The sequence below is a fragment of the Spinacia oleracea genome, chromosome 6 (genome assembly GCF_020520425.1).
Source record: "Spinacia oleracea cultivar Varoflay chromosome 6, BTI_SOV_V1, whole genome shotgun sequence".
Classification (NCBI taxonomy): Eukaryota; Viridiplantae; Streptophyta; class Magnoliopsida; order Caryophyllales; family Amaranthaceae; genus Spinacia; species Spinacia oleracea.
In genome coordinates this window covers 5,429,138-5,500,335 of record NC_079492.1, presented here as the reverse complement: position 1 = coordinate 5,500,335, position 71,198 = coordinate 5,429,138, and the positions used below count along the sequence as shown (strand labels likewise).

At 36.2% G+C, this 71,198-nt stretch overlaps 5 protein-coding genes across 17 annotated transcripts; 4 read left to right on the top strand and 1 right to left on the bottom strand.

Annotated features, from left to right (window-relative positions):
- The first annotated feature begins 12,203 nt into the window (after positions 1-12,203).
- LOC110776224 (uncharacterized) lies at positions 12,204-24,119 on the top strand. Of its 4 annotated transcripts, none has more exons than XR_002530070.2 (10): positions 12,204-12,356; positions 15,886-16,090; positions 17,592-18,453; positions 18,787-18,848; positions 18,963-19,024; positions 21,863-21,969; positions 22,539-22,611; positions 22,786-22,966; positions 23,301-23,454; positions 23,781-24,119. XR_002530070.2 is itself a non-coding variant. In XM_021980775.2 (10 exons), the coding sequence occupies exons 3-10, from the start codon at positions 15,898-15,900 to the stop codon at positions 23,384-23,386; spliced, it is 1,626 nt and encodes a 541-aa protein (XP_021836467.2). In that variant the 5' UTR covers positions 12,208-12,356; positions 15,661-15,786; positions 15,886-15,897; the 3' UTR covers positions 23,387-24,119. The 4 variants fall into 4 exon arrangements, 3 of the variants coding, with proteins under 3 accessions (XP_021836466.2, XP_056687082.1, XP_021836467.2); XM_021980775.2 differs by adding an exon at positions 15,661-15,786 and having other exon boundaries at positions 12,208-12,356; positions 23,301-24,119; XM_021980774.2 differs by having other exon boundaries at positions 23,301-24,119.
- Positions 24,120-25,478: 1,359 nt separating this feature from the next.
- On the top strand, positions 25,479-39,331 carry LOC110776220 (disease resistance protein SUMM2). 3 transcript variants are annotated; one of them, XM_021980771.2, is made up of 7 exons: positions 25,479-25,541; positions 27,109-27,156; positions 30,129-30,278; positions 30,420-33,183; positions 33,713-33,783; positions 38,054-38,200; positions 38,334-38,680. In XM_021980771.2, exons 3-7 carry the CDS (start codon positions 30,272-30,274, stop codon positions 38,381-38,383), a joined length of 3,039 nt encoding a protein of 1,012 aa, XP_021836463.1. In that variant the 5' UTR covers positions 25,479-25,541; positions 27,109-27,156; positions 30,129-30,271; the 3' UTR covers positions 38,384-38,680. The 3 variants fall into 3 exon arrangements, 2 of the variants coding, with proteins under 2 accessions (XP_021836463.1, XP_056686619.1); XR_002530066.2 differs by lacking the exon at positions 25,479-25,541 and adding an exon at positions 39,078-39,331 and having other exon boundaries at positions 26,777-27,156; positions 38,334-38,515; XM_056830641.1 differs by lacking the exon at positions 25,479-25,541 and having other exon boundaries at positions 26,777-27,156.
- A 2,019-nt stretch (positions 39,332-41,350) lies between these two features.
- On the top strand, positions 41,351-57,173 carry LOC110776222 (probable disease resistance protein At1g61300). Of its 8 annotated transcripts, none has more exons than XR_008922670.1 (9): positions 43,578-43,911; positions 45,681-48,467; positions 49,266-49,307; positions 49,976-50,017; positions 51,017-51,157; positions 51,249-51,316; positions 51,609-51,650; positions 55,424-55,573; positions 56,756-57,173. XR_008922670.1 is itself a non-coding variant. In XM_056830655.1 (7 exons), the coding sequence occupies exons 1-6, from the start codon at positions 43,845-43,847 to the stop codon at positions 51,299-51,301; spliced, it is 3,132 nt and encodes a 1,043-aa protein (XP_056686633.1). In that variant the 5' UTR covers positions 43,578-43,844; the 3' UTR covers positions 51,302-51,316; positions 51,609-52,026. The 8 variants fall into 8 exon arrangements, 2 of the variants coding, with proteins under 2 accessions (XP_056686633.1, XP_056686634.1); XR_008922668.1 differs by having other exon boundaries at positions 51,249-51,380; XR_008922671.1 differs by lacking the exons at positions 43,578-43,911; positions 55,424-55,573; positions 56,756-57,173 and adding exons at positions 41,351-41,454; positions 41,564-41,653 and having other exon boundaries at positions 51,249-51,380; positions 51,609-52,026.
- LOC110776225 (uncharacterized) lies at positions 56,508-57,059 on the top strand. The gene has a single exon (XM_021980776.1). The coding sequence runs from the start codon at positions 56,508-56,510 to the stop codon at positions 57,057-57,059; it is 552 nt and encodes a 183-aa protein (XP_021836468.1).
- Positions 57,174-58,589: 1,416 nt separating the features above from the next.
- Positions 58,590-70,504, bottom strand: LOC110776223 (protein DETOXIFICATION 40). The gene is made up of 7 exons (XM_021980773.2): positions 70,056-70,504; positions 63,910-64,541; positions 61,699-61,755; positions 60,991-61,229; positions 60,184-60,302; positions 59,967-60,053; positions 58,590-58,991 (listed from the first exon to the last, which is right to left on the bottom strand). The coding sequence occupies exons 1-7, from the start codon at positions 70,392-70,394 to the stop codon at positions 58,920-58,922; spliced, it is 1,545 nt and encodes a 514-aa protein (XP_021836465.1). The 5' UTR covers positions 70,395-70,504; the 3' UTR covers positions 58,590-58,919.
- Between the last annotated feature and the right edge of the window lie 694 nt (positions 70,505-71,198).

Here is a 71,198-nt window from a genome sequence, read left to right as displayed (position 1 = left end):
TTCCATGGCCTTGCAGTACCTAGGAGCAAACTGATATAATCTCGTATTCTTCTTCAAGTACCCATCGAAGAAACTGTTAATACTCTCAACCCTCTGAGTCGTCTGCATCCCCGCCCAAAAAATATGCTTCACATATGCAGGTATCCACATTTCTCGCTGATTATACAACCCTTATACATTTAAAAAAGGTCATTAGGTAAATTAACAACAAAGGAAGCTAAAGCTATGCTTTTGGAAAGGGAGAACATAACAGCTCTGGGGAAAGTAAGGTTCTAGAGAGATTTGAACATGAAAGACATTCTCACCAAAGACAATGCCATATATGAAATACGTACCACATTGCACATGTAAATCAAATATTTAATGCAGTTTGGTACATAATTAAATGAAAACGTGTACCAATCCAAAATGTTATCGCGGTTTCGTATAATGTATACTTTACCATATCACGATTAGAATTAAAAGTAGTACCAAACCATGATCAATACCTACTAGCCACTTGTAGCTTTCCTTAGCCTCCTTCAGCTTGAAAGTTTCCACCACTTCAGCCCAACCTTCTTCGAATTCAACAGGGGTCAAACTGTTGTATATGACATTCTGTAGGGCAACTTTTATTTGGGGAAAATCAGTCATGGAACCCAATTTTCGGCTGAGCTTCTGCATAATATGCCACATACACCAACGATGTCTGGTTTTAGGCATTGGCATTGCTATTCTAATTGCCTTCCTCATAGCCGCATCCTGGTCGGTCATAATAGCAGCGGGAGCTTTACCCCCCATACAAGACAACCATGCCCTAAAGAGCCGAACGAACGTTTCCGCGGTTTCATGAGACACTAATGCACATCCAAGCAAAATTGTTTGCCCATGGTGATTCACCCCAACAAAGTTCGAAAATGGCAACTCATACTTGTTTGTCAAGTACGTGGAGTCAAAACAAACGACATCCCCAAAATACTCATACGCGGCTCTGCTACAAGCATCAACCCACATTACATCCTGCAACTTCCCTGTTTTATCAAGCCGGTGGAGATGGAAATTTTTTTGATTATCCTTTGTCATTTTATCTAAATAATTTATCATTGCAACAGCATCCCCATCTCGTAGCCTCAATCGCATCCTCCTATTCAAACTATTATGCACGTCTTTCTTCGTAAAACCAATATTCTCTACACCATTCCTTCTTCCCGCTAAGTTATTGAAAATCTGAGCCACAGGTGCACCTGAATCGTGATCATTTTCAATCTGTTTCAGGATTGTCTGAGTTATTTTCCTGACCCGGAACATGGATATATGGTTGGACTTGGTAGGAGTGGGAATGTGGTTCAAATGTTCAGTAACAACACTCTTCACAACCCATAAATTCTCTTTGGTCCGAGCACCATATAGCATAACAGGGCAACTACACTTCTTCGTCTTCCTCTTAAGAATTGGTTCCTCTACGCAGGTAACTACCCTTCCATTCACCATCCACCGGTATTTTGGCCGTCCATGACACTCACACCTCCAAACATAGGTCCTCAGGGAATTCGATTTGCCCGTTTCACTGTCTTTCACCCCGCTCTTATTCCCTCCCATACACACTACACCAAAACCTTGTTGCTCCCCATAGGATCAAAAATAGTTATTCAATGCTTCCCAATTAGCAAATGACATTCCAACATAAGGGGCCGGTAGAACGGGACCTTTGTTCCGCTTCGTAGGAGTTGTATACATATCTGAGTTATTGGTTGAAACCCCATCTCCATCACCAGGGCCGCCAATGTCTTCATCCTCCATACAAGTAGTGTTTCACCCTACTCCCATTTCTCCGGATTCATCATAATTATCATCATTAACCTCATTCAGGTCATCATCATTTTCAATACACAATTCTTCATCTAATTCATCTCCGTCATCTAATGCTTCATCATAATCATCCACAACATCATACTCGTCATCTTCCCAACGTTCTTCACCAACTTCTACGTCCCTAACTCCCCCATCTTCAGACTCTACAGCATCACCTACCCCATCATCTTCGTCAAACCCATCATCACTACAATATTCCCCTACATCATCCAACAACTCTTCCTCCCCATCCAATTCAAGAACCTACATAATGAAATTTATTGTGTTTAATTTGGAGTATGGTACAGGCTTCCGATACCAAACCTTAAAAATGTTTACCAATGAGTTCGTGTTCCCCATTGCCTTTTCCTCTTTTAACAAAATGTTTTCCGTAATTTCACAATTTAACAATAAACAATACCCTAAATTTTATTCCAATCATCGTTGAAATCCTAATTTTTATTCCAATCATCTTTATCCTAATTTTTTTACACATTTCGTAACCAAATTCAAACCATAATTTCAACATTACTCAAATTTATATTATGGATAATAAACAAATTCAAACCCTAAATAATTTCGAGATTACTCACTGAATTGAATGACCTAATTTAAATAACTATTTCGAATTTATTTTTCCACTAATAGTTGAATGCATTTATTGTATTAATTAATGAAATAATTGGTTATTAATTACAACTAATTACGGAAACTTGGAAACATACCTGGTTTAATTGCAACCTCCTTTTGCTTCCAACCACTCCTTCACCCTCCTTAGAAGTTCTCATTACCGCCGCCTACCAATTTTTTGGCCAATCGCCTACTTATCCACGCCTACTTCATGACAAACACCATACACAAGGTGAGCCCAGCTTCCACATTCGAGGGCTTCATTCATATGTGACTGAATTGTTCATACGGATTTCAAATTTTTAATCAAACAACCCAGATCTGAAAGATAATTATGAAATTGGGGGAACAAATTGGGGGAAGAAATTAAACAGAATAGAAATTAAATTTTACGAAAAATAATTACGCAAATTATTTCACCATTTTTGCCGCCTAAATTTTCATCACTGACATTGGCGCAATTGGTGAAATTTTCACTCTCTCTCTCTACAATTTCACCTAAATATCTTGGCGCTCACATTTAACCCCCATTTCCTTTTTCTTTTCTAAGTTTAATGATCCCACTTCTGATTTTACTATTATTCTATTGCTAGTATACCATTTAAATGGTATACCTAGTATACACAAAGACTTCCTCTTTGAAGTTGAAGAGAACATGTACGTAGTTGGAGTAAATAACTAGTGGCATGTAGGAATCATGATGAATTTTAAGAAATTTTCTGGGATTATTGAATTGATTATAGTTTGATTAATTGATCATTAATTGAATCATGAATTCTCCTAAATCATTGAATGTGAGTTGATGAAATAAATATAGTCCTTCTACGGTCTTCTTTATTTACACCTCATATATTCGGCTCTCAATGATTTAATTAAAATGCCAAATCCAATATTCAACTTTCAAATTTTACCCCAAGCTATACTGTTATATATGTTTAAACAAAATTAGTCGAGCTTAATATAATTTTATAAGATACTTTTTAAGGGAAAATATATAGTGTGATGGGAAAACTTTGATACTTGAAATCAGTGGTTGATGTTCCTTAACGCTTGGGTGAGCCCGATTCCTCTAGGAGGAAAATGAGGAAAATTTCAAGTGTGTTTCTGGTTACCCCCAAAATTTGGGCATAATTGTATAAATTACATACTCTATTATATTGTTTAATTTTTCTACTGACCCCCCTTATAAAAATGTTTAAGATACCCTACTGCATGAACTAATCATGCCCGTAATACATAATTGTGAGATTAAGAGAGTTAAAACAAGGGGATCAATGTAAACTTATTTGAATTTCACTGGACTTATCTTAACTTGGTAGCCTTTATTTTTCTTGAACTTTTAACTGAAATTATCTGAATTTATTTTGCTTCAAAAGTTGAAATAAGGTGAAAAAAGAACAAGGCCTAAACTAATTACTCCCTCCCATTTATTTTTACTTTATCCTATTGACCAATTTTTTGTGAGATATTTTAGGGTCAAATGAAGCAAGTAAAATGAAAATGAGGGATACCACAAATTCTTATCAAAGTACGTCTAAAAGTTAGTTAGCTAATTGTCATTAAAGATGGTTGTGGGACGGGCTGACCCGACCCGACACGAAAAAATCCTAGCCCAACCTGAGCACGAAAAAAAACGATCCGACACGAGCACGAAGTCGTGGGTCGAGCCTAGGCCTTAGTTTTTTGAAAAAAGCACGACATGACTCGACCCATCACGATAAAACACACTAAACTTATTAAAATTAACTTTAGGCACAATGGGCCGGTCTGGCCCAACACGAAGCCCGTGGGCTTGGGCCGAGCATAGGCCATGTTTTAAACTTTCCGGCCCGACCTATCCCAACACGATACGACGTGGTCCTGCCGCGGGCCCGACCCGACCACGACCACGACCACGACCATCGTTAATTGTAGGGGTGTCAAATCGGGTCATCGGTTCGGTTTCGGTTCGGGTTCATCGGTTCGTGTTGAAACCGGTTTATTTTTTTTTCGGTTCGGTTCGGGTCGGGTTGAAAATTTAACGGTTCGGTTCGGGTTCGGGTTACGTGGTACGGGTTCATATCGGGTTGGGTTCATATCGGGTCGGGTTCATAACGGGTCGGTTCATATCGGGTCGGGGTCATAACGGGTCGGTTCATATCGGGTCGGGTCATAGACGGGTTAGGTCGGGTTCAAATCGGTTCAGATTCATATCGGGTCGGGTTCATATCGGGTCGGATTCATACCGGGTCGGGTTCATACCGGGTCGGGTCAGATCGGGTTGGTTTGTAGTCGGGTCGGGTCAATTCGGTTCGGTTTGTTAACGGGTTTAGTCGGATTGTAATCGGGTCGGGTTCATATCGGGTCGGTTTCATATCGGGGCGGGTTCATATCGGGTCGGGTTCATATCGGGTCGGGTTCATGTTTAGTTAGATTAATTCGGATACAACTAATGTCATGTTATTACTAAAATCACAATTTTCTATACGTTAATATTATAATATTCTTTTGGGTGAAAGATGAGAGGCAAAGACCCTAAACATAATTTATATTATAATATCTACATTATTAAAGCTAGGTGAAAGGTAAAAGAAAATAGGCCATGTAATTTGATTACGTGATGTATAACTACTGTTATTTTCTTTTTTAACAAACAACTAATGTAGTAATGTTCATTATCCAATTAATTTCATAAACTTAATTAAGAAAAGTCAGTCAATGTCTTTTATTATGTCTTGTAATATTTACCAATCATAATATTCAAATTGAATCAAAATCATCTATGCCCTCCCCCACCATGCCAGAGTATTGCCAAACATGTATTGATTAACTAAATATTAATGATGTAGTAATTGATAGTCGATAAAGATGAATTAATACATAATGAATTTGTAAAGTTTGTAAAAACAAGTTTGTCATATGTTCATATTAGTTTAAAGCTTAAACAGCAAAGAAAGTAACATGTTCAACGACGAAACGAGACAAACAAGTTAAATTGTTAATGAATTAAGTCGGTTCAATCAAAACAACATAGCTTTTCGATTAGTTCTTAAGTTAAAACCTTATAACTTTATAACGTATTGAATTAGATCAATTTAGTTTAATGATCGATTAGACGATTAGTCAGTTGAATACGAGTCAACAAAAGAGTGCAAGGATGAAGGCTAATAAAACAATACAAATTCATGAGTAACATTGTCAAAAATTAAGGAATATAAAATTCTACATTTATGACTCTAATAAACTAATAACTGATGAATTGATTATCGTAATTCGTTTAAACTAAAAGTCCACATAACTATAACTATGTAAGGATATAAATCTATAACGATATAATTGTGTAATTATATAAGTATATAACTTTGTGAGGTTATTAGTTTAAAACAAAACTATCTATTAATGATGATAGTGGGTTTATCATATATCATTTTACTTATTTTAGTATTATTTCAACGATGATAAAGCATATAAAAACATAAATCATTTATTTGCGTATCAAATATAATTAGGATCGTCGCATTTATGTTATTAGTTTAATTCGAAATTATTTGTTGACTTATAAATGATCATTGTAAAACAACGAGTTATTTGTTGGCTTATCAATGATCAATGCATTACTAGCAGTAGCATCATAACTTATAAGACAATCCACGAGCACGAAACACCAGTGATTTATTTCTTGAATGATAATAATTTGAAACATAAGTTTTACATAGTTACACTATTAGTCAATTACATGATTATAATTTATACATAATTAACTTTCGCAATATCAACCCAACCCGATAACCTGAAAGTTCTAAAAGAAAATAAATTTATTTTCAATTTTTTTTTTTTAAATAAAGTACTAATATTTGAAGTTGGTAACAAAATAAAATACTAATTTGGGTGTACTATGTACGGAGTAAATTATACGGAATAAATTATACGATTTACGTATTTGTATCTAACCCTTTATTTGTGTACGTATTTGTATCTAACCCTAATAAAACAATGGGCCAAGCCCAAAATCCTATTTCTAACCCTAAAATCTAATGACTATATAAAGTCACTCAAAAAACCCTAAAGCCTCACCCTCACTCTTATTTTCACGGCTCAAAGATATCTCTCTCTCTCTCTCTCAAAGATATCTCACTCTCACTGTTCATTTTTTCACGGCTCTCTCACTCTCACTCTTCATTTTCACGGCTCTTTCTCTTCTCAAAGATCTCTCTTCAATTTTCTGGATCTCATACTTTCTCTTTCTCCTCACAAGGTGATTTTTTTCGATTTATTGTCTTATTTTTCTGATTTATTTGCTAATTTTCGTGTTCATTTATGGTTGATTTTGTCGATTTAAATAGTTATTTTTAGTCGATCTATTTGATACTAACTCTCTCTTCATTTTTTCCGATCTCCGGTTTCTTGCGCCGATCTCCGCCTCTCTGCTCTCAACTCTTCAAGTTTTCGGCTTCCTCTTCACTAGGTGATTTTTTTGTATTTTTTTTATATTTTTTTTGTGTTAATGTTTGATTTTCTTATTTTTATCGATCTATTTGATACTAACTCTCTCTTCATTTTTTCCGATATCCGGTTTCTTGCGCCGATCTCCGCCTCTCTGCTCTCAACTCTTCAAATTTTCGGCTTCCTCTTCCCTAGGTGATTTTTTTGTATTTTTTTTTTGTATTTTTTTGTGTTAATGTTTGATTTTCTTATTTTTATCGATCTATTTTCTTATTATTTTCTTATTTTTTCGATTTTGTGGAAATTTGTGGAATTGTATCGATCTGTTTATGCTAAGATTTATGGTTAATTTTGTGGAATTGTATCGATCTGTTTATGCTAAGATTTATGGTTAATTTTGTGGAATTTACTATGTATTTGTTTCGAGTTTTGCTAGTCTTTATATTCCCTTGATTTTAAGATCCAAACTGGCAGTTATTTTTTAAAAAATTAAAATTCATTGAAACTCAGATCTAATTTTATGAGTGAGTTTTAATTCGAAGTGGTATTATTGGGATGCTATTTACGGTGTTGTTTGAGACTTTGAGTTCTTTGTGATTTTTTGACATGGGTCAACCATGTTAATCGAATAATATATCTCTTTATTTTTTTATATTTATTATAGGAATTATTGTTACACTTATTTTACAACTAAAATTTATCCCTAATTATCTTTACTTCAATATTCTTTTTTCCTTATTCTATAGTGTAAATATATAATAAAGTTTTTATTTAATCTAGTTCCATCCTATCTCAACAAAATCTTTATCTTAAAATATGATCGAATATTTAGTTATATCTTATTAAATTCTCATATGAGATTGAACAATTGATAGTTTAGATTTTAATAACTTAAATTTAAAAGATAAATAAATTACATAAGTAACTTTAAACCTGTCAAAAAAAGAACACTTGCTTGATCCTATATTAGATTCTAGATACTTGTGCACATGCTTGATCCTATAGTAACTTTAAAACTTTAAACCAGGACATTAATCACATGCTTGATCCTATATTTGATTCTAGATACTTGTGCACGAATCTGGAAGCCAATATAGTCAGATTCCATTAATTTAGCATCTAATTAATTAACATTTAATGTTGTATTTTAACATCTAATTAATTAAAATTGTTTATGGTGTATTATAACATCTAATTAATTAAAATTGTTTTCTTTATGTTTTGTAGAAATGGATTCACAATCTACTGCTGAAAATGAAATTGGGACTACTGCAACCATTCTGACCACGAGCTCCAAAATTGGTCAGTTAGTGGTGCCATCTAGTGGGCCTTCGTTGAAGCGTAAACGTAATGCCCCAATTTGGCAACATTTTACCTTTATTGATAAAATGGAAGGTGATATTAAGGTTTGCTTTGCTCAATGTAACTATTGCCCTAAGCAATACAAGGCAGAAAGCTCAATGGGTACTAGCACTGCCAATAATCATTTTAAAATTTGTCCTGGTCGTCCTCAATCTGCTGTTGCTGTTTCCTCCTTTGACCCAAAAGTGTTTTTGCGCTTGTTTGCTAAAGCTATTATTTGTCATTCTTACCCTTTGTCAATTGTTGAACATGAGCATATGAGGGTAGCACTTACTTATGCTAATCCTGCTATTGTGCATGTTACCAGAAACACCATCCTTAAACATTGCATTAGGGAGCATGACCTTTATAAAGATAATTTGTTTAAGCTTTTGCAAAATATTCCAGGTAAAATTAGCTTTACATGTGATTTGTGGACTGCTTGTACTAGTCGTGGCTACCTTACACTTACAGCTCATTTTGTTGATGAAAGTTGGACTCTTAGGTCCAAAATTTTGAATTTTAGGTATTGTGAGCCTCCCCATACAGGGATTGCTGTTGCTGGTTTTGTTTTTAATCTCATAAAAGAGTGGCAACTTGAGCGTAAAGCTTTTGCTATGACTGTTGATAATGCTCGTAGCATGGACGTTATGGTCCGCAAACTTAAGCTTGATTTATGTGAATCTTCTTCTCTTCCTTGCCATGGTGACTTTTTTCATGTTCGTTGTTGTGCTCATGTTTTAAATTTAATTGTTCAAAGAGGTTTGAAAGAGGTTGATGCTAGTGTTACTAAACTCCGTGATGTTGTCATTTATATTGATAGTTCTGATGCTAGACTTTGTCAGTTTGAACAGGCTGTTTCTGAGGTAAATTCTGTATTTAAGGGTAAGTTATGTCTTGATGTGGTTACTCGTTGGAACGCAACTTTTCAGATGATTCGGAAAGCTTTAGAAGCTAAAGAAGCTTTGATTTTACATGCTGAAAAATATTTAGCATTTTCCTATCATCTCTCTGATGATGAATGGGCTATTGTTGAGACTGTGTATGAATTTCTTCAACCTTTTTTTGATATGACTGTTCTATTTTCTGGTTCTGAATATCCCACTGCTAACTTATATTTCGAGAATGTTTTTCTTATTGAGTACAATCTGAAGGAAGCGCATAAAAATCCTTTGCTTAAGTTTATGGCTGTTGAAATGCTTGAAAAGTTTGAGGATTATTGGGGTGAATATTCCCTAATTTTATCAATTGCTCTTGTTCTTGATCCACGCTATAAGCTTCAACGTGTGAGAAAAGCTTTTAGTGTTCTTTATGTTGAATATGCAAGTGAGGAAAAGACGAAAAAGGTTAAAGATGCTCTTCAAAATATTTATAAGCATTATCTTTCTCAACGATCTGGTTCTTCTTCTACTTCAACTAGTCAAACTGTTTATAAGAAATCAAATGCATCAAGGGTAATTTTTTTTAATCATATAATCTGAATCGTGGTGCACTAATTAGTTAATGTCTGTATCATTAATTTTTTTATTTATTGTTGTTTTTTGTTACAGTTACTTGATGACAGTGATGATGAGGCCGAAGGAAATAGTATTGGTGATCTTGAGTTATACTTGAGTACACCACGTTCTCGAGTTGTTGATGGGGAAAAGTTTGATGTTCTAAAGTTTTGGGAAGGCCAAATGCCCGTCTATCCTGTATTAGCTTCTCTAGCTAGGGATGTTTTGGCAATTCCCATCACTTTTGTTGCTTCAGAATCATCCTTTAGTATGGGTGGTCGCATTTTGAACAAGTATAGAGGTGCTATGTTGAGTAAGCATGTTGAGGTTATGGTTACGGCTCAAAATTGGAGTCGTGGTTATTTCTGCGATATTGATGAAGATGTACTTGTTGTTGGTAAGGAAATGGAAGTTGAAAGTGCTTCATCCACTTGAGATTCCTTGTGTTGCCTTGTCGTAGCATCTGGGAACTCATTTAGAGATGCCGATGCCTTAAAACCACCTTATTTTTGCCCTTGTTTCCTATGTTGGGAACTCAGTTTGAGATGCCCATAGAAACTTGCTGGCTTTATTTGTGTGGTAATTCCCTATGATGAATAATTACTTATTATAAAGCTTACTTTATTATAATATCTGAGGGAATTTTATAATAAAAATTTTCAATCTCTTTTGTACCTTGATTTGGGTGTGCAGGATTGCAATTGAGTTTTGGTGGGATTGCAATTAAATTTCATAATAAAAAAACCTTGATTTTGTACCTGTTGCAGTCTCACAAGTGTTGTTTGAATGGCGTATAATCAGTTCTGGTTTTATTTATTATTTGGCAAGCTCAACAAAAACTCCAGGTTGTATTTATGTGCTCTAACCTGGCGAGGTTTGGTATCAGGTTTGCTGCTGTTGTAAAAGTTTGTTAAATTGTAACATCTATTTTTGAGAGTCTTCTGTTGCAGTCTTGTTTCAGAGCTGTGAATTTAATTGGTGTTTGCTCAAAACGTAGGTCTAGATTTAGAGATGCAGCTTCACAATGCACGGTGCAGTGCTGATTCGAGGAGAAGTCTTGTTCAAGTCAGCAAAGGTTACGGTGTTGTGATGCAAGAATATTGAATATCACTCCTACAGTCCTACTTTGTTTATCTATTTATAGTTCCATATTATCTATTCTATAAAAATACACATTTAGCATTACATTTATGCTTTGTATCGTTTACCATATTTCTGGCATTTTTCAGAAATTTGTAGGTGCTGTTATTTTACGTTACATGTTTACATGACAATTTTGTACACCTTTGGGGACTAATAAAGAAGGAAATTTACAAATTAAGTTTCAAAAGTTGTATTATGGTACAATTTCAGTGCGTCTTTTTAGAATTGTTTCATTTCGTAATAGATTATTATCCATGTTTCTAGAATCCTTGAAAAGAAATACATAATACAAAATTAAAAAATAATGCATACGCCTTTAATTTAAATAACGCATACGCCTCGAATAGTCTACGCATAATAAATCTGGTCGCGAATATAAATTTTGATAATTAACAAAACGATAATTACGACGAGTATTTTGGTCGCAAATATAACTGTTCACGATGAGATAATAGACTCGTCGTAAAATAAAGTATTTATTTTCTAACATAAATACAATACTCCGTATTATGAGAATTAAAAGAACGTGTAGGAATTGAAATCTTTAATATTCGAATTTAAAATAGTTCATATAATTTATGACGAGTCATATCGAGTATAGATGAATCGAGTGTCCAATCAAAAGTAAACAAATGATAACTTATAATTTGAAATGGCATATTTACATATTCTTTTGACAGTTTTGTTTTAAGAGTTATTCAACTATAAATAAATACGTATATGAAAGTCAAACCTTGAAACACTTATGTTTGTATCATATTTGATATTGCGGGTTATAAACAGTTTGAATTAAACGGGTTATAAACGGGTTACGGGTTGTAAACGGTTCGGGTTGTAAACGGTTCGGGTTGAAACAGTTCGGGTTGTAAACGGTCCGGGTTGAAACGGTTCGGGTTGTTAACGGTTCGGGTAGAAACAGTTCGGGTTGTGAACGGGTTTTCCCCGGGTTGAAACGGTTCGGGTTGAAATAAATCGGGTCATTAACGGTTTTCGGGTTCATTCGGTTCGGGTAGAAACGGTTTCGGGTTGATGCAAACGGTTTGTTATCGGGTATCGGGTCTAAATCGGTTTAATATTTTCGAGACGGTTCGGGTTCGGGTTGATTGTTATCGGTTCGGTTAGTTTTCGGGTTCCAACTAACGGGTTATTAACAGTTCGGGTTCTTAACGAATCGGATTAACCCAGCGGGTACAACGGTTCGGGTTGAGATTTGACAGCTCTAGTTAATTGTCATACACTCATACAATATCTCATGTCACACGCCTCCTACTTATTTGGCATACTACGTACCGAGCATTAATAAAAAAAATACAGTTACTATATGCAACCTTTATTTACTTTAAAGCACCCCGCAAAAACCCAAAAATACCCTTTAGTCTACCGTTGATTGAAACACCCTCAAACTTCCCATACTGTTGGTTTCCTCGGTTCGTGAAAATTGAAGAACAGAAATTGAAAACGGGGATTGAAGAACGAAAATTGAAGAATGAAAAGGTTTGTCTTCGAACACCAATCAATCTCGTATAACTACAAGGCGCGTGTTGTTGTTTTGCATTTTCATGCTCAGAAATTGAATTAGGTTTTCATGGTCATTAATTAGCATAATAGATTTCAGAGTTTGAATTAGGGAATTGAATTAGGGAATTGGGAATTTGAATTAGGAATTCAAATTAGGAATTAGGTTTCATAGAATTGGTTGAATTAGGAATTTGAATTGGGAATCAGGTTTCAAAGAATTGGTTGAATTAGTAATTCGCATTGGGACTTAGGTCCTCATGGTGTTCACGCATTTTCCTGATGGAGTTGTTTCTTGTTGATAGGGTGGAATAGATTACAAATTTTGTATGGTTGGGTTGTAATAGAGTAGTATGTTTTGTGTAATTGGGACGAAATAGTACATCTAATTTCATGTGTTATGTATAAAATAGATAATACTATTTCATATGACCTATCCGAAATAGGTTTGGTAACTTCATATGCTTCATCCGAATTAGACAAACAAACAACCGGAGCATCTATACGATATTCACCTGTTTGTATCCGCAGTTCTGGTTTATTAGTTGGAGCAAGAAATTCATTGATACCCAAAACTAGACAAACCAGTGTGATGATTATGTTAAGTTGAGAACAAGCTGAGAACATAGAAGTTAGTGGTCCAAGCTAGATGCTTAAGTTAAGTGTATTACCACTAAATATTTGGTCAAAACTATCAGAGAAGTTTGTTATGTTAAGGTGCTAAAAGCTGAATAATACGTTTCTTAATTTTATTTACAAAGGCTAAGTTAATGTCGTTAGCGTGATACTAGGCAGTAACATATTCCCTTTAGTTTGACTACCCTTCTTCCCTGCCACTGTTTAATTCTCAAGTGCCCGATTAGCCTATTCTTTGGCATAAAACTCACTGTGCTCTCTGAACTCTTCATTTATAGAATATCCTTCATTGAGGATAATTTTACCTACAATGTCAGGACTAATAATCGCATGTCCGTATCTAGCTATCTAATTAGCTGCTCGATTTTATTCTTTCAAACTATGCTTCTTAATTTGACGATTGTATTCCGTATAAAGAAGTACGTATAATACAACTAGTTATTAGCAGTATGTAATTTGAGAAACTTATTTAACAGTAGTTAAGGTGAAATAGTGTTTAAATTTTCTAAAAGAAACCAATTGCGATCATAATAAATTCACATTGATGCATTGACTCTGTAAAGATCATAATAAAGAAACCAAATTCGTCATAATAAGTATTGTATTGTGTATATTATTGGTGCAGATTACCAAAGATGCATTGACTCTGTGATCAAATAATTAAGTTTGTATTGGATACTAATTAGCAGACAATGCCTTTTAACTCTTCATCCTGTTTCTTTCTTATCCAACTTCCAGTAAGATCTTTTTGTACTCTAATCTAATTAAAGGAGCTACTAGCCTTAATGTTGTATAACCTGCTGGCGAGTTTTGTTATCATCGACTTTGATCGAGGAACCTCCAGGGTGGAGGGAGTATCAGTATCGTGTTGCTTAATAAAAACACACTTCCAAAAATGTATGTAAAGGAGCTAAATAAGACTACTCTTTCTATCTTAATAGGTAGTAGTAGTAGGAAGTAAAGCAAAAACTATGTCCAGCATAATGAAAACTAGTAGTACATGTTTTCTGCATGAAAACTACCACAGTACACTCTAGACTCACTAGCTTGGTATCACTATTATCGACTTCACTCTTGATTTTTCTCAATCAGTTGCATTCCCTCAAACTCCTTGCTAACAAACACTCTCCTAAGATTGGTCTTCTGGGAATTCAGTGCCCAGAGAAGTTTTTCATATTGATCTAGAGTCATCAGTCATGAGTGCAGCTTCCTAAATGACAGTAAGTGTGACGAGAAAAAGTTAATTAGTCTTTAAACCAAAGAAAAATGGCATCTTATCTTACTGAGGTTACAGAAGAAGTGCCTTCATTGCTTCCTCTTTCTTTCTTTCTTTCTTTCTTTCTTTCTTTCTTTATTTACTTTATGCTCTTCTGTCTCATCCTTTAGATCTCTAATATCTTCAGTGACCTCATCAGAAGTGTTGCGAACTTTAGTTTGAAGCTTGTGATGTCCGAAACTAGCTAGAAAAATTCTGATTGCATAACAGTATTTTGGAGGTTTTTTCCTACCTTCTTTTGGTTTCTTTAACATGTTTTCTTCAGGAAATTATGACATATTTTGTTTAGAGAACTGTAACAGATTTTTGGTTTCATTATATGTAAAGATTTTGTGTGAATAATGTCATGCTTTTGATTTATATTGTACATTAGTTTCCTTCTTTTGTTTGTTTCCAACTTCCACTAGGATACTAATGTACAAAAAGATCAAGGAGCATTAAGGTTATATAAAGTCTATGAGTTTTTGGTGTTAGAAAGTTGTTTGCCTTTTTCTCCACCTGGTCCACTTTTTGCATGCCTCAGTTCCCCTTTGTCGGAAATTTTGAGCCTATTGTGTATAGAATCAATATTGTATACAGCCAAAACAATTATGTCTACAACTATTTTCTATCCGTTGTTCTGTTGATTTGTTTGTATTTTTATTGATTCAATAATATAATTTGCTAAATTGTTAAATATATTCTGTTGGGTTTTTTTTTGTTAGCTTTGTTTTCATATGATTCTCATAAGATTGATTATGATTCCTGATTTGATTTTTCCGATATGACGGGTTTCAAATTGTTAATTATACTCTGTTGGATTTGGTGTTATTTTATGTCCAATTATTCTATACCCACTCCATGATTCTGCTTGAAATTCGTATAATCCTTTTTGATATGCTCTATTTTTATGACAATCACCATTCATCTCTCCTTGAGCTCAGGGCGGAGTGCCCCTCTTGCCCTACCTTAGGACGGGCCTGGTCGGCTGGTCTATATACCCACTTCATAACCTTAGTTGAAAATAATACTATCCTTTTTTTTCAATTTGTTCTTGATTAAATACTATGTTTTGGGGGTTAATTTGGTTGTTTTAAGGAGGGAGCAGAGTAGAAAAGAGCAATAATTTAGTACCATAATAAAGTTCAGTTTGATTGAATTATTTTTTATATAAAATTCATGAGTTTGATTGAATGAGAACTTTGAAAGTTTTTATTTTTTATTTTTATAATTGACTCCACTCCGGAGCTTGAGACTAGGTGGTAGTGATTTTGTTCATTAGAAGATATCAAGATAGTGTATTAGGTTAGATTCAAACCCCTGATGCTTTCAGAAGCACCTCAACCATTCAGCCTAATTCGTGGGCTTTTGTTTATGACCCTTTTATGTTAGGATGGAAACTATGGAAAAGGCATTTTCTCGTTGGGCCCAGGGCAGCGCCCCTCCTATCGTGGCTCAGGGACAGGCCTGAGAAAAGGAGAGGGATTTGTTTGAAAGAGAAGAAGGAAAAGAGGATCAGTTAATTTCTTATTTCCCTGTAGATTGGCCATTCATCAATCAGGAATATTTGTATATTGTTGCTCTTTCTTTTGACGAGTCTATAAATGTTGTTTTTAGGTGAAAGTGGTGATGGCAGCGGCGACTTCTTCGTCATTGAAAGAGTATTTGAAGAAGTATGAAAGTAACAGTGCAGCAGAGGAGAAGAAGAAGAAAAAAAAGAAGAAAACTAAAGCAGTAGCTGCTGGTGTGCTTGTTGTGGATGAAGATCCTGTGTGGCAAAAGCAAGTCAATCTTGAAGAAGATGAAGAGAATGATTCACCTGGTAAAATTTTAATGTCATAAAATGAAGGCAAATTTGTCAAAAACTACCTTATAAAATCATATTTTTGTGAAAAGCTACATTATAAAAATAATGTTGTTAAAACTACCTTATAAAATATTTTTGTTGTAAAAAGGTACCTCTTGTCGGATTCCGGCATTGACTCCTGACCTCTGCTTTTTTTCATAATATTTTTCACGTTTCCCATTCTTTTTTATTCCCTCCATTCCCCTTTCTTCGATGGCCATTAATCCCTCAATTCCAATACTTTTGAGTTTTGACCAAGAGGTCGCATGCAATGGAGGAGTATTCCAGATCGATTCGGCGAAGAACGGGATGAAATCGTACTTATCTTCCTTTTCATGGCGTTCCTAACAAGCTTGTTGTGTAATTCAAATCATTTGATTTTCATAAATACCGATTCATTTTGTCAAATGTGTTTTAAGTAACTAATAGCTCAATTGGATTGTAATGAAGTAATTGTTTTCACTTAATGTTCATTGTAAAATGTGCTAGGAGTCTAGGACTGTGAAATACAAGATTCGATTTTTCTGGAGAGAGTGACCAAGTTTGGAGGAACAAATTCCCATAAATAATTTCAAGATGTTCAAATCAATTTCAAAATGAATTGTGGAAACCCAATTCATACCAAGCATCAATTGTTTATAGTTAAATACTGAATTGTGTTATCTTAGTCTCTTTTAGCAAAGGGAACCATTAATATATGTTGCTTCGGGGTATTTAAGTAGAATTAGGAAGTAGGCATGAAAAGAGAGAAAGAATCAGGTTGTTTATGAATCCTAGTGGTACAGGAAGCACAACAATTGGGAGGATAAAGAATCGGAAGATGGCGTGAAAATTTGATAATTTGTTAATTCCTAGCGCTGTCCATGGGCCCATGGCCATGGCAGGGGCATACCCCTTCATCCTCATTTTTTTTTTGGTAAAGAACCATCATCATCATTTCTTCCTTCATGCTTGTATAATTTACAGGTGATTAAGTCAGGGTAAAGCTATAGCGGTTGTGTGGTTCAACATCCCTTTGAAGGGGAAAATGAGCAGGAATTTGGGATGACAACCTAAGAGGCCCGTTTTCTTTAGATTGGTGAACTTACAGGCATTAGCTCTGAAGTTGGTTTAATTTTGTCTCCACATCGTCGCCCTAGTAGAGAGAGAGTCTTTCTGAAAAACAGAGAAGGAATCCCTCATAGAAAAAGTAAGGTCATATGACTTGTAAATGCAAGTCAATGCCGGAAATTTTTGGTCAAAGGTTGGAATCCGGCAAGAGGTACCTTTTTGCAACAACTTTTTATAAGGCCGGAGTAGTTTTTAACAACATTATTTTTGTAAGGTAGTTTTTCACAAAAATATGATTTTATAAGGTAGTTTTTGACAAATTTGCCTAAAATAAATGTATTTTGTCATGGACTATGACTCAAAAATCCAGTTAGCCCCTTATTGTGTACTGTATTTCCTGAGTTATTCTTTTGATTTCATTTTGTAGATGAGAAGCCACAAGTTGATGAAGACATAGAAGTTAAAAGGATGAAGAGGTTGGAGCAGCTTAGAGCTAGGCGTTCTTACAATGAAATCTCTGAAGATGGTAGTGGCTGGGTTCCAATTTCTGATACTCCAATGGACTCAACAAATCTTGATTCCTCACCTCGTAATCGGAAAGCTAGGTATGACCCACCTTCTCCTGAGCATGGGATGGATGCTTCAGATTCAGGTAGAAAAGAACTTACTGATCTGTCACCACCACGACAGCGTCGCCAACGCAATGACAGTCCCTCACCAGGGCCTAACGGTCTTGGTAGAGAAGGCTCTGATCTGTCACCACCTCGACAACGCCAAAATCTCAATGATTTTCCATCATCTAAGCACGTAACAGAGTCCTCGGCTGCCATTGAAGAAGTCGATTTATCACCACCACGGCAGCGCCGTAGGCGCTATGACTCTCCCTCACCAGAACGCAGGACCAAGGCTTCAAATGCAGAGGACAGTGATATGTCCCCTCCACGTCGGCGGGGACAGGTTCATGGTTCCCTTTCACCCATGCCTCAGAAAAATTCATCAGTTTCTGGTGTAAGAGACTTTGATATGGATGATTTGTCCCCTCCTCGTCGAGAACGTCGCGGTTCTTCAAAAATAAACGATTCACGAGTTTCAGAGGATCTTTCTCCTCCGAGGAAAAGTCAAAAGGGGATTGATAAAAGGGGCGGAAGAGAAAATAGTGTAAGAGGAAGGTCTATTGAACCAGATTTGTCACCTCCTAGAAAAAGCAAAGAACAGAAGAAAACAGGCTTGATTACTGGCAAAGATGTCAGTACAGAGATTGCGAAAATTAAAAAAGATGAATGGTCGAGGTATATTTTCATCAATATTTGTGGCTTCTCTCACCAGGGCGGGATGGGTTTGGTAGATAATTTCATTGTTGTTTCATATGTTATTTGAGTGATAATTTTTTGCTAGGTACATGTACATAAATTTAGTTAAGGAATTATTTTTGCACATGTTGGTATTTTTTTCCCACAATGCAGATGGAATATCTTGCTTCAAAAGTATCCTTGAAACACCTTGGTGGGGAGTGGGTTGTTATGTTAATGTCACTTATGTGCTTGGTATTCTGGGTTTCAATTCTTGGCTATTTCTCTCGAATACCAGTGCGTTAATCTCAAACAGTGTGTACATATTTGTAGATTCAATGAGATGGATCCTTCTACAAGCGGAAGAGGTGCTGTACCAGTATATCGTTTCAAGGGTTAGTGACTTGGTTTCTTGCTTTATTGCTCCTAGCCGCGCTATAACTCCTGATATAGACTTTGATTTTTGTGGCATTTATATGTTTGTAGCTTAATAACAGTGAATATCACAGGAGAACGCATATCAAAGGACGAGTACTTGAAGCTAACCAAGAAAGAAGAAAAGCCCAAGAAGGTAACTAATATTTTCTGTTACGGCTTCTTTGTGAGTATAATATTTGAGAGGCTACATATTGCTGTTGCCGGCTCTGTGTTCTCCTAGGTCTATATAAAGCACTAGCAGCCTGGTTGGTTGGTGGTAATAGTAATGGTTATATATGCAATTATGTGAAGAAACTTGCATGCTGATATCAGTGGGAATGCTAATTATTCCAAATACCTCATTTTCTTCATAAAATTTTATTTCCAATTTACCACCCATTACCACTTTAGAGGTGGTATTGTATGGTAATGGAAATTAATGAAGAAAAACAGATGTTTAGGGGTGAATTTCCATTACCATGATAATGAACAAGGGATTTCCATACAGAATCATGGAGTATCAATTTCATCACTTCTCCCGTAGTTTATGAACGATTGCCAAACAGGCCATAAGTTGTATAAGGTATAGATGGTTTGAAATGCCTTCTAATCGAAAGAAGGTATATATTTTTTTGAGATGCCAGGTTGATTCCATGTAACACGAATCGAGCTCTTTCCTTTTTTTTTTCTTTTGTCGCTGCATGTGGATGCCTAATATATGGTGTTTTGACTTCTGATTTGATTGTCTGTTCTTAGCAACGAATTTATCGTTTATCATTGACAAGTTTAGGACCCATTTTTTCGTCCTGCAAAAATGTACTTCTCCTTATAGTGCAATTGATCTGAACAAATTTCCTTTTCCAAAATAAAGTTGGGGCAGGGGTTTGGTAGGTGAATACTATATGTCGTAAGGTCTCTTCCCATTTATAGCTTGTCCTGCTCTGCTTATGTCTGACCAAGCAATCCACATTCTAGCAACATTTTTAGTTAAAGAGATGCTTGGTCAGCAGCTAAAAGACCGTGATGGTAATTGGTAGGAGATGCTTCCTTGGGAGAACTGACAGGCGATTATTCAAGGTAGAGGGTTTATTATGACGACTGACGAGTCATTCGTAGTTGAGAAAATTTGGGAAGAGTTGTCCATGGTGGAGCCCAGAAGTGAAGGATTTCTCAGATTTTGGAGCTGCAAGCCTACAATCAATATTTTTGTTGGTTTTTTGATAATAGATGAGGTAAGCAAAGTAAATTATCTGAACATAGATTAAACGCGGAGCACAAAATAATTTAATCGACAAACTACCTTCAACAATCCCTGCACAAAGCTTAGATCTCTAAAGTAAAGGGTTTGCCAGAATGGCCAGATTCACATTGGAGGAAGAGAGTCACAAAGACACAAGGGTTTTATTCATTCAATCATCAAAAGCTATCTTAGGATTACTCTGTTAATGCTTACATCAATATTTATCAATTGATTTCCTCATTTAGCTATTAAGCCCTAATCACAACTTATTATTTAAAAGCTCTAAAAAGAAAAGAATAGTTAAGAAGCTTTCATACTCCCTCCGTTTCTTTTTGTTTGTTACGTATTCCTTTTAGGGTGTTTCACAATGTTTGTTACATGGCAGAATCTTTCTTTTTATAAACGTATTATAATGTTATTTTCTGTGCTAGCTTTTAATTTTGATTGGTCCAATTTTTTCAACTCATTAAATTCTTTACAATTTCCTAATTATGTTAAGTTAGCAATCTATGTGCTTTTCCATTATTGGTTCATTTTGATAAATAAAATAATCTTATTGGTTGTTGTAATGATTAGTGGATTGAGGTTTTACTTGGGTTTATTTTTTTAATAAAAAAAAGAATCTTTATTATACGTTAATAAACGTGCAAAAGTCCAAACGTAACAAACAAAAAGAAACGGAGGGAGTATTATGGAAGAAACTGCAAAATCGCAATCTGCAGGTCGTCTGATATGCTGACACGGCCGTGTCAGGTGAGCATCAAAAGGCAATTTCTGGAAAGCCTCTAACGTGTTTGTGACGAGGAGTGTTCTCTTTTTCAACTTCAGTTTAAGGCCCTCAAATTACCTCCAGTGCACAGGTGCACTTCAGCTTCCAAATGCCTATTCGTTTTGCTAAAGCGTCATAAGACTCATAACCAAGAGAAAGGAGGGTTGTTCATAAGAATTGACTTAGAAGTCCACTTAATCCCAAAATCCTATCATGCCTAAACCTTGTCATTGTTCATTTTAGGAGTCTCTTCATGTAGTGGAATGTTCCTGCATCAAGTTTGGTAACTTTAGAATCCACGGATTCAAATTCTTATTTGTTACCTAAATAAGCTCATGACGTATTTTTTTCTCAGTAGTAAGCTGACATTCATGCATGTCCCTTTCTTGTATTCTATGTTTCAGATCTATCGGCCCCTTTTTCAGATGAGGCATGAGCCTTATTTTCCTTGACTATTTTGGGAGACAAGTCTTCAAATGAGAGACACATGCCTTGTAGAATGAAATGCCTGAAAGGAACTTTTTTTAGTGGTGGGTTAGGGGTTTGTCAATGGTCACTATACCCACCTTTCCCTATGCTGCAGAATGTACAATTCTATACTCCTTCGTCCGACTCCCAGTAGTGTTGGCAAATATTTTGGAGTTCAATAAATATGTATTAATGTGAATACTTTAATTTTCGAAATATTGAAGGACTCCTAGCAAAAGAACACAAGTAAACTTACCAATCTTGCTGACAATCCTGACGGACACAGTTTTTGCTTGTGCGAAATAAGGCAGTTTTTGCTCATCTCAGATGTGCTCAATTCCTTGCAGTAGTAATTTATCTACCGCTGTCTCTGGATAGAGTGATTGACATGGAACTGGATATGCTGCTGAAACCCCTCTAGTTGAGATACATTTTTTATTTGGACCTTGATTTTACTTGTTTCCTCTGATTTTGTCAGGACTAGCGATATTTATGCTTTATTTTCTATTGATTAGGAGGAGAAGAAGCTGGAATGGGGTAAGGGCTTGGCTCAAAAACGTGAAGCTGAAGCTAGGCTTCTTGAGCTGGAACTTGAGAAAGAGAAACCATTTGCACGGTCCAGGTAAACTCAAGTGGATGCTGACTTCTTATTACTTATGACAGGGATAGATTGTGATTAAATTGTTTTACTTTATAAATAAACATATAATGCAGTTCCTAAATAGGAATTTTGTTTAGGATTTCATGCAAAATCACGGGCCGGTCGGTGTAGTTAATGTTTACAATAAGCTAGCTTTTTCCTTTTTAGTTTTTTATTTGTAGCCTGCATATATCAATTTCCTTTTTTATATTTGCCCTCTTTTTTGATGTTTATTGGGGAGAATGGGGTTGAGAAATTTGCATTATGTATTCCGCCATTGTATTTTCAGTTGGGACTGTCAAGTGTCATTTTATCCTCCCTAGTTCATTTTTCTGCTTCTGTATGGAACTATGGAAGTGGAGTATTGAAGGCCAATGACCAAAAATGAAAGTAAAAACATCTGAAATAGGAGAGGTGTGATTATTATCTTGCAAAAATATGACTTTGAGTATTCGCGAGGTCTTGTTTTAAAGAGTCCTACTGATGAGACTCTGAATATTACGCGAAGTCTTGGTTTTAAAATATGATGATGATGTTTGTTCTGTTTGCAGAGATGATCCAGAACTTGATATCATGATGAAGGATAGACCTAGGTGGGGTGATCCAATGTTACATTTGGTCAAGGTATTGAAATTTGAAACTAGATCATGCTCTGTTACTGAAATCTATTCAATGAGACTCTTTTGAATGTTACATTTGGTCAAGGTATTGAAATTTGAAACTAAGATGATGCATGCTCTGTTACTGAAATCTATTCATAGAATATTTGAGTGAGACTCTTTTGAATGGGGGTTGCAGAAAAAACAATCGGACTTGCTTCTTTCAGACTTGGGTGATAATGAGAAGATGAGGGAGTCTGGTTTCATTATTCCCCAAGATAGACCTACTCACAGCTGGCTCAACAGGGGTGTCGATTATGAACCTAATAGATACGGCATCAAACCCGGGAGACATTGGGATGGAGTTAATCGTAGTACTGGTAAGTCTTGTTTTACGCTCTTTTCAATTTCCTATATTGGTTATGATTTTAATAAGATCGAGAGAATATTATTAATCATTAATCAAATGGCTCTTAAAACCTCTTCGCATCCTTTCCATGAAGTAGAAGATGGTCGTCCCGTTATCGCTTTTGGGTCAATTGGAAACAACCTCTCTGCAATTGCAGGGGTAAGGTTGCGTACACCCGACCCCCCCTTACCCCGCTTCTTGCGGGAGCCTCTTTGAGGCAATGGGGTAATGATAACGAATGATTAATCAAACTTTACTACGGAGTAGTTTTTAAGAAAAGTCATCCCCTTTTCTTTGCATTGTAGGATATGAAAAGCAATTGGTCAAGAGGACGAATGAAAAACGAGCTACTGAACGAGAAGCCTATCTGTGGTCTGTAGCAGACATGTAAAGATGGCAAGGCTCAATGATACTAGAACCTCTCTCCTGCAATGATATTGAATCTCTTCGCTCTTTCAGGTTACATGCTTTCATATCGTCTTTTTTCATGATTTTTGTGCTACTTGTAAATGTTCAATCTTGAATTTCATAAACGCTGCGGATTTTGCAGTAAGTCTCAACTCTATATGATAACCAAGAAACTCCTTGACAGCATCTTTGCTACTACTTGGATGTTACCAATTCAGCAGTTGCAGCAATGAAGTACCCCGAAAGTGACTGTTGATTATATACTGTATTAGTTTACCAGCTATTAATGAAGAAATGAATTCAAAAGACAAGCTTTTGGTGTGCGTTTCTTCTTTCTTGTGCTAACCAATGCTTATGCTGAATTATAATTCATACAGAAACAGAACCATGCGGGAGCTTCAAGTGGAAGAACGAACTGAGACGTTTCAGTAGGATCAACCCTGTCTGTATCCATGACCTTTCGTGGATTCGCGCAACTATCTGTTTAAAAATACAATGACAAGACGTGGAGAAGTTCAATTGTAAGACAATGACAAGGTTGAGAGTTTGATTCTGATAATCACAATTGATAACTCTGTTAATTTCTGAAAATCAGAATTTAGAAAAAAAAACCAAAATCAAGTGGAAATGTTTTTGTAGATTGTTCTTTGTAAGTTTCACTGTCCATTTCGACACTCCATATAATTTATGTGACAAATGTTCAATTATGTGTCTTATCTTTATGTATTGTTTTGTAAGTACAAGGAGGGGTGTTTAATACCCATAGTCCATACTTATGTGTGTGTGCGCGTGTGTTTGTGGTAAGTGTGAAAATTTCAACACTTTGGTTCATCACACATATAAAGTAGGGGTGAGCAAAAACTTAGTGTACCCTGAATTACAACCAGAACCTGTTGTGCAGGTTTCGGTTTCGGTTCCGGGTAATAAAAGTGGGAACCTGTTGAAACAGGTTTCGATTTCAATTCTCAATTTTTCGGAACGGGTATCCTGTTGGGTACCCTGTATACACCAATTCTAATATTAATTGCCCAAAATAAGGGTTTGGGCTCTATAAAAATGCTTCCTATGCCAAAATATAAAACAATCCAAGATACTTTTTTGGAAAATATAAATATGCAATTACAATTTAAGCCCAAGCTATAAACAATCAAAAAGCCCAAACTACAGAGTAGATATTTTTTTTCTCAATATATTAGCAATAATTTATTTAAAATTTTAAAATGATAGGGTACATAAATCGTCCTCATTTTTAGGAACCTGTTGCAACAGGTTCCAGTTCCTAAAATTTTGACATCCAGACCAGACCGAAGAGAAAATTTGAAATTCAAGACCCGAAGACCGGACCGATCATGCTTGGACCGGACCAGAACCGGGGCCGAAAAATCGATCCAAAACTTGGACTGACCGGTTTGGACCGGTTATAGACCTATTTCTATATATTTTTTTTATTTTGTTTTACAAATTATGGTAAAAAAGGAAAAATATATACGGAGTCTAAAAAAAGTCAACTGTTTAAGGCCTTTTTGTAAGATAAAATAAAATATATCACAATATAATAATATTTACAACACAGTAAAGGAGAGAATTAAATTTTTAAATCATTTATATTATATTTTATTAAGGAAATATCGATCCGGTCCAAAATCGGTTTTTGGACCGGACCGGACCGAAGACCGAAATTTGATATTCTCGACCCGAAGACTATTTTTTCGGTCTATATCGGTCCGATCCGGTCCATTTTTTCGGCCCGGATGAATTTTTGCACACCCCTACTCCGTAGTTGCTAATTAACAAGCGTTTCATTATTTGTGAATATAATCAATTATACCAGTATATGCATGTCTCTGTTGATGTCTAAATCATTGTCAGAATAATTTCACGTTCTCAGTTTTATTCAGTTTATTTACAAAACAATCATTTAAAATTATTCTCCTACTTAGCTACTAATTGCATGATCTTACCATCTTCCTACTAAATTAATCCCAAAAAAAAAAAAAAAAAAAAATCATGTTTTGCCAACATTATAAAAGTAGTAACTTCCAAAAAGATTTGTCATCATTTTCTACAAAAAGACTAAAATTCATTCAACTTTGAGAAAATTTTCTAATAGAAGAGCTGGGTTTGGCCACAGCCCACAGGTACGCAATTTGAGTAATGCTTCATCTGATCATTTTTAGTATAGAACGTTTGAAAATTTACATTATTTCACATATTTCTATTTTACCCAAACCCGATTTGATCCGAATTAAATAGGCCCGAACTGTTATGGATCAACCCACAGTCCATCCAGTGACCCGATTTAACACCTTTACTTTTGGCTATTTATATGTAAGGTAAAATAAAAGTCATGTGAGATTTTGTTAGATTCGTCCCAATTTATATTTCAACTTGTCACATTTCTATAATTTTACTTGTCAATAACTAGGGATAGGACTGAAATTATGTATTGGCAGTCAATACGTTACGTTGCAAATAAAAGTGAACGAATGAAGTAAGCTTGCAACGAATCTAACAAACTTTCGCATGATAATGTGTTTTTTTCTTAAGGATCGGAAAATCTCAAAATTATTCAAATCACATTAGGTGCATAATTCAAAAGTCAAAATAGAATAGAAAGGGTATCCACAAGTCACAAAGTCGAGTCGATGAGCTATGCATACATACGTTCGGGGCGTGATTCACCCATTGTTGTTTGTCTATCACATTTTACTAAACTTTCCGCTACAGTTAGTTTTGTTGAACAAGGCTTAATACGAGACTTGACTAGGAATAAACACATTTTACTAACCTATCCTCTACCATCTATATCTATACTAATAATAAAACATTAAGCTTTGAACACAATGATAACACCGTCACATTATTTTATTTTTATTTTTTTGTAAAATTCATTTTTCATTTCCCCTCTTTACCTATCATTTCGTCTTATTATCTTTAATATATTTTTCTTATACAATTAATTTTATTTGTTTAATATTTTCACATTTTTATTTTAATATTCTATACTACTATTTTAAAACAGAATGTTTTAGATACTATGATGCCATTTTCACTCTTTAATTTAATTTATATTATTTTATTATAAAATAATTATTTATATTCATTTTTTCCACTTCTCCATCTTTTTCTTTTTTTTTTTTTTTTTTTTTTTTTTTTTTTTTTTACAGGCACTTCTCCACCTTAATTAAATCTATGTTATTTTCCCTTAAAGTTTATTTCGGTCAAATGACATTCTAATTTCAATTACACTCCAAATAAAATAAATTGTATTTTATTGCTCCAATATTTTTGTATTATCCCCTATATTACATATATCCAATATAACTGAATTTTTAAATTAAAAAATCCTTGCATTGTACGGGATAAAAACCAGTTGGTTTAATCTTGTAAAATTACGAAGATCCTTAACTTTTTTTTTTTTTTGAGAGAATTGACCTAAGTTATTTTCTCAACTCTCAGACCCAAAATCCCAAAGAATACAATTACAAATAACTGCCAAAATCATCAATGTGTTTCATACACTCACCGGAATCGCCGGCGCCGGCGCCGTCGTATTTGTCGGCGTTTACCTCGCCGGACACAACTTTTTCCTCTACCATATTTCATATCTGCTATAATTTGATGAATTGCAAAATCAACATTTTTCTAATTCTAAAAAATTGTCATTTTTAGCAACAATTCTTACTGTTTTTGTGGAAATTGCAGCTAGCATATGAATGGAGGCAGAAGTGTGTTCTGGATACCGAGAATAAGGTACTTTTGCAGTTCAGTCTTTTACATTATAACCCATTTTATTTCAATTTCTTTGAAACATAATTTGTTCTAATTTCAGTTGCTTTTATGGGAGAATTTAGTAATATTTTGAATTGAAATTGGAATCTATGGTTGAGAATGATATACCATTTTATCAGCTAGGGAAGTTAGGCTCTGTTTGGTTGACCTAGAAATTAGCTTGTTTGAACTTAGTGTTGTTTGATTGACATGAATATACAAAGTGAAACTCCTTAGGTAATTAGAACTTCCCATGCTCAACCAAACAAGAATGCTCAATCTCTAGGAAGTTAAAATACATGGGAATCGCAAATACAAGGGAAATACGACTTCCCAAGTGCAACAATACATCACCTAAGTGAATTTATTTAAACTAATACGAAGTATTAACTAATATGAACTTATTTGTGCTGAAACAAGTAAAAATAAGTTGAAACAAACATATCCTAACTCTGATTGAAATGTTCATTATACAGAACGGGGTGGCGAGGACGCGAGGTGTATGTTGCACTTGCACATGATACATACACACTCATTGTTTGCTCATTTGAAGCTCTCTCAATTGGATAGTCTTGGTTTTTCATTTCAGCCAGGTGTATTATAGGATTTGTCCTCTTATTAGTTATTACCAATTGGTTTTAGGATGAACATGTACGTGTTTGGCTTGTGAGTGATACAACTCGATCTTTTTCTCTTTGGTAGGTGCGTTCCAAGTCTGTTTGACATTAATTATTAGGATGGGTGAGTTTGTTCTTGGAGGTTGGTAACTGGTAAGAATGATTTTTTTCTATGGGGGATAATGTCTTTTAAGGAGTAGTTAAAACACATTGATGATCACCAGAGAGAAGGTGCATAGGAGTAGTTAAAACAATTAAAACGGAAAGAAGGGCGATCACTCTGCAACTGAGAGTGCATAGGATTCATGTTTTAGTTAAATTTAGTAAAATATAGAAACAAAGTTTCTTCTTTGTGGCGTACTTTCTTTTAAGGAACATACAGGGAGTTAAAAGTTCTTTGTGGAAAATAGCATTTGGTCTTCCTGATTTGGATCAGGGGTTAGCTAATTTCCTACGCCCTAGCATACCACTTATCAGGTTTCCCATACCGATCTGCAATTCTCTGGCATTTCTACAACTCCTGGGGCACAAGTTGGACGGATCAAGAAATGTATTCTTGGGGATGCAACTTGCAGTTTCCAAGTAACAAACTCTTCAGCATAGCCCTAGGCATGGTCCATGGCTGTGGGCCGGCCCGGCCTGAAGCCCGACATGTCCCGACACGAAAAGCCCGACACGACCGGAGCACGAAAAAAGCATGTTCCGACACGGGCACGAAGTCGTGGGCCGGGCCTGGGACTTAAATTTTTGGAAAAAGCACGACACGACTCGACAAAGCACGCTAAATTTAGTGAAATTAGCCTTAGGCACGATGGCCCGCCCCGGTCTAGAACGAAAGACCATGGGCTTGGGCCCTGTTTTGAAAATTTCTTGCCGGCCCGATACAATTCGGCCCCAGCCCGGTTAGGCCCACGACATGTGGACCCGGTCAGAAGCCCGGCCCGGCACAGCTCACGGCCATCTTTAGGGATTTGAATGCATAAGATGTTTTGGGGGGGGGGGGGGGGGGGGGGGTTACATCTGGTGATGTGTGGCCTCGTGATTTCGAGGTTCAGTAATGGTCTTTCTCCTTGGTTAGCTATGCAATAAAAGCATGTTGGTGATATGTGATATCCCTTTGAAATGAATTTCACGTAAGGTACGACTGTACGTAAGCATCTATGCATAATTGCATTCTGGTACTATGTTTGCGACTTGAAAATATTGCAACTTCATTTGGGGCTTGGCAAAAGATTCAACCTAAGGAATGCTTCAGTAATATAATAACCTAATTCCTTTAACTGATTCTAGACGCTTGCGGAAAGCCTCGATTTAATTTATAGGAAAGATCCCTAGGCTATCTTAAAGCTTCTGAGGAAATTTTGAAAAAACAGAAGGGGAAAGGAGAAACAGGAGGCTTGATTATTTTTATTTTTTATTTATTTCTCAAAGAGGAACTAAGAGAAAGCTGAGAGTACAATGAAAGTTGACAAAACTTTTCGAATGAACACTTAGAGGCATCATTAATCAAGGTAGGAGTAATGCACAGTTAAAACCAAATATTATTTAATGTGGTCTAGATGTAGTCTGCTAGTCCGCAATGTTGAAGAAATGCAATACTATTGTGCTTAACTTTTTTTGTTTTTGAGTATTGGAAGGACGTAAGTGCAACAAAATTGGAATTTCATAATTTGCAATTAGGGTCTATACCTTTCTCGATGAGCTGGTTCTTCAATGGGCTTCAAACCTTCAGCGAGCTTTGAGATTTTGAGTGAAGTTGAGGAAGAACAAAGAGAAGAGATGGAAGGGAAATAAGTAGGGTAAGTGAGTGGCTGAGGGGGCAACAGGGTAGTTTATAACTTTCTTTCATAATTCGGGGAAAGAGGAATAATTTGGGGCGAACAGAAGCATGTTGTGCCCTGCATGCAAGTCAACACTTGAACTTCAACTTACACGGTTACACCACCAGAAAGGGAGTTTTGGTTGCATCGTGCAATAAGTTACAGTGAAGTGGGTAGTTCCCCACAACTGTTTTTGTATAACGGTATTTCCTCAAATTGTCGTAGTCTCGTAAAGGCAGATTATGGCAATTTCTTTTTGGTTGTTTAACCTTGATATGCAATTATGCATGGCAGAAAGATAAAAACTGTTTTCCTAGAACCAGATGTTTGTTTGGTTATGGTTGATTCTAATTAAATCTTCATCGTTTAGAATAGATGCTGGTAACTCGGGACCAGTTGTCTTATGCGGTTGGATGTTTCTTTTGAAGTGGGATTTTCTGCCAATTTGTATGGATTGGTATGCTTCATATTTCTAAACCTTTTTTTATTTTTAGTCATTAATATTTTCCTCCTACAGTTTTCAGGTGTTTTGTTTCATTCTGAACTTCATTTATAAATGGTAGAGACCAATGGAAATCTAAGGAATTTCATCTACAGCATTCCCTAGAGCTGAGGTTCACTCTTAAGAAGTTACGTGCTACAACTGAGAGATAAAGAACCATGTTAGGTACTTCGCCTTCATGACCTTATCTTAATTTTTTGTAGTCATTGGAGCTTATATCATTGTCAATGGTGAGATGAGACATGATACTACTATAATTCTATGATAATAACATGATTGTCCTTTTTCGTTGTTTTCCTTCTACAGCGAACGAAGTTATCACTCTTGGAGCCGCCATTTTTGGATTATTGACATCTATTGCAGGCTCAACGGCTTGCTTTTACAATTCTTATAAAACAAGTAGAATCAATTTATCAATTTTGAAAGTTAAAGTGCAGAATCTTGAGATCTTGATTCAAGAACTTCAACAGAAATTGAATGGGATTGATGTGCTTAAGCATGATCCTCGTGAATGGATTTCTAGAGCGAGAGAATTCCTAGAAACGGTTAATATTTCGGATCTCGAAAGCCGTCTTAACGAGAATTGTGTTGGTGGGCAGCTACCCAACTTTTGCAGCCGATTTGGTGCTCTGAAATCAATTGAAGAAAGTAATCATGGATTGGATGTGCTACTAGACAGTGGTAAAAACGTTTCTCGGGAAATCAAGGTCAAAGGATCTATACAGCCAGAGGTGAACATTGTAGGCAATGCTAGAAAAGAAATAAAAAAAAGGATATGGGAGCAGGTTTCACAAGCAGAAACAGCTGGAATAGTGTGCATTCATGGTATGACAGGTGTTGGCAAGACAGCTTTCGCTGCAGCAATTCATAATAAAGCATTGAAAGAGTTGACAGCTTTTGAGAACGTAATTTGGGTGAATGTTGAGAATGGATCAGGGCTCAAACATATTCAAGAAGAACTTGCTAGCAAGTTACAGGTACACCTTCCTGGCACTACAGTTAATAAAGAAACTTTGAGGAGTGCTTTGATGCAAAGAGGAAGATTCCTGCTGGTTTTAGATTCTATGTGGCAAGCGTTTTCTCTCCATGATATTGGAATTCCAGAACCAGTTGCTGGCTCAAAGCTGATAGTGACTTCAAAAACTTATTCTGTCTGCAGAAAGATCACGAAAAACATCAAGAGTAGAGAAATTTATGAAATAAAACCACTTTTGGAGGCTGAGGCTTGGGATCTGTTTCAGGGGGAAGTAGGACCTAACATTGTAAATTTAGAAAGTGAAACAGTTTCTATCGCTCAGCGTGCAGTAAAGAATCTTGATGGCCTTCCATTGGCGATTAAGTTGTTTGCTGAAACTCTCAGTGAAGTTCATGATGATTACGGTAGTGGAATCGATGCTGCTTGGAAGGATGAGTTATTTTCATTGAGTAGATCAACATCTCTACTTGGTAACAAGAGCCAAGAGTTATTTGATTGTTTCAAGTATAGCTATGAGTGCTTTGGAAAGACTTCAATGTCATGTTTCATTTACTGTACTTTATTTCCAGAGGGTTATCTGATTAAGCCAAAGGAGTTGATAGACTATTGGATGTGGGAAGGGCTTTTAGGTCCTATTTCATCTCTAGGAGAAAGCATGAGGTTGGGGAGGCAAACATTGAACGAGCTTAAATTTGCTCACCTTCTTGAGAGTGTGAAGAGTGAAAGCGGAGAAGAATCATTAAAGATGATTAATTTGGTTCGACATGTGGCGATGGATGCCATTTCTAAGTCCGGCAATCATTTCTTCATTAAGTGTGGACAATCACTAGGTGAGTTTCCGTCAGCTTATGATTGGCCCGCCAATACCGAGAGAGCCTCACTTGTGCAAAATCAGTTGAGAGCTTTGCAGAACTCTCCTGATTGCAATAAACTCTCTACTTTGCTGCTGCAAGACAACCCCCTGAACTTAGTTCACCATGAGAATTTCTTTTCCAAGATACGCAATCTTCGAGTCCTTGACCTATCCCGTACTAGCATCTCATCCCTACCAAAATCTTTCTCTGGCTTGACAAACCTACACGCACTACTGCTGCGTAGTTGCAGAAACCTGAAACTTCTACCTTCCTTGTCCAACCTTCACAGATTGATTGTGATTGACATCTCTGAGACACCCTTAGAACAAGTTCCTGACGGGTTGCACAACTTGATAAATTTAAGGCGCCTAGATCTTTCTAAAACTAAAATTGAGGTGTTCCCGGCTACAGTACTTGGTAAACTAACTGAAATGGAAGAATTGTTACTGATTACTGCAGAAAATGGTGGTTATGTGTGGGGGTCAAATCTGATATTCCCACAATGGCCAGGTGCTTGTATTGAAGAACTTCTGGACTTGAAAAAGATGGTTGTTCTTCAGCTAGCCTTCTTGAATCCAGAAGTGTTTAATAGATTTGTGGACCAAGTAGATGATCAACAGCGTGCAATTCAACTGCGCAGTTTTAAATTTTACGTGGGTGGTATCTACAGTGGTGGTGATATTGGTGATAATAGCGTAGTAGTAATGGGTGACTGTAGTATTAGGGTTCCCAGAGGAACATCTGAGCTGTACTTGATGAAGCACAGCCAGGAGCTACTCTCACTGAAGTTTGATGGTTGCATGCGCGACTTAACAATTGTGGATGTCTCGAGGTTTGATGCACTGACTTATCTGTTTACACTTGAGATGCTAGGTAGCCTCAAAAGCCTCAAGAAGATATGTGTTAAACACTGTAAGAAGATGAAATCTGTAATACAGCCAGCTGCAGAAGCCAACCCAACTTCTATAACTATTCCAAAGTTAACAAATTTTAAGCTTTATGACTTGCAAAATTTAGAGAGCATCTATGATGGGAAAGTACTGAGTTGCCCGTCTTTGCATGGATTTGAGGTTTTTAATTGTAAAAAACTCAAGCTTCCTAAGGTCTTGGTGGGACGGCAAAATTGTATTATTGAGATTGTAGGAGAGAAAGAATGGATTGATAAAGTGATGGAGGATGGTCCAAGCCCACATTTAAAATATACTGAAGCATTAGTGCCTGCAGAGCTGTCTACTCCCAGGTAAGATTGCTAGTGCTTGTTTGTTGTAATTTGTGCCTTTCATTTGTGTAGACATGTTAATCGTATCAAATAAACCGATCAGACCCATCATCACTCTGATCAGGCTCCCTATCAGTATGTAAGTAGTGTAAACATATTAATCGTATCAAATACTAGCCGTGTGAAAAGAGAAAGACTTTCTGTTTGTATCTCTTCAAACTCCAAGTGCAAATTTTGAAGTTCTACTACCTAAACCATTACATGATGCTTACAAAAACTGAAATTCTAAAAACCCAACCTCTGTACGTCTTATGTAACCAACACAAGTTGGTGAGGAGTTGGTGGGGAACTCACCTTGTGAGTTCACAGGGTCGAGCCCCATCAGCTGCGAAATGCTTGGGAGTGGTTCAAACGAAGGCTTGTGTAACTGAACTGGTTAGGGTCCCTTTTTCTTTCCTAATAAAAAACATGTACGTTTTATGTTAGGTAGCTCACTAACTGACATCTTCAACTTAAAGAGAGCAAGATTGACATTGTGTATTTCTTGCAGTTTTAGGTTAAGAAGGTCGGAGTCGTTTGTCAGCTTCAGGGATACTCATGAAGATAGTGGGAGAAGTCTTGGTAAATTCAAATCCTCCTTATCGTAGTTCATATTTCAAAACTCTTCAACATGTTCTGCTCACGTTTTCATGCAGGATTGCAATCAGTTTCATTCATACTGCTGACTAATCATACTTATAAAAATTGTCACATAACTATAATGATCTCATTCTGCATTTCTGATACCAGTAGTCACATCTATTCATCTATTGAATGTGGTCTCCTGGGCTCTAAGCATGTTAACTACTCTCTCCGTGTTTTAAAAAGAGATACACTTTCCTTAAACGACCGTATTTTAAAAAGAGATACACTTTCCTTTTTTGACATTTCTTGGTCCCCACTTCCAATTATATTAATATTTCTCTTTCTTGTGGTCCCCACACTTACTCACATCATCTTTTTACTATAATAAATAATTCACCCACTACCACATTTTCATCTTATTTTAATAAATTCAACTCATTCTCCTAAAACTACGTGCCGGTCAAAGTGTGTCTTTTTAAAATACGGAGGGAGTATACATAGTTATCACGTCATTACAATCCTGGAAAATATGTTGTCATAGTAGTATAAGTGAGTACGTTTCTGTTCTGCTCACCTTATTTCAACTTATTTTAGGAAGATAAGTTCAGGAAAAGTAAGTGTTACCCAAGTACAATTTATAACTAAAATAATTTTTGATAAGTTCAGATAAGATAAGTTCGGAAAAAATAAGTGAAAATCAGGTGAATTTGACGCACCCTACATGACTACTTCGGTTCTTCGGTTCCAAATGTGCCATAGAAGAGACGTACCTAATTGAATTATCCTTGGGTTTAAATCCTAAGGAGACTTTACTTTTGTCATAATTAATTTTTTGCCCAGAAGTTGCTTCATATAGTTTAAGGATATCAATTATTTTGGAGCATTCGTGAAAGTTAGCTCTTACAAAAAGAAGACTGTCGTCGGCAAAAGAAGGTGAGAAATCGCTGGCCTAACTCTACTCGCGCGGGCACTATGGAGAAGACCATCATCATTAGCTTTCTTACTCAAACTCGAGAAAGCATTAGACAGAAGGATGAAAAAATAAGGAGAAAGAGAGTCTCCTTGTCGTAAGCCACGGGAGGGAGTAACCGAACCGCAAGGGGTTCCATTCACGAGAAAGGAATAAGACACTGGAGTGACACAACTCATAATAGCATCAACCCATGCACCTGCAAAGCCAAGTTTTATCAATAGTTTCCAGAGGAAAGATCACTACTCGATCATAAGCCTTGCTCATATCCAACTTCAACGCAATTGTGCCCTTTTTGCATTTACTCCTGTTTTCATAGTATCAAAGAGTTCTAGGGCAATCAAAGCATTATCCGTTATTAAACGTCCCGGGACAAAAGCACTCTGATTCTCAGAAAAAATACCAAGAACAACACCGGGCATAACAGACTTTAACCTCATCACAATAACCTTTGAGGCTAGCTTATAAATAACATTACACAAGGCTATAAGGCCGAATTTCCGTCATGCACACCGGAGTTTTGACTTTTGGAATAAGAGCAACACTAGTACTATTTAGGGGACCGAGAGCCGTTCAAAATACTACACACAAAGTTAGAAACATCATCTCCAATATTATGCCAGATTTTTTTTATAAAAAAAAATGTGCATATCGTCTGGCCTTGAGCCTTACAAGGATGCATTTGACTCAAGGCGGCAAAGCCATCATCCTTTGAGTACGGACGCAAGAGTTCCTCATTTATCTATGGGGTGATGACCTTCTCAACAACATTGATAACTTCCAAATCAGCCCCATCAGATGGGCTATTAGAGGAAAATAAATCCTCATAGCAGGCTTGAACAATGTCATGAACAATGTACTGAGCTAGAAAAAGCCCCTGCCATCATATGAAATCTTTCGGCCATTGAACCTCCCTCCGAGTCCTCCCAAGCCTTCCTGACCACCATCTCACACCCAAGTCTTTCTCGAGCCCCAATTTAACAAGATGGGTGTGTGATTAGACTTAAATACCATGTGCGTGACTAAGGCCTCGGGGAAGTGAACACACCACGAAGCATTGCCCATGAAACGATCTAGCCTTTCGCGGACACGGGTCTGCTTAGTCAACCCCCTCTCCCACGTATACCAACTACCTTCATACCCCAAATCTCTGAGCTCACAATCCTCCATCATCTCCCTAAAACTCTGGTATTGCCCGCCTCTCCAAATTCGAGCCTCCTTCCTTCTCTTCATAGTCCAATATTTCATTAAAATCACCACCACTGAGAACCGGACCTTCATAATCACCACACAGTTGGCGAAGCAGCTCCCAAGTTTTGAACTTGTTTGCGGCCTCCGGCCAACCATGATTTCCATGATTTCCCAGACTCCATTTCCACCTCCCCAAAAATGTGGTTCTTGGAAAAAGAAGCAAGAGAAAATGTAATTTTTTCGCTATTCCAATACAAACATAGTCCACCCGCTTTTCCTACACTACTAACACCAAAATGAACAAGAGAAACCAAACCTGAGTTTTAAGTTTTCAGCCGTAACATTTTTATCATTGTTTCCGAGACAAAAAGTAGCTCAAAGGCAAGAGAAAAGCACACCATTTCTGGAGTGCTGAAACAGATCGAGGGTTTCCAAGCCCTCGACAGTTCCAACATAGTGTACTCATTGGGAAGGGCGAGGCTGGGCCGTGCCAAGCTCCGCCTGAACAGTAGCAGCAGATGGTTCCAAGGGTGACTTCTTCAAGCGCTTCCCTAAAGACTCCTCTGCAATATCAATCTCCATAGCAACAGTGTTAAAGGTCCGCTTCTGTTATTAGACCTTCATGGAGGTGCTTCAGCTACCCACCATTTGACGTGCAACTCTCTTCCACTTAGTGACACTTGCCCTCTCTGATTCAGGCACCTCGTTTACTGCCTTCAGAGTCTGCAAGCTATTCTCCATAGTGAAAATCGGGTGATCATGTTTCGGGATAGCCTCTTCAACAAACTCTTCATCAGCTCGAAACTGGGTCTTGCTTAGATGATCAGGCAGCTTCTTACCCTGGCGGTGGTGACAAGGTTGCAGCCACTTTCACCCTAAGGGCGTCAAGTGCTTTACCTGTTCATCAACTGTCTTTGGTGAGGCGAATAACAGTTTCCGGGCTGCACTCGGTGAGCCAAGACGAACCACTCCCGGATTATTGATCGTTGTAACACTGCTTCGAGTGCTTCCTATTTGGTTTCCTTGTAGAAATCTTTTCCATCCATTACCGCTCCTTTCTCACGAACCCCAACTGGTCTCTGAATGTGCTTATGAGGAGAGACAACCAAGAACGGGCCATATTGATAAACCAGTTGGTCTCCGACTCTCCGTCTTTAGCCATCCCTTTAAAGGTGCAATCACGTTCAGTGTGACCAATTCGACCACGGAAGTAACAAAAATCTCCTAGACGTTCATACTTGAACCCAATCCATTTCGGAGCATGAGAGCCAGGCACTTTCACTCCTCGTTGGAGCGGTTTGTCAATGTTTAAAACTACCTTCACACGCATATATTCTTCCCAGCTAACCGGATCAGAATCATCAAACTCCAGAAACCCTCCGAGAGTCCGAGTTCTTCCCCCATGTCAAAAGCAAAGGAAGGATTCCTCTTACCAAACGGAACATCTAACATACGAATCTAGAAGTTCGATTTTGACACCCCTCCAAAACTCTATCTTTATCTTGCTCGCTAAAAAACTGAAAAACAAACAAGTTCGATTCTACCATCCGCACCACTACGTTCTCCCGAAGCCTCCTGATCGAAAGTAGGGTCCGTTTCATCGCCTCAACATTGAAGGGTTTCACAGTTAACAATTTCCCTACCAGAGATAAGGAAATTTGGTCCTTCAAATACGAGTCACTAACGTCCTCAAAATTCTCTCCAAAGACAATCTTCTCCTCCTCCGTCAATTTCAATTTGCTCCATTCATCTACTAGATCATCAGCCATGGTGGCCAGAGGAATTAACAGAGAAATCCCCGAACAGAAACACTCTCAAACCTGCAATAGACGGAACTCACTAACCCTAGACAAGGACTTTCGCGAACCCTAGCAGAGGGACTTTATTTATTTATTTTACAACTACTGTTGTTATGTAAGAATCTGAAGTCCTGAACTTAGTTTCAGTAGGTAACTAATATGATATTTTGGTAGCCCATGAATTTCTCTAGCATGATTTATTAACATTAATCTTAAAGATGGTATTGGAGTTGATTGCTGATGAAAATGCATGAGATTAATCTTTAGTCAGCTTGTGGATGACCAAAATATTGTAATTCATAAACAGGAGCTACGATTCCCCGTTGGCACAGATTATTTCACCCGTTTAGGGGTAGTGCGGTCTTTTCACCGGCTGCAGACACCCTCCATATTGCCAGCACCACCAGTAACGATGCAATATCCGAGGTTTCTGTTCTTCCACATGCAGAAGCTGGTAGGTTTTCCAACTTGTTTGGTTTGGTTTGGTATGATGGTGTCATTACAGAGACAAGTTCTTTTGCATATGTCAAAAAAAAAAGACCAGTTTTTTTTGTTGATTAAATGTTTGACGACTACCTGAAATGCAGGTACATCGCAAAGAGGGTTTAACAGAACCCGCAGCAGTCGCTCTGATTGACCGTCTTTTGTCGGGAAATTGATTTTGGCAAACCCCTTGTGAGTAGAGCATGGAAAACTGTCAGTGGCGTGCCAAAATCATTTCCCTTTTTTATTGGCTAAACTTAGCCAAGTCTTCATGTATCCTAAAATGGTACGGAGTAGTTTTTTTGTTCTTTGCATTTTCAATAGGTAATGAAACCTATCATGTGTGAAGATTTCATGTCTTAGACTTCAAATGTATTAGTGTTAATTTTGTTATAAACTCCATATAGACCGTTTGAGACTTAATTGATTGATGATTGAGTATTTGCCTTAATCCATATACTTTTAATTATTGGCTTAACATAGTTCCAAATTTTTTACGAGGAGCTAGAAATAAATAGTTTTTTTTTTGGCAAATAAAATACGTAAATACTAAATAGTTAGTAACTCAGATAATATCAAATGAGGGAACATTTTCAGCTGAAAATTATTGAGTTTTTTTTGGTTGAATTATCATTTTCCTTATGAAATTGCAATTTGCTAATAACCACCATTACATTCAACTATTAGACTATTAGACTTTTTCCAATTGGGCTCAAGCAAGAGTTTCAAATGAGAGCGAGTTATCACGTGTTTGATATTTTTCCGATGCTAAGGTCCAGCGTGTCCCATATGAAGCAACTCCCATGAGCATGTATGTCTTACTGATGCATGCATGTATCTTGGTGCAGGTTAGTATCATTACGTGTTATTTCCTCTGCTATTGTGTACAATGCTTGTTGTACATATGGGGTAGGCTGGCCTGCTGGATCAAACCTCGAGGATTCAGGCGCCGCGCGGGCGGTCAAAAGACCCGTCCGTGACAGAGTGTTGTAAAAATAAGCTCCTAATCGAACGAGTTATAAAAAATGACACGAATTGTTATTTTTATTAAATTTCTCATAAGGTTTTTATTTTTCACAAATGGGAGTGTTGTTTTAGATGGAAAAAAAAAGTCAATTTGATTGATGAATATTGACGGATCCTCAAATAATAGATTAGGAATCATTTTTTTGAGGTTTAGTGTGAGTATTCAAAATATATTACCTTTGAAGAAAAAAGTGTAATTATTAAAAGTTTTGATTATATTATTAAATTAAAGGGTTATCAATGATGATGCTTTTATACTTTATTATTTTTCATCTCTTGTCAGATCGTGTGACACTTACTTAACTATTAGACCATATTTAATAATATGTCAGTTGGATATGAGTGGGGTACATGTCATATGTAGACCTGGTTATCGGGCGGGCCGGGTCAGGGTCGGTGCGGGTCAAAAGAGGGTCGGGTATTGAAAGGGTCATTTTTAGCGGTTCGATAATGGGCGGGTCAAAAGCGGGTCGCGGGTCATTAGCGGGTCATTAGTGGGCGGGTCAATAAACGAGCAATGAAAAATGAAAAACAAAAGAGCCATGTGCAAGTACAAGTAAATACAAAGCTATACACGTAATTTTTTGTATCATTACTATTTTAATTTTCAAAATAATTGTAGTATAAGTTTGACCCTATAAGGCTATAATGACCATGTCCAATAAAGGCTCTGTTCAATAAGAGCCCTGTCCAATAAAAGCCCTATTAACTTGACTCTAACCCTATATCCATTGGACTACCCTGTCCAATAACCAGGTCTAGTCATATGGTCAGACAGTTTAATTGTAAGAGGATCGCTTACAAGAATTTGTGTGAAAATTAAAAAAAACTAGGAATAGTTAATTAAGTACTTACATGTTGCATTAGTCAATAATATGCAATTGGAGCACATGGTCTCACTGTCTCACCAACAAATCAAGTTTACTAATAATGTGAGTTATGTGATTCCAAAATTATTAATTAACTTATTTTCTATTAAACTATTATTAATCATTGATTTAATTGTTGACTAATATTTTCTATTAATTAGTCTATTATTTAACCTAAATATGATATGTACGTGGATAAGTCCTTGGCTGCAATGCTGCATGCGGACGTACAGCTAATTATTTGGTTGTACGTTACTAGCATTACAATAAACAATAGTAAGGATAATACATTAATACGTACGGAGTATTATTTTATTTTAATTTATTTGATGGAAACGTAGTACATATTATTGGGTATATTACCAATAATTTAAGGTAATTAATAAATGATACTCCGTACATCGTATTATCATGCTTCTTTTGCACAAGCTTATTCGAAATGTTTTTTTTAGGGGAAATTCGAAATGATCTGAAAGTGTGAGAATGTTATAACTTATTTTGTCTGAACTTTTGTTACTAAAACTTCAATAATAAAAACTACGCAAATTTGTCAAAAAGTATCTTAAATTTTAGGTCAGTTTATGAAAAAGTACCTTATTGATTTGTTTTTGTCAAAAAGTACCTTAATTTAAAAAATTATATTACAAACAGGACCTGTGGGGAACATTCCTTCAATTGATACCACTTTTCGCTCCAAAAAATGTGTGTAACACATTTGACCAAGCAAATAGATGTGCCCGTAATTCTGTTATAAGAATAGACATTAACACACCAAAATCTCATATCCAAAGGTGCCACTTGAGTGTTTTGGTGGCAAAAATTGTGAATTTGATTCTTATTCATCAACTGCGCGTGTGCGATTTTCCCACAATTTTTTTACCAATAGTCGGAGCCAGTGGAGGAAAAGTTGACTATTTGACTGGAATATTGGCCAAAAGTCCAGTTTTAAATCCAAAGGTTTAATTCAAGATACTTTTTGACAAAAAATAAACCAATAACGTACTAGTTCATAAATTGACCTAAAAACAAAGTACTTTTCAACAATTTTGCCTAAAAACAAATTATTTAAGTCAAAGTCCAATAACAATCACTATTAAAACACAAATATATTTTATTATTTGAGATTAAAGAAAGAAAAAATTGAATAATAAATTTAAAAAAAAACACATTAATTATATCTGAAATTTTGGCTGATAAATACGAAACAAACTTCACCACTTCCTTTTGCACTCCACACATATTTTCCAACCTTGCAAATTGGAATTCCTCTTTATGAGTGTGATTATGAGTTTGATTATTGCAAACTAAAATTGAAGATTTTGAGCAAAATGTAAGCCCTTTTTTTTGTACAAGTTTATTAATGTTTTCTTTTTATTTGAATAATCTAGATATATTGTCTAATTCTTTAGTACACTATTAACATTTATCTTTTTCAACAGTTGAAATCAAGGGCAAATAAAAGTGGTTAGAGTTTTCTCATTGGATATTGGAATACAAAGCAGTTGCAAAAACTAGAAGCACCATGATAGGTACATTTGCTTCAATTACATAATCTATTTGTGAATAATCCGTTAAAATAGTAACATTAAATCAGTAGTTGATCGAGGTATCAGGATGGTGGAGTTATGACATCGCTTCACTCATTGTTCGATTTCGTTTGGCTCATGATCACACTTAAAATGTAAAATACATTGATTATTACCTTTGTAAATTTTTGGACCAAAAGTAAAGATATAAAACCGTGTTGGATGACACAACTTATAATATTCACTTGTCTAGGAGCATGATGCACATTGTACTTATTTTACACGAAGTAAGAAATTAAGAACACACGAAGTATACAATAGTTAAAGTAAACACACATAAAATTCAAAGTAAAAAATCACACGTCCTCATCTTTTTTCATGCAAGGACTCTGTTTGCTTTAGCTATTTACTGTTTGCATGCAGTTACCCGATTACCTTTTTGTTTAGCAGGTTTGACAGCAGATTTGACTAGCTGTTTGTATAAATGTATTTGGTAGCACATAGAGATTTCTAAACGGATTTTTCATGAAATGCCCCTGAGGTTTGTGTTAATGCACCAAATACCCTTAAACTTTCCAAAATGCACCAAATACCCCCGAGATTTAGTATAAATACACAAAATGCCCACAAGGCTAACGGACGTTAAGTCCCCGTTAGCGTATGTTTACATTTTTGCCCTTAATAAACCGTTTTCTTTATTTATCCTAACATTAACCCTTAATTATATTAATTAACCCTTAATTACATTAATTAACCTTTAATTATATTAATTAACCTTAATTACATTAACTAATCCTTAATTAAATTAATTAATCCTTAATTAAATTAATTAACTATTGTCTGAAAAAACCAATTACCCCAAAAAAATTTGGATTCTCCATTCCAACCTTGTTGTTGCCTTTGTTCTGTCTCCTCAAGTCCCACCACCACCATGTCAAACCCCTAATTCCTCTCTCTCCATTATCAACACCAACCATAGCTCCATCCTTGCAACCACCTCCATCCTCACAGAATCAACGAATTAGAGGAGAGAGAATGCAGCCATGCCGCCACCACCAAACCCCACCACCGCCATGCTACCACCATCAAACCCCACTCCCCCTTCCTCACCGGCGGCGTTTCCCTCCCCTCCCCCACCTTACCCACTGCTGTCGCCACCACCAAACCCGCGTTTCCCTCCCCCTCACTCCCCCCACCTTCCTCATTCCCCACTGCCGCCGCCACCAAACTCCACTTCGCCTTCCTCGCCGGCGTCGTTTCCCTTCCCCTCACTTCCCCCTCCGTTACGGTCAAGGCAACTGGCAACAATGGTTGATTAAAATCCCCCATTACTGATTTGGGGATCAATTTTTTGGGATCTGGATTTTGAGAGAGGAAAATCGATGTATGTGTTTGTCTAGCGGTGGCGGTGGCGGTGTGGGGTGGTGGTGGTGAGGAAGAGAAGGGGTTAGCATGGCGGTGTGTGGTGGTGGTGAGGAAGAGAAGAGCTGTCATGGTGCTTCCAACCCAGAAAAATTGGCTGCCATTTTTAACAGGGAAGAAGGAAGGGGGGAGAGAGAAAAACAAATGAAAAAAGAAGAAATTAAAAGGAAAAGAGAAAAATTAAATTAAATTAAAGTTAAAGTTAACGGATAAGTTAACGGAGTTAACGGAAAATAGTCATTTTGGGCATTTTGTGTATTTATATTAAACCTTAGGGGTATTTGGTGCATTTTGGAAAGTTTAGGGGTATTTGGTGCATTAAGACAAACCTCAGGGGCATTTCATGAAAAATCCGATTTCTAAAAGTTATTAGCTATTTCAGTGTGTAAAATGACATTTATGTACATTTGTCTTTTATAACATTTATTTATTTTTGTTATGTAAGAATAGTAAAAATGTTTTTTGCAATGTTACCTTAACAATCTTCTAAGCAAAAAAATTGGTAAAATGAACATTTTCAAAATACATGAGAGGTTTTGACTCAATCATTTTTACCAAACACTTCTTTTTGATAAATTTGGATTAATCAACCTTTAAAAATTGTTCAAAAGTTCAAAACTCTAAAAGCCCCTAAACCTCTCTTCACTGAACAAGGCCAAGAACATTCTTTCGAGTTTTAAGGAACATAAAGTAATAAAAGTATAAATTAATTGTACAATGAAATCAACAAGAAAAATTTCCCTAAACAAAAATATATAAATTCTGGAGCATCATGTTCTTGGATAATGGTTGCGCAAGTCTGAGAGAAGCACAGAAGAGGAAGTTGGGATTCAAGCTAAGTTATTTCTCAGTTTCTCCTATATTTGACAATTGACATACTATTGGGTAGAAAATCTGATTATTTTTTCCAATGGTTTAGGTTTTCAATCTCATATTATGGGTTTTTAATTACGAGTAACATATTTGAATTTTTAGACATAGATATGTTGATGGAGTTAATTGGCCCATGCACACTAACTGTTTGAGAAAATGCACAAGTGAAGTCATACTTTTTGTTGTGTGTTTTTATGTCTGCATCAGTACACTGTGCATTATTTACCACTTCCCAAATGATTTTAATACTGTATACTAAATCAGTTATGTGAGATTGGTCAACGGAATTGTAGAGAGGCAGGGGGACTAAGTCAACACCGGAAAGTTGACTTATTGGCCCGAAAGTGGCATGTAGGTACTCCATGTCTCCCAACCTTGAGGATCAAACCTCACTAGTGTCACTTTGGGAATTTGGGGGACTAAGTCAACACCGGAAAGTTGACTTATTGGCCCGAAAGTGGCATGAAGGTACTCCATATCTCACAACCTTGAGGGTCAAACCCCACTAAGCCACTAGTGTCACTTTGGGGGGACTAAGTCAACGCCGGAAAGTTGATTTATTAGCCCGAAAGTGGCATGAAGGATTGAAGGTACTCCATATCTCACAACCTTGAGGGTCAAACCCCACTAGGCCACTAGTGTCACTTTGGGGGGGACTGAGTCAACACCGGAAAGTTGACTTATTGACCCGAAAGTGGCATGAAGGTACTCCATATCTCACAACCTTCAGGATTAAACCCCACTAGTGTCACTTGGGGGGGGGGGGGGGGTTGTAGTGTTGTACCCATTCCCTACTCTTAAGGGGTCTTGCTTTTCAACTGGGGCTGGGTTGATTTGTGCGGGGTCCCGGCCTAGTGTGGCGCTTTACGTTAACCCCAGGAAACACAAAAAAAAAAGTTAGGCTCCAATTACACTTCAGGGTGGTTCCTGATTAGTTTAATATTGTACATTACCAGTTATGTGCCTGCCCAAGGGCAAGATTGGTCATCGGAATTGTAGAGGGGGGGAGACTAAGTCAACACCGGAAAGTTGACTTATTGGCCTAAAAGTGACATAATGATACTCCGTATCTCACAACCTTGAGGATCAAACCCCACTAGGGGGGTTTCCCGTACCCTTCCCCCACCCCCAAGGGGTCTTTCTTGTTAAGCGGGGTCAGGTTGATTTGTGCATGGTTCCGGCCTAGTATGGCGCTTCTCCTTACCCCTAGAAAAAAAAACTAGACTTCAATTACACTTCAGGTTGGTATGTGCGGGGTTCCTTCCTGGTGTGTTCCAACAAAAAAAAAACTTGCCGCCTTCCCATTTTCTGTCAGCTCACGGATTTATTGAATTTTGGCCGGAAGCTCAGGGATTCAGTATCTCACTGAATATGTTCTGAATAGTAGGCTTACATCAAAAGAAAATGCTTTTCTCCTACAATAATCTATAAATCAACCGGTAGAGAGTGTTTGACTAACTAAAATTTCACATATAATCAACTCATACAAACTAGAGTACATTCAAACGAATTGTTGATACGGCCATAGATTCAACCAATGCTGTCATCTGTAATTTTTCTCAACATGCTCCTAGAAAAGAAAAGGCAAAGAAATTCTCAACCAAAAAAAAGTTTCAGCTGACAAACACTAAGAATGCCATAGGCAGCTAGGAGCCTAGGAGTGGCAAAAAGTTTTTAATTGAAGGGATTGATCAGAAAGCCATATATCTCAAAAATCTTTATCTGGATTTTGCAGCTTATCATGTAGTGGCTCTTGTATGCGGCGTTGTGGGAATATTGACGTCTATGGTTGGCTCCTCTGCTTGCTTTTACAATTCATACACAACAAGCAGAAACAGTTTAGCGATACTGGAGCAAAAGGTGAGGGATCTTAAACAATTGCTGGAGAAGATTGAACTGAAGTTTAGAGGGAATGGTGTGCTTAGGCCTGATCCCTCGGAATGGATTAGAAATGTAAATACTTTTTTGGAAGCAGACCGTAAAATGGACCTTGGAGGTCATCTACATGAGAGTTGTATCAATTGTTGTCTTGTGTGTAAGACTTGGAAGTTAATCTTGAACAGTACGAGAAAAGCGGACAAGCTGCTGAAGGAGGGTGAAGATATCGAAGTCGTCGGTATTAGGCGGTCAGGTTCAAGAACGACATATTTTTTTGGAGAGGATGTAGAAAACATCAGTGAAATGATATGGAATGAAGTTTCACAGGAAACAGGAGTACAGGTAGTTTGCATTCATGGAATTGCTGGTGTCGGAAAGACAGTTATGGCAGCAGCAATCCATGATAAAGCATTGGAAAATATGGAGGATAATTTTCAGAATGTTATTTGGATAAGCATTGAGTATGGGTGGGTGATGAAGGACATTCAAGAAGAAATTGGAAGGCAGTTACCTTCAGATCTCTCTGACTGTACAGATGATAGAGTCAGAGCTGAAAGATTGAAGGCGGTTCTAACTAGCAAGAAATTTCTCCTGGTTTTAGACAGTTTCCCAATGTGGCAAGATTTGAATCTTGATCATATTGGATTACCACGGTCTAGCAATAGTTGGAAGCTGATAGTTGCTTCAAGAAGTTATTCGGCATGCATAAAAGTCAGGGAGCGTATTTCTGCAACAAATATAATTTATGAAATAAAACCTCTTCCTCAGGATAAGGCTTGGGAATTATTTGAACATGTTGCAGGTTCCAACCTTGGGCGTTTAAATGATGAAATCATCCAGGACACTAAGCTCGCTGTAATTGATCTTAACGGCCTTCCTTCAGCTATTGAAATGTTTGCAAAGGCCCTGAAAGAAATACCTGATGACAACCCTACCAGAATTATTGATTCTTGGAAAAGGGAATTGGTTTCTCTGAGTAGCTCAGGGTCCTTGCTTGGTAGAAAAGGCCAAGAGTTTTTTAACGGTTTCAAAGATATCTTCGAAAAATTAGAACAGGTCGAGTTGTCATGTTTTGCTTATTGTCTGTTATTTCCAAAGGGTTATATCATCAAGGCAAAGGAGCTGATAGAGTATTGGATGTGGGAGGGAATTCTTGGTGAAGTTTCATGTTTGGAAGAAACCATAGGAAAGGGACGGGAAGTATTGCACAATCTCAGCGATGCTCACCTTCTTGAGATCATTGACGAAGGTAAGCCTGAAGAATCCGTCAGGATGCTGACTGTAATCCGATTTGCAGCAATGAATGCTGATGTAATAAAATCAGGTCACCATGACATCATCAAATGTGGAAACTCTGTCAAAGAGCTTCCTTTAGCAAAGGATTGGCCTGAGAATACTCAAAGAGCCACATTTGTTCAGAATGAGGTGTGCGCTTTACAAAATAGTCCTGATTGCAAATTTCTGTCTACTTTGCTTATGCAAGATAATCCCCTAGACTCAGCATCCCACAAAAAGTTCTTTTCAAAGTTGGTTAATCTTCGAGTCCTTGATCTATCTCGAACTAAGATGAAATCTCTACCAAAATCTCTCTCTGGCTTGGATAATCTACATGCACTTCTTCTTCGTGATTGTGAAAACTTAACTTCTCTCCCATCCTTGTCAAATCTCCAAAAATTGCTTGTTCTTGATCTCTCTGGGACACCTGTAACAGAGTTGCCTAGAGGGTTAAACAACTTGACAAACTTAAGGCGTCTGAATCTTTCGTGTACTAAGTTACAAGTACTCCAAGCTTCAGAAGTTGGTCAACTGACACAGTTAGAAGAACTATTATTGATGTGCAATAGTGGGGGAAATCTCATATGGGGGTCGAATAAGATTTATTCAGTTCGGAGAGATCTTTGTATAGAGGAGATCATAAACTTGGGAAGGTTGGTTGTTCTTCAGCTTAACTTCTCTGACACAGCAGTCTTCAGAAAATTTCTGCACACTGCAAAATTTGAGAGAAATGCTGCCAGGCAAGGAGTTACAAAACGCAGATTTAAATTTCGTGTGGGTCAAATGTACAATAATTGTGATCATGTAGTTGGTGACAACAGTTTAACATTAATAGGAGATCACAGGGCTCCTCTTACCAAAGGAACTGCTGAGTTGCACTTGATAAGTTGTGCTCAGAAACTACCCTCACTAAATATTTATGGCTGCTTGAGGCACTTGTCCATTCTGGATGTCTCTGACTTCGATTACCTTGAGTATGTGCTCACAAGGGAGATGCTTAACAACCTCGTTGAGCTGAAGGAGATACGTGTGAGGCGGTGTCAGAAAACTGTATCAATAATAAAGCCGGATGCAGAGGCTGACATTATTGCTGTTCCTAAATTAACAACATTGTTGCTCTGTGATCTACCGGAGCTGAAGAGCATATGTGATTGGCAAGAGGTGAATTTCCCTTTTCTGGAGGAGGTTAAGGTTTTGAATTGTGAAATCATGGAGCTCCCTACGATGGGGGCTGGAGAACGCAAGATTTTAATCAAAGGATACAGGAATTGGCTTGAGAGAGAAAAAAACAGTAATTCAAGTGCCAGTTCTGTCTTCATATATGAAGAAATACCACAGCCTACAGAGATACAGCCTTCTTCTACTTCAGGTACGCCAATAAGTTAAGGCTTGCTTTTGTTATTTCTTACTTGTATCGTGTATAAGCACTGTGTGCCCTTTCGTCATGTGACAATTAATATGGAACAGAGGAAGTATGTTTATGTAAGCAACCGCGTTAATATGGAACAGAGGGAGTATGTTTTTGTAAACAACTGCGTTATTAATTTTTAGTTGAAGTTACATTACATCATCTACATGAATCAGATAATATTAGCTTCAGCCACACCATGTATTCATCATCATCCTAAATCCAGCTCGAAACCCTTCAACATGCTTTATTCGCACTTTTTATCATGTCAAATTGTCAGCTCCATAAGTTTCTGTTAAAATAGTTGCAAAATGTTGGTAATCTAGATCTCCTCATGTTACTAGTTACTAGTTACTTCCTCCTTCCCTTTTTGTTCTTTACGTATTCCATTTAGGGTGTCCCATTTTGTTCTTTACATTGAGAATATTTCCTTTTATATTATCATATAAATGCCCTTAATATCCTGTCAAAAATTGTGCCAATTAATTATTTTAACCAATTAAATTCATTGGGGCACACTTTTTCATTGGAGCATTAAATCTTTCACACTTCCCCAATGTCAATCTTTAGATAAAAGTGAAACATTATAAATAAACGTAATTTGCATTGTTTAAATAAAAAAATAGAAGGAATCTCAATCTAAATTAATTAGTCGTTAAATCGCGTGCATGATTCCAAACGTAAAGAACAAAAAGGGACAAAGGGAGTAGTTCATTTCTGAAACCTTCTGTCATGCTTAATTCACCCTTTGTTTTGCAGGACTGCCACCAGTTCCACCGGTACAGCCAATTAATTGTACAGGTATCTATAAAACGTAACTTTGCTTGCATTTTGTTGCAAATTCTATACCCCAGTAACATACTGAATGTGATCCGCTATTCTCATAGGCTGACCTTATTAACTTCGCTCAGTAATCACTTGGCTTCCAATTTCTTTAAAACTTTGCCATTTAGCAGCCTAGCAGGTTACGGCAATGCTTGTGATTGTATTATTATGCCAGTAATATTCCATTCATGAGGCCTGCTTTTGTTACTTCTTACTTGTAATGTATAAGCACTGTGTGCCCTTAATCTCAGCTATATCCTATTCATGAGGCCTCCTTAATCTGTGTGCCCTTTCGCCATGTGACAATTATATGGAACAGAGGAAGTATATTTCTTTAAACAACTGTTATAATATGGAACAGAGGAAGCATGTTTTTGTAAACAACTGCGTTATTCATTTTTAGTTGAAGTACATACTTACATTACATGATCTACATGAAACAGACAATGTTAGTTTCAGCCACGCCATGTATTCATCATCGTCCTAAATCCAACTCGAATCCTTTCAACATGCTTTATTCGCACTTTTTATCATGTCAAATTGTCAGCTCCATAAGTTTTCGTCAAAATAGTTGCAAACTTTTGGTAAATCTAAATCTCCTCATGAAACCTTTCACCATGCTTAATTCACCCTTTGTTTTGCAGGACTGCCACCAGTTCCACCGGTACAGACAGTTAATCGTACAGGTATATCTATGAAGCGTAACTTAGCTTGCATTTTCCATTTATATTACCCCAGTAACATACTGAATGGGATCCCCTATTTGCATAGCCTTATTAACTTCGCGCAGTAATCACTTGGCTTTCAATTTCTTTAAAACTTAGCCATTTAGCAGCCTAGCAGGTTACGGCAATGCTTGTGATTGTACTATTATGCCAGTAATATTCCATCTTCTGTAATGTAACTAACTAACTACTCCGTATTACATTTGGCTTCTTTTTGTGATTTATACTTAAGAAAAACATAGTCGTGCTGGGTTACGGCAATGCTTGTGATTGTACTATTGTGCCAGTAATATTCCTCTTCTGTAATGTAACTAACTAACCACTTATTTAGTTGACACAATTCTTTAGTCACGTTTGTCAATGCACATTTTTAATCATTAATATCTTAAATCATGTAAAAGAAAAAAATCGTAAAAAGTTGATATTGTGAAAGTATTATCAAAGACGAATTTAACAAATCTCACATGACTATATTTTACCTTATGCATAAATAGCAAGAACTGGTCAAAGGAGGATGTATGAATAATGCTAAAGTCAAACCGTGTCAACTAAAAAAACAGAGGAAGTATGTAACAACTAAGAACAACCAATAGGTAACTACTCCGTACTCTGTAGTATGATATTCTTTTACGGTTGTACCCCATCACTTGCTCTTGTAGGGTTTATTTAATACTTCCTCCATTCTTATTTACATGACACAATTGGGTTTTTGACACTATTAACACAAGTTCATTTGGCTTCTTTTTGTGATTTATACTTAAGAAAAACATAGTCGTGCTGGGTCTTGTTAGATTCGCCTCAATAAATATTTTTAAGTATCAACTTTTTATAATTTTTTATTAATGTTTGAAATCGTGCATTGGCAAACGTGACTAAATAATTGTATCATGTAAATAATAACAAATGAAGTATTAATCTTAGTCAGATGAGGATGACCAGAGTATTGTAATTCATGAACAGGACACACGACTCCCGGCTATTTGGACATACTTAGGGGCTGGGTTGTTGTGACCTTTTCACGGGCCGCAGGCGACCTTCATACTGCCAGCACCAGTAGCTATGCAATGTCCGAGGATTCTGCACTCCCACTTGCCGGAGCTGGTAGGTTTTTCCTATTTGTTTTGCTTCCTAATGTATCATTACAAGCCAAGTTTTTTTTGCTGATTGAATGTTGATGACCACCTGAATGCAGGTCCATCGGAAATAGAACTTAACAGATCCCGCAGCAGTCGTTCCACAAATTAGAAGATGCACCCAGTTGTATGTAGCTCTAAATGCAACCGGATTAAAAGCACATTTTTACAATTAAAAACACGTTTTTACAGTTCAGCACATACATCTTTTTAGATTTTTACCATGTATTCATCATCATCCTAAATCCAGCTCGAAACCCCTCAACATGCTTTATTCGCACTTTTTTTCATGTCAAATTGTCAGCTTAAGTTTTCGTCAAAATAGTTGCAAACTTTTGGTAAATCTAAATCTCTTCATGTTACTACTTAGTTCATTTCTGAAACCTTCTGTCATGCTTAATTCACCCTTTGTTTTGCAGGATTGCCACCAGTTCCACCGGCTCCGCCGGTTAATCATACAGGTATCTATAAAGCGTAACTTGGCTTACATTTTTTGCAAATTCTATAGCCCAGCAACATACTGGATGTGATCCCCTATTCGCGTAGGCTGGCCTTATTAACTTCGCTCAGTAGTCACTTGGCTTTCAATTTCTTTAAAACTTTGCCATAAACAGGCCGGGTGGCAAAACTGCCAATATACTGCAATGCTTGTGATTCTTTTTCCATGTCGAATTTTGCACGTTGACTGTATGATTTAAGAAAAGTTTTAAACTTAGCTTAAAGAACGAAGAAAATTATGTAATATGTTGGGATTCCTTAATTTCTTTGGGAATAAGCCCAAATGCATTGCCACTGACTTTTACTATACAATTGATCTTCCTTTTTCATTTTTTGCCACTAATGGTACTTAGATTAATAATCAGTCACAGAGTTAGAGCCATGTTGGTTGTTCTCCCTTTCAGTCAAAGGGTTAGTTACATGCCCATTATGGGCCAATGAAAGCATAATAGGATTCCTATCTTCCTCATACAGTTTTTTACAAAATAAGGGGGATAGGAATATAGTTCCATTCTGGTTCAAAATGCCCTTCTTACTCCCCGCTTCCTTTGCTAATCCATCAGCCAGCTTGTTTCCTACCTTCGATTCAAATATCAGTTTTGTGCCCTGCAAGAGTGACCGGAGATGCCTACAATTTCCCGACATTGAAGTTAGTCTTGAATTGAATTGGTTGGTCTCTTTGATTTTAGTAATTGCTTACTTGCAATCTGTAGCCAAGTTTCCAGATGATGGCCTCCTTCCATGTACCTGAATGGTCGTCCCTAGTCCCTACAACAGCACAACCAGTTTCTTTTGACCCATAGTCAAAGGATGCATCACAATTTACCTTGTAGAAATTCAGACCTGGTTTACTCCAAGAGAAAGGGTAGGGCTTTAAGTTCACTGGAGATTGATTTTGGGTGAAAAACCATTCAGTGGCAGCCAGGTGCATTGCTTGGCTATAATTTGGATGGGTTTGTTTTGTTTAGAGAAAATCCAAGAATTCCTTCTTTTCCAAAGCTCCCAGATAACGAAAATGAAAAGGACATTCCAAGGAATTTGGTTGGTGGAAGAGGCTTTATACTTTAGATTGCTAGTGAGCCACAAATTAAACTTAGAATTCAACTGTTGGGATGGGGTTAACAAGTTCCATAACTCAGTTGCTCTATGAATCCTCAACCTTCTCAGGGCAGAAAGTACAGTGAGGGTTAATAGTTGAGGTCCTTCGAGCTAGGTTTGAGTTTGTAGGAAGCCTGTACCAAAAAGGTCTGACAAATGAACAGCCTGATCTAAGGGTGACCACGTGCATTTCACACCAGATTCCAAGAAAATTGTCTAGTGTTGGAAGAGGAGGTGGTATGAGATTACAAACAGGCTTTGGCTTGAGAAGAATCAAATTTCCCCTTAGCGTACCAGGCACGTAATTCTATTAGGTTTTTTAGAGAGAGGAGTGCACCTGATTCTCTGTTGTAATCATTGCTCAACTGAGAAACCAAGGGTGTTTCCTAGGCTTGAACAACCTAGCAGGGATGCAAGGCTTAAGAGTTGGTACTTCTCCATCAGAGATCCTATAAACTTATAAAGTGAACCCTTAGAGAGTCGTTTCCTAGCCATTTCTCTGCCACACCTTGATCATGTCACCATTCCCCACTTCCCAGACCACGCAGTGTCTATCCAGAACCAGTCTTAAAAGTTTTTGGTTTGATCTTACTCTTGTAGTATTTCTAAAACATGATCTCGACTCTGTTGTCTAGCTTCCAACAGAGTCTTGCTAAACCTATCAAGTTCAGGTAGCATCTAGGAATGACTTGCAGTGGACTGGATGAGCACCATCTTCCCTGCCTTGGACAGGGTTCTAGCTTTCCAAGAAGTAAGTTTTGCATTAAGCTCATCTAGAATGAAGCTAAGTTTAGCCCTAGAATGTTTTCTGACAGAGAGGGAAACCTAGATAGGTTCCTAGATCTTTCGAAGTTTTCACCTGCAAAGCCTGCTCAAAAACATCCATTATGCTTTAGTTTGTATTAGGAGAGAAGATGATTGGGCTTTTATCTTCATTCATTTTGTGACCTGATTGATTGAAGAAAGAGTTTAGAGTGTCTAGTACACTGGAAAGAGTTTTCTGATTTGCTTTCCCCAAATAGGATCAGATCATCTACAAAAAAAAGATGAGAAAATTTTGAAGTGCCTCCCCTAAATCTAAAAGGATCCAAAGAGTTTTGTTCAGAAGTTTGATGAATTTTCCTTGATAAGTACTCCATGCACATAATGAAAATGTAGGGTGACTAAGCTTGCCATTGATACACACTGAAGAGACAAAACAGATACAACTCCTGATGAGCTTGATAGAGTCCTCATTGAAGTTGAAGACATTTAAACAATGCTCAATGAAAGGCCACTCCAATCTATCATACGCTTTTTCTAAGTCCAGCTTCAAGGCAAAGATGCCTTTCCTACCCCTTTTCTTTCCCATGGAGTGCATAATTTCAGTAGCAATGATGTAGTTTACATCAGTCCCTCTTCCAGGGATGTCTCGTAAGAAGGGTCTGATCCTAACAACACGGATTTTGGACACTAGCTTGTAGGAAGTGTTGAGTGTTGACCAGGCTGATTGGTCTGAAATTTATTATTTTCCTTGGATTAGGGATTTTGGAATCAGACAGATAACAGATGTATTGAGCCATGAAGGAGCAGATTTTGTACTGAAAATGTTCTTGACTAAAGAGAAGCAGTCCTCCTTAATTACCTCCTAGAATTTGTGGTAGAAAATAACATGGAAACCAGGGGATTTGTTGGCACCTGTAGAGAGGGTTCTTTGGATTTCTAACCAGTTTGGAATGTTATTTTCTAACCTGTAGAGAGTGTTGAGAGAGGAAGCTTGCATACTAATGGAAAGATTTTCAGAAGACAAAAGGGAGAAGTAATTCACAATGTGGATTCAGTGTCAGCTGGATTTTCTAACTCAAGGCCCACATTAGTTTTACGGTTGATTATCCTATTCCCTTTTCTTCTAATGATGGTGGACATATGAAAAAAGTGAGTGTTTCTATCCCCTTGCAGACTGCAGTAACCAATAACTTCTAGCCGTAGTTGCCCAGAAAAGTTCTTCCTGCTCTAAAAATTTTTCCAGCTCAGAATGAAGACTGACCTCTAAGTCAAACAGAAAGGTGCTGTTTGGATCTCTCTCAAATGCTACTTGGGCACCTTTTATTCTAGTTAGAATCATATTCTTTTTCGTTCTTAAGGACCCAAACACATCCCTAGACCAGGTGGTAATTGTATCAGAAATACAACTGAGTTTATTTTGGAGAGGGTCATCATTTGTTGGGCAATTATTTTCAATTAGGGAGTCAAAAGAGGGATTAGACAGCCACATAGTTTCAAATTTAAAGGGTTTTTCTCCTGCTTGAGTGAACTTAGCATCAAGATTATGATCTGAGCTCATTCTAGGTAGGTTTTTCACAATTGCATTTGGGAATTGCATTATCCAGGAAGAAGAACCCCACATTCCTGTCCAATCTCTCAAAGATTGGGGCAGACTTTCTCTTATTAAACCAGGTGAATTTCTGACCAGTAAATCCTAGAATCTAGATCAACTAGGTCATAGTGATGCATCGTGTCTCTGTACAATCTCATTTTATAACTCTTTTGGAGGGTTTGATATAGGATTTATTTACATTAATTACATTAATGTAAATAGGATTTATTTATTTAATCTTATTCAGATGAGGGTGACAGGAAAATTGTAATTCCTGAACAGGAAATACGAGTCCCAGCTGTTGGGACATAATTACGTGCATGATTTGGGATCGTGTGACCCGTTCACCCGCAGGCGACCTTCATACTGCCACTGCCAGCACCAGTAGTTATGCGATATCCGAGGATTCTGCCCTCCCACATGCAGGAGCTGGTAGGTTTTTCCTAGACCTGATCAAAAGGCGGGCCGGGCCAAAGGCATAAAAATATGTCCATTATGTTGGGCAGGGCCAAAAATAGCGGGTTTTCGGGCCGAACCAAATTTATAACTTAAATTGTTGTTTTACGTTGCCCAAAGCCTGCATTTTTTTAAAAAGTCCGATCGGGCACAAATTAACAAATTTTTCTATACAAGTTTATATTTAGTCAAATTCAACCATAAAATGGCGTATAATTCAAATTAAAATCGTATTACACACAACAATAGAAAAACGTGTTTATTATGATTAAATTTTCTCATAATCTCATTTATTACTATACATACAATGATTTTCAAACGGTCGTCAAAACGGATTCAGTCGGGTTTTGACCCATTATTTTTCGGGTTGTTCGGGTTCGGATAAAATCGTGTTACGAATAACAAAATCTTGTTTAAGACCAAAATCGGGTTACAGATAACAAAATCTTGTTCAAGACCTAGTATAACTAATCGGGTCGGGTCGATTTTTGACAAGTCTAGCTAGCCGTGTTTCGTTGCTTTTTTTTTTCCTTTCCTAGTATAACTAGGACATATGATGTAATGATTAACAAGACTTTCAGAGTAGGAGTTTGATTAACAATAAACTACATAGTACATACCCAACACGGAGCTAGCTAGTATTAGGTTTAGGAAAGTAAAATTGTTAAAACGTAGGTTTAGGAAAGTAAGATCCAACACCGAGTTGAAGTTGGTTTATTTGAATAATTGTTGTATATATAAACCAACTGTTAGGAGCTAATTATACACAATAATTTGCTGAGCTATGCTATATATACGTATTCTACTACTTGAAATATTCACATAATAAGTAGATTATTTTCATAATCTAACACCAACAAGTTGAGAGATAGATTTTTGTTAATCGATCCGATCAGTTGGTTAAGTAGATATGGGTGGTAAGAAAAGAAGTAGATCCATGTTTGAGATATCGATGGAGGAAAAGAAGCTTCTCGAAAAAGAATGGGATAGTGCATTGTGCACAATATGCTTAGAACATCCTCATAATGCATCTCTTATTATATGTACTTCCCATGCTAACGGTTGCAGACCTTATATCTGCAATCAAGTCCACCGGGATTGCAATTGCCTTCGTCAATTTCTGAAACTCAACATTAATTTAAGATGTCCTCTATGCAGGGGAGATGTCTTAGAGGTGAAGGATGTCGAAGAGGATGTTAAAAATTACATGAATTCCAAGACTCGAGATTGTGCAAAAGGGTTATGCAAGTTTGTAGGCAACTATGGTGAGTTGACTAAACACACATATCGTTATCACCCTTTTGATGATTTTCCTGTTTTGGAGGATTATATGATATCTGACGGTCGTGCGGTTGAAGTCATCGGTCCCATGGTTCGTGTATTGCCAGATACGCTGTTTGATATACATAATATGGGTGATTATTTTGAATCACAATTTCACATGTACTTGCAACGCTGGTAGCAGATAGATAGATAGATAGATAGATAGATAGATATTCAGTGGGTTTAATTCATTTTGTAATTTGTTCCACGTATTTGAGTTTAATAATTAAAGGGAAATCTTATGGAGTTTAAACATACGTTTTATTTTATTTTATTTTAAAACCCCATATTTCATCTCAAATCTGTTCGATTTTTCTTGATCTTCTCTCGTATTAATTTAATTTTCGCTTCATAATCTCTCCAAGCTTGACAAATCCCTAGCATTGGAGTTTTGTTCAGGTGAAATTCGCTATGTTTCTCAAAAAGTTGTTGATCGATATTATTCGACAATAATTTGATTTTCGTTTGTTTAATTGGTTTCTATCATCGATCAAATTTCAGTTTTAATGGAGTTTAATAGTGGTTCAAATCATGTCAACTGATTTGGCTTTAGGGGTATATTTGCTGGATTTTGCCTCTTCTTTGTGGAATTTGAACCTGATTTTAATGTACATTGAATTCTTTTTAGGGCTAAGCTAGGGTTCTTCTATATATTTTCTAAGAATTGAGATGGTTGTCATCTGATTTCATTGGAAAATATTATCATGTTTTCTCTTGTTTGTGACTCATGGCACCATGCATGCTGTTTATGCTTATTGTGACACGTCCAACTAAAGATGGTTGTGGGCGGGCCGGGGCGGGCTTTGGGCTAAGCCCACGGCCGTGGGCCTACACGAGCTGGGTCCAAGGCAGGCCCAATCTTTCGTGCTTGGCCAAGCCGAGCCGGAAAGTTCAAAACAAGGCCCAGGCCCGGAAAAGCCCACGGGTTATCGGGCCGTCGTGCCTAAGTCTAATTTTACTAAAATTAGCGTGTTTTTTCGTGTCGTGCCTTGTCGTGTTTTTTCCAAAAAAATCGGCCCAGGCCCAGGCCCACGACTTCTTGCTCGTGTCGGGACGTGCTTTTATCGTGCTCGTGCCAGGTCGGGGTTTTTTCGTGTCGGGTCGGGCCTCGGCCGGCCCACGGCCATCTTTACGTCCAACTAGTCACGCAACAAGTAACAAACAACCTCCAATTCAAGTTTTTCGCAAGTTATATGAAACATAAATAGTTAGTAACTCAGTTAATATCAAACGATGAGTTAGAAATTCACAAGTTATATGAAACGTAAATGGTTAGTAACTCATATAACATCAAACGAGGAGTTAGAAATTCACAAGTTATATGAAACGTAAATTGTTAGTAATCACTCAGATAACATCAAACGAGGAGTAAGAAATTCAGAAGTTACATGAAACGTAAATAAGTAGAAACTCAGATAACATCAAACGAGTTAGAAATTCACAAGTTATATGAAACGTAAATAGTTAGTACTACGTAACTTGGTTCAGTGGTGATTGAGGCCGAACTTGGTAGGGAGGACCCCGTGTTCGAACCTCGCAACAACAATTGGGAGGGGGAAATGAAATCTACCCACCAGAACTCGCCCCGAATCCGGATTAGCCCTAAAGGTGAACCGGATGCTAACACAAAAAAAAAAAATTAAAAAAAAAAAACTTGGATAAAACCAAATGACATAAAAATTTCAGCCGGAAAATCTTGAGATATCTTTCTTCGATTGTAATATCATTTTCAGTTACTCTCAATAGTGTGGTGAACTAACTTCTCAATGAATAAGTTACCTTTACAACCAAACTAAAACTGGTTTAATCCACACAACATCAAAACTTTGTTGTAAGTTTCTCTTGAATACAGGCGCATAATAACATGGAAACAACTTCCACGAAGAACAAAAACCGCGCCAAATCTTTACTTTCATGTTTGTGTTGAATCTGTCTATCTATAGATGAAAAATACTGCATTTCCATCCATTTTTTCTTGTGCTATCATATGATTTGTTTATCAACTAATCCGGTTTATCAACGGCTCTTTCACGGCTTCCCATGTATCGAGTCGTTTAGCAGCTTTCTCAACCTGCAAATTGAACATTCAATGTCATCAAAACTCTTAACTATCTTCAGAACATTTTAACTACAATGTACTTTCTCGACTAGGATATGATCAACTAACAAAACAAATACTTTGTTTCAAACTCTATTGTTCATACGGAGTATAAATTGAAGCAGTTCCTGATAAACTCACGGGGCCATACACAAGTCCATACCAGAGAAGAGATTGACCACATATAAAACCACTTACAAAGTAATTGTCATGCTGATAGTGTATGTAACTTAAAGTTTTAAACCAGTAATAAATCCAATAAGACAAGAAAGTACGAAAGAGGAACACAACACACACATTGCCATGTAGAGAACCAAACAATCTTACAAGTTACAACTAGTTATGATTTTTAGTACAACTACTAATCAGAAGTAGGCCCTGTTCTTTTGAGCTGAATTTTACTGAATTGAACTGAAAGGTCCTAAATTTTTTTAAAAAAAAGAACACATAGCCGTACTCCGTAGTAAGGTTGTTTTCCTGGGCCGGGAAAAATCCCACTTAACGTGTTAATGATAAATTATGCACTTAACCTTTCACGATCAGTTTTCTTATTAAAGTTGTGATTTTACATAATTTTCAACTCACATTCATCTTTATTTTATAGTGGAAGTACTATTAGAGAGATTGAAATGGCTCATCAACTAATTCCTTGACAAATTATGACAAAATCCAAGCACATCACTGTCCTAGCTCAGTGATTTAACCTAATTAAGCTCCAAACACATTTCATACGAAATATCTTATGGCGTAATTTTAGAAGTTAACATCTCAGTTGTCCGATCCTTACACTTCTGTAATTATCTTATCGACAAGTTACTTATCAACTTATCGTTCATTGAATGCCTTAAGATTATGATGCTCCGTGCTTCTGTAATTACTTTACTGAACTGAACTGGAAATAAACCAAAAAGAACAGGGTCTAAGCATTAGAAGCAAATTAAACACTACCTCTTTTTGCCAATCTGTTCGGTATGTGACCCATAGTAGGATAAGAGTTTGTATCACAGTTCCTCCAATCATACCGCCCCATATTCCCTACAACGAGATTATGTCAAAATTTTGTATGGACGATTAACTTAAATGCCAAATATGGAGTTTAAGTAAGTGAATATAACTAACAATAACTCAATGAATGTAGCATAAAAGAAATTACTAAAGGATTTACCTTAACACCAAGATTAAAGTAAAATCCGAGCAGAACTCCAACAGGGATTCCGACCACATAATAACATGCGACATTTACATAAGCAACAAAGGATTGCCATCCACATCCAACCGCCACCCCTGCAAATTATCACAATAAGCTTTAGTACATTACATTCAAAATGTCTTGTATGTACACCAGAGTAACTTTTACCCAATTTTTTTTTGTAACTTTTACCTAATTTTTGTAATTTTTAATATGTTTTGATTAACTTTTATATTATAAAAAAAAATTGTTATATAAACATCTTACATGATTAAATTTATACATTATTCGTGATTTTGAAGAAATAATTTTTATTAAAATGAAAATTTTGATCACTAAAAAATCGAAATGTTTACATATATATACTAATATATTAAAAAGCATTGTGAAAAACATATATGTGCCACGTAATATTCTCCCCTTTACGCCACAACATCAACTCACCAAGTGTTATGTCATGTTATAGACAACCAAAAATCAATACAGTGACGTTTGAACTTTGAACACATGACCTAAAGTGTAAATGATAACTCTCATTACTATCTTAACCAACCGTTGTTAAGCATATTGAGTTAACTTTTACTCCGGTGTACAATATTTATTATACACCCATTGTAAATAAGAATTTGTGAATCACATTTGCATATTACTAGACGCCTAACACAAGCATCAAATTATAAGTTCCAAAATGAAAAACTGGAAACTACTTTTTTGTCGTTTCATATTTTGGTTAAGAAAATAGAAAACTGGAAACAAAAAATAATACCGAACAGTTAACATTACCCGATAAAACAGGTTGGACTCCGTTAAGAAGGATAGAAATGGCAAGGAACGGGGAGAGATCAGCAACAGCTTCAGAAACTTCAACACCACCAGTGAAGATATAACTAAGCTCATACCGGAAAATGAGCACAAGGATTGCAAAGAATAGCGCGATCAAGAAGGAAATGGTGGTCACTGCTACAACAGAAAATGATGCAGACTTTGGGTGCTTTGCTCCTAGCTCATTGCTCACTCTTACACTGTCAAATACAATTTACATTAAAACAAAAACAAAAAACAAATTTTATCATTGAATTTCTCGTGTTTCTTTGGATTTATGGTTCATGTTATAACAGAAACAAAAAAAGATTAAATAACGTAAATAAAGAACACAGAGGTTTATCGTGATTCACTAACAATGTGTTAGCTACGTCCTATACACGCAGAGGAGAGGAAAGTAGTTTTATTGATCTTGAGGAAAGTTTTAGTTGAATTTCTCGTGTTTCTTTGGATTTATGGTTCATGTTATAACGGAAGCAAAAAAGATTAAATAACGTAAATAAAGAACACAAAAGTTTAACGTGGTTCACTAACAATGTGTTAGCTACGTCCACATGCAGATGAGAGGAAATTTTTATTGATTTTGAGGAAAGTTTTAGTTGAATTTCTCGTGTTTGTTTGGATTTTATGGTTCAAATTTGAAGAGACAAATTAAAACGGGTAGCTAACCTTGCAGCTGCGTTGAATCCCACCGAAATCATGAACACCCATCCAGATATTGTCATGCTGTAATTACAATCAGAAAGTCACAAACTCAGTGAATTTAAAATCATGCACATGGATTTCTATAATGTAAAGTTTCTGTTTTGGATAAAACATGACCATTTAATCAACTTTCTTCTATTACATTATCTGTCAATTTAATTTGCTAATGCAGAATTAGTCAATTTGGATTCTGATGCAATGATTAACATTTAACAGGACTTAAAACATTTGTGTGTCACATAAACAGGTGATACTAAGGAATGGAGGAAATATCGGTCAGATTTGGTGAACATATAAAAGTAGGCTAAGTTACACACTTGTGTAGTTGATTCAACAATTACTTGTTTAATTTTGTTCAACAAAAATAAGACAATGCGTTGTAATTGGACAGTGTTTAAAAAGTCTAATTAGATGCCACCAAAATGGGAATTAAAAAAATATCTAAATGGGTAAAAGTTTACAAACCGATTATATTTTTTTCAATAGGTTTTGCGCATCAAGTGTATCGGGTAACTTTATGAATTAATTTTTTATGGATACATTTTTAAAAAGATTACGTGATTACCTTTATACATTATGAGTGATTTTGAAGAAATTATCACTAATACGGAGTAAATTTTACATTATATCGAGGTAAGAGGTAACTTTTATGCATTTTTTGGTAACTTATTTCTTGTACAATATTTATGGTACACGGGTGTAATTAAGAGTTTGTGTTGATCTTTTTTTTCGAAATTTATGAAAGGAAACGATTTCAATGTTTCTGAAACGCTACCTACCTTTAGTAACTGGGTAACAACATATCATATTCATGTTTCCTCATACAAGGGATTATTGATTATTAGCTTATTACCAATAAAAGAAAGTATACTTGTACATTTGTTATTACTATTTTTTTCCCTTCACCATCCTTGATAAGGAAATGTATGGGTTAAATGTTAATGCATTATTTGAGCCTGTGAGATCCATCACCTATTAAGTATTCACCCAACTAGAATACGGGGCCCACACGGCCACATCTCGGGTCATACTACTAATTTTAGTGAAGTGAACATTGAATGAGTTTTGCATAGAGAAAATGACAACTAAATTTCCATGGTCACAACTCAGTCCACATATTCACATAATAATAACATTCATGGGTGAGAAATTTCAGACCCTACATTATGTTCTAGATGATGTGATTGTACACCATGTGTGATTCCGACTAATTATAATTAAGGATATGAAATAATTTTGCTAAAAGACCCTATATGAAGCTATGAACCAAACACAAATGATTACTACGGAGTATTATAGGATTAATGATGTAATTATTCAACCATAAAATGACGTATAAGTAAAACCAAAACCATATTACACCCAACAATTGTAACAGTAACGTGTTTATTGTGCTTAAAATTCCACATAATCTCATTTATTACTCTAAATACAACTATTTGCAATCGATCGGGTCAAAACGGGTTCGATCGGGTTTTGACCTTACATTCTCCGGGAAAACAGGTTTAATTCGTTCAAGACCAACTATTTTAGGTTTGGTTCTGCTTCGGGTTTTGGGTCAGGTCGATTTTTGATGGCCTAATCACAAAAGATAAAATCTTGGTTTATGTAGTTGACCTCATTAGTGGAATTGAGGCTTCGATATTGAAATTATTGTTGTATTTTTACATTATTTTTTCACTAATTAATGGTTTGAAGTAATAAAAGAGGATGCATAATGTTAATGCATTTGAAAGAGCTAACTTAAAAGTAGAGAGCACAAAATTGTGTTACCTTACAAAGAGGTGTAAGGCAAGTTGAGCATTATCAAGCAACCCAGCAATCAATATAACCATATCTCAATAAAATGTAGAAAAGATGCGCACATAATAACAAAGTATCAAACACAAGCTTATATATTTGTTGCCAAATTCAACCATAAAATGACGTACAAGTAAAACAAAAATCATATTACACTCAACGATTGTAACAGTAACGTGTTTATTGTGCTTAAAATCTTGGTTTATGTAGTCGACCTCATTAGTGAAACCGAGACTTCAAATAGACATTGTTGTTGTATTTTTATATGTTTTTTGACTAATATATGGTTTGAAATGATATGAACAAATTATGATTATATATAGCATAATTGAGAAAATCAGTCAATAAAAGAGGATGCATATATAATGTGTTTACCTTACAGAGAGGGAGTCTAAGGCAAGTTGAGCATTATCAAGCAAACCAGCAATCAACACCAATATCTGAAAATACCAAGTTTCCAAACACAGCATAACAGCCGAAGCAGCAGACAGCTTGAAAAACTCGTAAAGCCCGCTAAACGCACCCATACTAAACCCGGTCCAAGTATACTTAAACCTCGAGCTAACCACTATGTAAACGAACTGAGCCACGACTATAATCCACCAAGAAAAACTCAACACCAAACCCGCCCCAAGTAGGCCCCACCCGAGCTTATAAACCGCGACCCAAGTGAGCCCGATGTGGACCACGAGCGCCCCGGCTGAAATGTACGCGCTTGGGAAAACCACGCTTTGCGATTGGAGGAACTTTTGTATAGGGAAATTGCAAGCGTACGCGAATATTTGTGGGATTAGACCATATATGAATAATGCAGCTGCTGAGGCTATGTTTTCGGGTTCTCCTAGTAGTAAAAGGATGTCCTTCGAGAAAAGGTACACGACCATTAACGGTATTCCGGTGGCCATTAGGAGGACGGTGGAACGTTGCATGTAGACGCCGAGCATGTCGTATTTGTTAGCACCGTATGCTTGCCCGCATAGGGTTTCTACCGCGCTTCCCATACCAAGCTACATGTACATACATGAGTAACAAAAGTTAATAGTATGCCATACTACAACGAAAAAACAAAAAGAAAAAAAAAAGGCTTATATCGCCGTTGAAAGTTTTATACTGATTTGGCTAAGGGCGGTGATAAAGGTTACAAGTTGCGACAAATAAAATGTGTTGCATTCCTACGTGTCACTCTTTTTTTTAATGGTACTACAAGGGTGCCACGTAAACCGCGACTCATCAAATTATTTTTTTCTATCGACGCCATATTTTTACTATTAAAATAAGGTAATCCATAAAATAAAAAAATAAAAAATAAAAAATTTATAATGGTTATAGTAAATATATATTTCCTTTTATTTTGTAAATTATAAATTAAAAATAGAAATTACAACCTAATAATGTATTTTTATGTAATTAAAAAAATAGTTGCGACCTTTATCACATTGTTTTGGCTAATTATATAAAATTCGAGTGCACTCTATAGCATACATGTTACATGTACAACCAAGTAATGCCTTGGCCAGAATATGAGTTAATGTAGTAATCGACAACAATAACTAAACACCTAGATAATAAATTTACAACTTTTAATAAGCTATGTAGTACTTTGCAAAGTCAGTAAAGACCTAAGTAGTAATTTGTAAATTTTCTTAATAATAATGTTACGAGTACAAACTTTAAAAAGTTGGAATTAGTAAATGCAGAAAATATTGTCAAATAAAATGAAAACACTTAGGAAGACTAAAACACCTTCCTTGACATTTCGGATCTTAGCTCGCGGATTCTAAACGGTTCGAATTCTAAACGGTCGGACAAATCCATCGGGTTCACTAGGTCGGATTGAGAATTGAAATGACACCCCTACTAGATAGTGTGATCAAAGGGGAAGTGTTTTCGGCACAAAAATTGTGAGAGCACAAAAAACTGTTGTGAGCGTGGTTACTTACTTATTTACTTACATAAATATGTGCCAAAATCAGGGTGAGTTTATCCCTAGTCTTGAAGGGAGTCTCAAGGTGATTCTTAAGCCTAAATCTTGGGATAATGTGGTAAAAGATTACACCAAGTCTTGAAGTGAGTTTGAAAATCCAAGACTCACTCAAGACTCACTTAAGACTCTACTTTTTTATTCATCCAATCAAATCATGCCGCATCATCAAACTTAATTTATCTTATTTCATCCGATGGTTTATTTATTATTTTGTTTCATTTGCCTTTAAATTTATGTTCTAGATCTTTTGAATTTAATATGTTGTATTATTGTTTCTAATTTGTATGGAATATATGTCAATTTCGAAATTAACATTTTCTATTTTTTTTCATTTTTTTCTCGAATTATAAATTACTTTGTTTTAGAGCTGATCAACATGGGCCCAGCCTGACCCGGTCCGAAAATTACCGGTTTTTGGGCAGAAGGTCCGGCCCGACCCGATTTTTTTAAAAAAATACGGGCTTTGGACAACGCAAAACAACAATTGTAGTTATAAATTTGCCCTGACCCGGAATTGGCCCGAAAATCCCGCTATTTTTAGGCCGAAATAGCGGGTATTGGGCATACAAAATTGGCTCGAAGCTTCGCCCGGCCCGCCCCAACATAATGGACAAATTTTTATGTCCTCAGCCCGACCCGGCCGCCTTTTGATCAGGTCTACTTTGTTTGTATATAAGAAAACATAGCTTCAATATTATTTAGAAAATGTACCAAAAAAGATAAATACATAAAATATTATTTTAATAATTAGGTGAGTTTGAGGTGAGTCTGTGAATAATGTATAAAAATAGGGTGAGTTTTATATGAGTCTGGATAATAAAAAAAGTTAGTGAAAAATTAATGTAACAGAGTCTGAAGATTGGAGGTGAGTTTAAACTCACCCTGACTTTCGAAGGGATATCAATATCACAAAAAAGTTCTGTCCATACATATTGTCATATTAAGTCACGTGATCAATGGGAGGAGTACAGGACTATGAAGCGGCCGTCTTGTCCTACATTAGTACTACAGAAAGTCCAAAAAGTTAAAACCATTTCCTTTTCCCTACCTACTCCTATATTTTCACAATTTACATATTCTAACGAGAATATGAGATCAAGTGGGACATGGTTCGATCCTCATCGGCCCCAATTTATAGTTCGTGTAAGCTAAGTAATGACGTATTGTGGTGGTTTCGGGTTGTGACCAGTTTCGGCGAAACTTCATTTGTCATTTACTACCTCATTTTCACAAAGATTTTTACAGTTACTATTTGCATAAATATTAAGATAAAAGTAGAAAATTTATCTCATATAATAAAATTTGGATTAAGTAAGATAAATGTGTAAAAATGTGGATGAATGTAAGCAAAAATGAATAAAGTAAGAAAAAGTGAGTGAAAAAATTGTAAATAATGTGGGTAAAAAATTAGTAAATTTCATGTCCAGAAATAGAATAAAGTAAAGTGTAAAAAACATTATGAAACGAACTAAATCGAAAAGTTTAAATATTATTTGAAACAGAGGTAGTATATGTATTATCATATCATTACTTTATCATTTTTTATAGTCCTACAAACAGTTTTGAATGGAGTAGAAGAAGTGTACATTCTGTAGAACCAATAGGCCATTATGGAGTCACCAACCCCCTTAGCCGAAAGCATTACGGGTTCACCTCATTTGTCAGATTAAAATAATATCAACAATAACCGTATCTTTCTGTTCTTTGTAGTTCAACTTTAGTTCAAACTAAGAGCAATATCAATGTCAAGTCTTAAGACTTAAATTTGTTAACACGGCATATGACTCACCTAATTTTAAGATCAGACATATCAATTTGTAGCATTAAAGTATTAAATTAAGACTCAACTTAATATGTGAGTTAAATAAATAATAACATGTTATATTATTTGAAATGTTTTAAATGAGTTTGAGGGGGTGAATAGCTAAATTTAAATGAGTCTAAAAACTCTTAACAAAATTTAATTAATTAAATATTAGTGGAAAGCTGACATGACATATTAGAAAGGTATTGTATTAAGATAAGACCCTTTGTTGTTTCTCTAAAGAGACCCAAGTTCGATAAATAGTCTACAACTCGATAAACACACCCAACTCGTAAAACTCTCAAGTAAGTATGTCCTGATTGCCAATGATCTGGGTGGGGCCAGCTCCCAAAACTACATTGTATAAATTTGACACTATATTGCTTAATTTTTTCATTGGTCTCCATTATAAAATTGTTCAAGATCAGCCAATACGGATTGGGGTGGGATGCATCCCCCATTCCCCCTACAATTCTACCAAGTACGAAGTACACCATAACAACTTGACAAATTTTTTCCCTTTTTTTTCACAATTTGACAATTTTATTATTCTACAAAGATGATAATGACGAGCACAAAATGACCAAATCTATTCCTCTGAACTATAATATGCGTGTCATGTTACCGATGAGTTCTTTTTCAAACAAGAATTTGATTTTGATACCTACCTTATCATTTTTGTTTTATACACCATAGTTTTTTGGCACGTTATATACCAAGATCCGGTGGTCCTAACTTAGGAAAAGAATATGAAAGGTGAGTATATCAAATCATTAAAGTTTTACTTAACATTGTAATTAGTCAAATGGGTCAAAAATGATCTTTTATAGCTCATATTTTGCGAGAGCCTTATATAATTTTCTTTTTTGTAAAATCACATTTTTTTGCAAAAGACAACCAAAGTAAAGTTTCTGACATTAACTAAGTTTTTCCGGCCATTGACTTACACGTGAGCAGCACGTGTGGCTTCATTTTACATGTTAACTTGTGAAAACGAAACAACTTCCCTTAAACACGACAGAATATATCAAAAATGAGCACTATCAAAATAAACCGCCTTAACAATGCGTTTTGTTGAAAATGTAGCAAAATGAAGCCACACGTGTTGCTCACGTGCAAATCAATTGCTAGAAAAGCTCAGTCAATGCTGAAAACTTCCCTTAGGTTGTCTTTCGCAAAAAAGATATACATTAAGGTGTTATTTCAAAAAAAAAAAGTATATATATATATAAGGTTCTTTCTCGCAAAATTTAGATTATAAAAAATCATTTTTGACAAATTTACCTTGTAATTACCGTATTTCTCCTATCGAGTGTTCATTTACGAACTACTGAAATAGCACGATAAGTCATTAGTTGACTATGTTCTTTTATTTACAGGACAAAGTTGACTAGTTGTTGTAAGCAAATGTTTACCATTATTAAATAATAGTATTACGGAAATATCTAGGGGACATGTTTGCCACTTTATAAATGAATTTTCCCTCAATAACTAAGAAAAAAAAGCCTAACACTCACATGAGTTTAATGTTTTTTCTCTCTTCCAAGTTTTATAACATACTTTCACGAGTCAAAAAACTTTACCCATCGCATATTTTAAGAGTCAAAATCCTCCATCTTACAAATATACTTCCTCCGTCTTTTAATACTCGCAACGTTTGGACTTTTGCCACTATTCATATAATCTACTTTGACTATTCGTAGTGTTTTTAATATAAGATAAAACATAGTCATGTGGGATCTTGTTAGATTCGTTTCAATGTGTATTTTCAAAATATCAACTTTTTATAATTTTTGCATAAAGAGAATTTAAGATATAAATGATCAAAGTTGTGCATTGACATGCGTGAAACTAACAAACGTTGCGAGTATTAAAAGACGGAGGAAGTATAACTTATGTCATTTCTTCTTATTAATTGATATTTACAATTAGTTACCAATTTTATTTCCATATCTACTCTGTAAAATAATATTTACATTTTTTGAAATAAAAAAAAATATAAATATTATTTTACAGAGTAGATATTTACATGATCCAATAAGAAGAATGATGGAAAATGGGACGATTGGGACTCATACTTTACGAACTTATCGTGTAAATTTATTAGTTGCAATAATTTGACTTTTAAACTTAGTTTTTGTTCTGTTTGATTTATTTTGATTTATTTCAGATAAAATAAATTCAGCAAGTATAAATTTTGTTGTAAGTTCAGACACAAATAAATTTATTTCAGATAATATAATCCAATAAAATGGAGTCCTAATCAAAACTTTAATTATTAATTAATATACTTTGTATTTAAACATCTATTCATGAAAATTAATGGACTCCGACAACTTGAATAATAAAATTAAGCAAAAGTTAAGGTTAAATTTAGTAAAGTTGCAAATAAAAAGAAACGGAATAAAAAAAACATACTCAATTCAATACCAAATCATATACTCCAACCATATCGTGGCACATTTCATCAGTAATCCTAATGAAATGCACCAATCCTCGAAAAACACCTAATAATAATAAAATATTCCCTCCGTCTCAGAATACTCGTAACGGTTTGACATTTTACATTATTCATATTATTATTCACTTTGATCCTATTTATTTATAGTATATGAAAATAAATATTAGCCGTAATATATTGTTCGTGTTATATTGAGTGTCTGCATTGACAAGCGGGTCCAGTCAAACCGTTCCGAGATAATAATAAAATAAATAGTACAGAGACAAACATACCATGAGACCGTAGGCCAAGAGTTGAACACCGTTATTGCCGAGAGAAGTGGCGGCGAGTTCGAGATTTCCGAGGTGGCCGCAGAATATTTGGGTGGACATTGAAATCACGTTATTAAGCAAATACACCACGATGGCGGGCCCCGCTAGTGGGACCAAGTAAGTCATCTCTATCCACGTGGCTAACCATAGGCGGCGAAGCAGTGACGTGTCACGGCTGTTTAGTGTGTCTTCGAGTGTCGAATTCACGTCTTCTCCCACCGCCCCCGCCTTTTGTGGTGGAAGGAGTGGTGGTTGTTGTGAGGAGAGGAGTGGCGAATCATAGTCACCACTAGACCCCATGGTGGTGGTGGAAGGTTGTTGTGGTGGTGGGGTTTTGGGGTTGTAGAAAGTTATGAGAGGATTTATTATTTAGGACAAGGAAGTTTATATATGGGGTGGTGGAAATGTAGTGGTGTAGTGGGGTTTTATATATGTTTGGAGGAAAAAGAATAAGGGGTTGGTACATTTCAACCAAACCACAAGTCTTGTGTTTTTGTTGTGTATGTGGGTAATTTAGAGCCATTAATTAAATATTTATTTTTTAATTTTTTTTTTAAATGGGGTGGAGGATTTGAATTTGAGTCATGTCGTACAGATTCTCAATCTTAACTACTAGGTTCAGACAGTCATATCTCGATGGTAAAATTACTCCCTTCTTTCTCGATTATTAGTTTCTTTTGGAATCTTGTTCACTATTTATAATGGAAGAAAATCTTCTAATTTCTTTCCAATACGTATTTTCAAAATATATTTATGTGAGATTTTGTTGTATTCGTCTTAATGTAGTTTAGAAGTATCAAAATTTTATATTATTTTAACGTACCTATTTGGAGATATTTACGTTTAAATATGTACTCCCTCTGTTCCGGAATACTCGCAACGTTTTGACTGGACACGCTTGTCAAATGCCAATGCACAACTTTGATTATTAATATCTTTAATTATATATTATAAAAACTTATATAATATTAATATTTTGGAAATATATATCAACATGAAGCCAACAATATATTAATAGGGTCAAAGTGAATTATGTGAATAATGCAAAAAGTCAAACCGTTGCGAGTATTCCGAGACGGAATGAGTAGTTGAAACGGATGCAAA

Excerpts from the sequence above, each read along its gene's own strand:
- LOC110776225 (XM_021980776.1), top strand. The coding sequence starts at position 56,508 with ATGGGTGGTAAGAAAAGAAGTAGATCCATGTTTGAGATATCGATGGAG.
- LOC110776220 (XM_021980771.2), top strand. Across the intron at positions 33,184-33,712 it reads GCAGAGCTGTCTACTCCCAG|TTTTAGGTTAAGAAGGTCGG; the intron begins GTAAGATTGCTA and ends TATTTCTTGCAG. Across the intron at positions 33,784-38,053 it reads AGATAGTGGGAGAAGTCTTG|GAGCTACGATTCCCCGTTGG; the intron begins GTAAATTCAAAT and ends ATTCATAAACAG.
- LOC110776223 (XM_021980773.2), bottom strand. The coding sequence starts at position 70,394 with ATGGGGTCTAGTGGTGACTATGATTCGCCACTCCTCTCCTCACAACAA. Across the intron at positions 64,542-70,055 it reads TCTTGGCCTACGGTCTCATG|CTTGGTATGGGAAGCGCGGT; the intron begins GTATGTTTGTCT and ends ATGTACATGTAG. Across the intron at positions 61,756-63,909 it reads TTAGACTCCCTCTCTGTAAG|CATGACAATATCTGGATGGG; the intron begins GTAAACACATTA and ends TTGTAATTACAG.
- LOC110776222 (XM_056830655.1), top strand. The coding sequence starts at position 43,845 with ATGTTCTTGGATAATGGTTGCGCAAGTCTGAGAGAAGCACAGAAGAGG. Across the intron at positions 49,308-49,975 it reads ACAGCCAATTAATTGTACAG|GACTGCCACCAGTTCCACCG; the intron begins GTATCTATAAAA and ends TTTGTTTTGCAG. Across the intron at positions 51,158-51,248 it reads ACTCCCACTTGCCGGAGCTG|GTCCATCGGAAATAGAACTT; the intron begins GTAGGTTTTTCC and ends ACCTGAATGCAG.
- LOC110776224 (XM_021980774.2), top strand. The coding sequence starts at position 15,898 with ATGGCAGCGGCGACTTCTTCGTCATTGAAAGAGTATTTGAAGAAGTAT. Across the intron at positions 16,091-17,591 it reads TGAAGAGAATGATTCACCTG|ATGAGAAGCCACAAGTTGAT; the intron begins GTAAAATTTTAA and ends TTCATTTTGTAG. Across the intron at positions 22,967-23,300 it reads TGGAGTTAATCGTAGTACTG|GATATGAAAAGCAATTGGTC; the intron begins GTAAGTCTTGTT and ends TTTGCATTGTAG.